We start from the raw sequence: 60,948 nt of genomic DNA, 5'->3' as shown, positions 1-60,948 counted from the left end.
GCTGCTTCAGGACCTGGACGACTTGCTGTGAGTGATGGAACCATGAGTTCTCTACCAGAAAATCCTGAAGGAAAACGTTTGGCCATCAGTCCATGACTTCAAGCTGAAGCACACTTGGATTCTGCAGCAGAACAACGTTCCAAAACACACCAGTAAGTCGACTTTTGAACGACTTAAAAAACTAAATGAAGGTTTAGGAGTTTCCTAGTCAAAGTCTGGACTTGAGTACAATTGAAATGCTGTGGCATGACCTTAAAAAGGCCATTCCTGCTGGAAAACCCTCCAGCGTTGCTGAATTAAGACAATTCTGCAAAGAAGAATGGACCAGAATATCGCCACAGAGATGTGAAAGACTCATTACCAGTTGTGGAAAATGCTTGATTTCAGTTCTTGCTGCTGAGGGTGGCCCAACATGTTATTAGATCAGCCAGTTATTAGATTTAGGGGGCAATTACTTTTTCACACAGGGCCAGGTAGCTTTGAATATTTTTTTGTCCTTAATAAATAAAATCATCATTTAAAAACTGCATTTTGTGTTTATTTATTTTTGTCTGATATTTACATTTGCTTGATGATCTTAAACATTTTAGTGTGCAAAAAAAAAAGAATTGAGAAGGGGGCAAATACTTTTTCACAGCACTGTAAATGCAGTCAAGAAAAAAGTCCATTTCTCTCTCAGCTGTTGTAGAGAAGCAGCATTACAATAATGAAGTATCTAGGATTTATAATGAAGCACAAAACAGTCCACCATTACACCACCATACAGGAAGCATTTCATACCAGAAACAGCTCTATTTTCCTCTGAAACCTTTGATTTCAAGAAAGAGAAGTGAATGTCTGCAAAGTTTGTATCACATTACAAAACATCAATTCAGCTGCATGTATTCTCTAAAAATAAACTCTTCTGAAAGTGTTGTGCATGACCTGAAATATAAATGTACAGTACCTGGTACACAGAGAAGGAGGACAACAAATCCACTCGCTGCAGCCGGTAAACTCATAGCTGCTCTTCTTGACTCTGTTAAATCGCATCAACAGGATCTCAAACACGTTAAAATAACGGCTTGTCAGTTTGTCACAGTAACATTTCTTGACCAAAAAGTAGAGGACGTGTTCCTTGAAGCGAATTTCAACTGTGAATGGAAACATTTTCTTTACCACAAGTAGTTAAAAGCAGACTTCCTTCCTCTTCAGATTATTAATATGCATGAACACACAGACAGGCAGTAAATCCCCAAGCTGAAATGAAGAAATGATTCTTACTGATGCCTTGCATGCATGGACCTCCTCAAAACAGTACCGTTAAAAAGTTTGGGCTCATCCAGACAATTTCATGTTTTCCATGAAAGCTCACACTTTTATTCATGTGCTAACATAATTGCACAAGGGTTTTCTCATCATCAGTTAGCCTTTCAACACCATTAGCTAACACAATGTAGCATTAGAACACAGGAGTGATGGTTGCTGGAAATGTTCCTCTGTACCTCTATGTAGATATTCCATTAAAAATCAGCCGTTTCCAGCTAGAATAGTCATTTACCACATTAACAATGTCTAGACTGTATTAATGATTAATTTAATCTTATCTTCATTTTAAAAAATGTGGTTTTCTTTTCAAAAAATAAGTGCATTTCTAAGGTTTGGGGTCACTTGGAAATGTCCTTGTTTTTTTAAAAGAAAAGCAGTTTTTTCAATGAAGATAATATTAAACTCATCATAAAACTGTCAGGATTCGGCCCTCTTGCGGCCTGTTTTGTTCCTTCTGTCTGTTGCTTGTCTGTGTGCATTTTTTTGTTGCCCTTTAGTGTGTTTTTGGCTTGTCTCTGTCTCCCTCTGGCTGTGTTTTCATCCTGTCCCTCTTCCACTCACTCGTCCCCTGGCTCTAACTCATTAGCTCATCACCCTCACCTGTCGCAATCAGCTCCACTCAATTCACCTGGTCCCCTTCCCTGTTACTTAAGCTCTGCCATTTCCCCTCAGCCTTGGCTGGTGCATAGTTGGACAATTCATGCAGTTATTTTTCACTACCCTCTTCCGCTGGACTTTCAGTTATTGGACTTTGTCATCTTTCATCTCCTCTCCGGATTACCCTCACTGGACTCATTGTTGTAAGATCCCAGTTTTGTTCTTTAGTTAGCTGTTAGTTTCCCCTGCTGTAGTTTTCTAGTGTTCCTGTAGCCTTTGTCTTGTTTAGTTTTGTCTCCCTTTTAGTCTAGCCGTTGTCTGTGTCTAGTTTAGTTTTGTCTCCTCTGTTAGTCTTCCTGTGGTCTTCGTCTTGGTTAGTCTTCCTGTGGTTTCCCTCCTGTGCTCCCTCCTGAGGTCCCTCCTGTGCTCCCTCCTGTGCTCCCTCCTGTGCTCCCTCCTGTGCTCCCTCCTGAGTTCCCTCCTGAGTTCCCTCCTGAGTTCCCTCCTGAGTTCCCTCCTGAGTTCCCTCCTGAGTTCCCTCCTGAGTTCCCTCCTGAGTTCCCTCCTGAGTTCCCTCCTGAGTTCCCTCCTGAGTTCCCTCCTGAGTTCCCTCCTGAGCTCCCCTTTTAGTTTGTCCACCTAGACTAGCTTTCAGTTGTTAATGGTTTTTTTGTTCTATGAATAAATCCTTTTAACTATGCATAAAGTTTTTGTCTTGTCTGCACTGGGTTCTCCACTCCTCCAATCCTGACATTATGCACGCGCCCAATTGAACCCAGCAGACACCATTAGTTTCTAGTGTTGTAGTTAGGGGCACGATGGCCCCATGTTTGACTACGACAGGTATGATCCTTTTTGGGAACCGATTTGGCCATTAAGTTGCCACGCCAGAGGACGACGTGGTTCATCGAAGGAGGAATTCCCAGCCATCCCCTAAACTTAGAACTATAACAGCTTTGGGAGGACGGAACTTCCGACTCAGACGAATTAGACTCTACCTGGATTAATTTTTCGGCCGGAATCTGAACTCTGTTTCCGTAGTAAAGCTTTCTTTCTCGGAGATTCTGGACAGAGCGGGGTTCAGGGAAACCCGGACTCTGCTGCAATATCTAAGGCGACTCTGTAACTGCTGCCCCAGTCCGCGGTCCTTGAGTGGGTTGTCACTCCGGTCACAGTTCCCGAGTGGGGTTGATGGTTCCACCCCAGCCCAGGACAATCCTCTGCCGGATTCTGAACTCCAGATCTCCGATGAGCCCCTCTTCCGAAGGAGATCCAGACGGAAGCGGGCTCCAAGAGACTTTCCCACTCAGCAGCAGTTTCCGAGCAGGACACCGCCGCCACCTCAGCCTTGGCCCGAGCGGGTCGACGCCGCCACCTCAGCCTTGGCTCCCGAGCGGGTCGACGCCGCCACCTCAGCCTTGGCTCCCGAGCGGGTCGACGCCGCCACCTCAGCCTTGGCTCCCGAGCGGGTCGACGCCGCCACCACAGCCTTGGTTCCCGAGCGGGTCGACGCCGCCACCACAGCCTTGGTTCCCGAGCGGGTCGACGCCGCCACCACAGCCTTGGTTCCCGAGCGGGTCGACGACGCCGCCGCCGCCGGTGCAGCTCCAGCGCGGGTCGACGACGACGCCGCCGCCGGTGCAGCTCCAGCGCGGGTCGAGGACGACGCCGCCGCCGGTGCAGCCGGCCCTCCGAGTGTCTCCGCCGGTGCAGCCGGCCCTCCGAGTGTCTCCGCCGGTGCAGCCGGCCCTCCGAGTGTCTCCGCCGGTGCAGCCGGCCCTCCGAGTGTCTCCGCCGGTGCAGCCAGCCCTCCGAGTGTCTCCGCCGGTGCAGCCGGCCCTCCTCCAGTGGAATCCTCTGTTCCTGTGATAACTGAGGGGTTCCTACGCCTGCGGCCGCCAGAGGGTCCTCGTCTCGTCCACCGCCGCCGGCCTCCAGCCCGGCCGCCAGAGGGTCCTCGTCTCGTCCACCGCCGCCGTCCCCGGCCCGGACGGCCTCCAGAGTGGCCTCGCCTTCGCCGCCGTCCCCGGCCCGGACGGCCTCCAGAGTGGCCTCGCCTTCGCCGCCGTCCCCGGCCCGGACGGCCTCCAGAGTGGCCTCGCCTTCCTCTTGGAGTGTATTTTGTTTTTGGACTTGCCAGTGACTTTGTTTTTGGTTTCTGGTCTTGCTTGGGACGCTGTTTTGTTTGGACTTGCCCTTTGTTGCGCGCCTTCGGGCCGCCCGGGACTACTGTGGACTGGTTGTTTTCTACAAAAGGAGATACCAGAGAACCCATGGCATATCCATGTTTCTGTCTGAAGAAACCTCCCTGATATTGAAAGTATGTGACCAAATCTGCAAATTATTGGACCACCACATAGTGCTCCCCAAGCTTCATCAGCACGTTAAGTGTGCCACCAAAGGAGCTAATACACTGGACAAGGTGTACTCCAACATCAAGCTGGGCTAAAAGGCTAAACAGCTAGCACACCTGGGCCAGTCTGACCACATGTCCCTGCATACACCCCCCTCCGGAAAACTGCCCCCAGCACCAGAAGGACAGTCACAACTTGGCCTGATGATGCCTCTGAGCAGCTGCAGGATGCTTTGAAAGGACTAACTGGGACATTTTCGATCACCCGACCTGGAGGTGTTCACAGACAGTGTTCTGTGCTACATCAAACTGCACAGACAATGTCACAGTGGACAAGACCATCCGGGTGTACCCAACAGGAAGCCCTGGATGACCCAGAAGGTTCCAGCAGCTGCTTAAAAAACGAACACGCCTTCAGGTCTGGTGACAGCGATCTGTACAGTGCAGCCAAGCCACCTGAAGAAAGGGATCAGAGAGGCCAAGAGGGACTGCAGGAGGAGGATTGAGGACCACCTGGAGAGCAACAACAGCAGACAGGTGTGGGAGGTCCAGCACCTCATGAACTACATGGCCAACACCGGAGCTGCTGAGGAGGAGCCTCACTGGCAGAGGAGCTGAACAGCTTTTTGCCCGCTTTGAGACAGGATCCCCGGAGGCAGCTACACCACACCCTGCATTCCAGAGCAGCCAGCCTCACACTGGGAGCACGACGTGAGGCGCACACTGCGGGCGGTCAACCCATGGAAGGTGGCTGGACCCGATGGTGTCCCTGGACAGGTGCTGAAGGACTGTGCTGACCAGCTGGCTGGAGTGTTCACCAGAATCTTCAATCGGTCCTATCCCAGTCCGTCGTCCCATCCTGCCTCAAGTCCTCCACCATCGTCCCCCTGCCCAAGAAGCAACACATCTCCAGCCTCAATGACTACCGGCCGGTAGCTCTCACTCCAGTGATGATGAAGTGCTTGGAGAAACTGGCACGGGGTCACATCACCTCACTCCTCCCCAGAAGTCTCGATCCCCACCAGTTTGCATACAGGGCCAACAGATCAATGGAGGATGCTGTAGCTACAGCGCTCCACGTGTCGCTGTCTCACCTGGAGCAGCAGGGGACATGCATGCGAAAGCTCTTTGTGGACTACAGCTCCGCGTTTAACACCATCCTTCCTCACAAACTGGTGGGTAAATTGGGAGACCTTGGACTTCCACATTGCATCTGCATGTGGATCTACAGCTTCCTGTCGGACCGCAGGCAGAGGGTGAGGGTGGGAGACCACACATCTGGGACCATCAGCCTCAGTATCGGCTCCCCCCAGGGCTTCGTGCTGAGCCCTCTGCTCTACACCCTCTACACATCGGACTGTACGTCTACGCACCCCAGTAACACCATCATCAAGTTCGCCGATGACACCACAGTTGTGGGGCTCATCTCTGCGGGGGATGAGTCCACATACAGGGCTGAGGTGGAGCAGCTGACTGGGTGGTGCAGAGACAACAACCTGCTCCTCAACACAGCCAAGACCAAGGAGCTCATCATCGACTTTCGGAGGACTAAAACAGACGTTCCACCTCTGATCATCAACGGGGACTGTGTGAAGAGGGTAGAGGACTTCCGCTTTCTAGGAGTCAACTTAGAGAAGGACATGACCTGGACTGTGAACACCTCCGAGCTACTGAAGAAAGTCCAGCAGAGACTGCACTTCCTGAGGGTTCTCAGGAAGAACAACATCTCCCAGAGACTGCTGGTGTCTTTCTACAGGTGCACCATCGAGAGCATCCTGGTGTACTGTCTGTGCGTGTGGTACACCAGCTGCACGGTGGTTCAGAGGGCCTCACTGCACAGGATCATCGACAAGGCCCAAAAAAATCAGACTGCCCTCCCCTCACACTTGAAGAGCTGCACCGCTCCCGTTGCTTCAGAAAGGCAGGAAAAATAACCCAGGACCCTCTCACCCAGGACACCACATGTTTAATCTGTTACCGTCAGGCAGGCGGTACAGGTCAATCACTGCAAGGACAAACCGGTTCAGAGACAGTTTCTACCCAACAGCAGTAAGGGTCCTGAACAAAGGCTAATAGCCCTACCTCTGTTATATTATAACTACCTCATGTCATTCAGTGCACCTAATATGGCAGCTATTGGCAGCTATTTTGCACATTTTATCGCATTTCTTCACACTGTTTTACACTGACTGAAGGGCTTTTGCAATTTCGTTGTACTTGTTGCAATGGCAAATAAAGTTCTATTCTATTCTATTCTTATCACCTTGCTGATAGTAGATACCGTCAGCCTTAGCCCCACCTTCACCTCTAGTAGTTAAATACCTGGGACTCTCCAAAGTAGTTTTAGAACTGAAGAAGCCTTTTGGATGAGAGACAAAACATCTTCAAGATCAGAAGAATAAGTCCAGTTGCCTGAACTAAAGCCTTCACCTGATGGGAAGATACAATTTCTTCTTTTGGTATCTGCCCTGTTTTAGAGAAGATTCTCTCTAATGGATCAGAAGTTGTCACATTGCAGTCTCTCTTCCATCACCTTCACCAGGTGGGGAAGACTGAGGCCTTGGCCTGCTACCAGCTCAGTGGGTCGTCTGCTCATTGGATGAGGGGTTCCTCAAGATACAATCTCACCTCCAAGACAGTATCAGCTGTATGATTTCTCCTTGTAGCATCTACTGTAGTTCTTTCATAGAAGAGCCCCCACACAGCAGAACTTTGTGGCTCCTCCTCCATTTGGTCATCTGGGACATTTAGTTGCTGCTGCTCTTATTCTCTGAAGTACCTCGTGAACATCATCTGTTGTCACTGAAGGCAAGCTTCTTAAAGCTAGGATCCAGTAACATGGTTTCTGCGAGGACATTGTTAAACTCCATACGGAGATCAAAAACAAAGTTCTGCTGTGAGCAGAGCTGAGCAATGAAAGGAAAAGGAGTCGGCTCTTGTGATTAACTACAAAGCATCAGTGCATCTCCCGTCTGCCTGCAGTCTGCTGATTGCAGCATTGGAGTCGGCTGCAGTCATCAGCTCACCTGTCATTAATCACCTCCTGCTATATAAACCAGGTTCATTCATTCTCTCCCTGCCAGACCATAGACTGCCACAGCTTGCACATGGATTTATTCACCTCCTGTATTTCTAGTCTCTACTCCTGTCTCCAGCCTGTTGCTCCAGGTCGCTGCCCTTCTACCTGCCGGTTTCTGAAATTCACTCGCTGGTCTGCTCTTGCCTTGAGTGTCGCTGGTTCTGCTCCAGAGTCTCTCTCTCAGACCCTGTATTCCCAGAGTCTGCCCTTTCCCCTTTGTATTTAGTTCCCCATTTTGCGAGTACCCTGTTTGAGTTAATTTATTTTAATTTTTTTGATAGTTGCATTTTGGGTTTAGCTGGGAATTTGGTTGTAGGTTTTTGTGGTGTTTATTTTCGAGTCGAGTTTGGTTTTTGTTTAGCCTCTTAGTTCAGTTTCCACATTTTCTATGTTGGTTTAGTTCTTGTTTTGGTTCAAATAAAGCCTTTCTATAATCTGACCCGCCCTTATATAACACTAATTGATGACTAGAAAACCCCTGTACAATTATGTTAGCACATGAATGAATGTGAGTTTTCATGGAAAATTTGAAGTTTTCTGGGTGACCCCAAACTTTTGAACAGTAGTGTATATTTTACAGAATGTAAACGCTACCTTACTGTGGGGAGGAAAAAAAAGATTTCATACACAGCAGAAGACGGTTGGTAGTTTCTCATTTGTAACACATGACCAAACTAAAAAATGTTGTTATCCAGTCAAGGAATAATTTTGAAGGTGTATTAAAAAACAGTTGACATGTTTGTATGTGTTACATGCGGTCAAATGTCCGCCTCTTCAGGAAGACATGTCACTAATGTACACAACCAGTCAAAAAGGAACACACAGGAGGATGTGGTCTAGACACAACCCTTCTGCTTTCATTGTGGTTGGCACAAACCACATAGTTCAGAAGCCTTCTTCATTTCACATCACTGGGAAACAAACTTGAGCATTCATTTTGTAGTCACATCACAACTAAAGACAGAACAGTAGAAACATTTTAATAATTCCCTATGCATCTATTACAGATTAGATTCCTTTTATGAAATTATGTAGCCAGCAGTTTAGAACAGGACAGTCTATGTAGAACAGATACTAGTGGCTGGAAAACAAAAAGACAACAAGAAGAGTACTCTCCAGGTCATTTTAAACTCCTCAGGGATGCTTCTGGCAGGGGCGATTCTAGGATCGGTGGTTTAGGGGTGCTGAGCACCCAGAGGTGCACAGACAGGCAAGATAAATTTCACTGTTTTGTACATTTTAATGCAATTTCATTCCCACATTTGTGAAAGAAAAGCACAACACTTTTGAAAAAGTCTGTGACTAAACCATTCAATCTTTTGAAGGTTATTTAAATGCTGAGTCACAGCAAAGGAGGAATGCACTGGAATCTTAAAGAAACATATCGTAATCCTAATTTCTGGGAATAGACGCCTCATTTAGATACAGCAGCTCCTCAACATACACATAAACAGCAAGTATGTTTCTGGAGTAAACCAGCTGCTCATACTGAGTACCAAAAACACCGAAAAAATGGACCTTGGACTTATTTTTGGACTTTCATTTGAAATGCGATGCACAGCATCTCTTTCCGTGATCTGCACTCTCATCTCCCAGAGTCTCTCCCTGTTCTTCTCCTCCTTGTATAGTGAAATTAAGCAAATAGTAAAGCATACAGATAATTAGGAAAATATAATGAAGACGTCCTGTTTAGAATGAAGTCCACTGATATCTGTTAAGTGTGCTTCTGGAAAGCATTTAATGCAGGGAGAACACATGACTTCCATGACATATATGTAAAATTATATTGTGAATAGAATGTTCTTCTTTGTCATCTTAACAGGTGCTGTTTGTGTGCCTCTACTCTCTGTTTGTGTTCTTAACTGGTTCTTCCTGACCTTCCTGCTCCTCTCCTTTTTCGTCTCTCCCTCTTTGGACTGACAATCATACACAAATAGATTGTAATCAATTAGATGAAAAATTACATAAATATGAAAAAATACCAATAAGAATACAAATAAATAATGTCCTCTCTCTCTTTGTGGTGTCAACCTTAAGGAAAATAACCGAACAATGTGCTCTATATCTATAAGAGATATAAACATAGATTGTTCCAACTTGCAAGATTACTCTTGATAAACCATTTGATCCTACACTCTTACCTGATCCTGGCTCTCTTTTTTTTTTTTTGAAAAAACAATCTTATGTCTATGATGAGGCTGTCTGTCTGTCTGTACACACACACACACACACACACACACACACACACACACACACACAGAGAGAGAGAGAGAGAGAGAGAGACACACACACACACACACACACACACACACACACACACACACACACACACACACAAAATAGGAGTTATAATGTTAATGTGCATCCAGTCAGTCAGTAGCACCTTGGCTTTAATATTAACACATGCACTGACACAACAGCTAGCTTCTCTCAGTCCAGTTCAAACAGACACTGACCACCTGTAACGTTTGCTAGCTAGAAAAACTGTCAGCTAACTCCTACCTAACAACATAAACAGTAACCTGTGATTAAATGCAACAAAAAGAGGACTTGTAATGATAATGATGTGTTGGTATTGAGTGGTACAAGTTAAGAATTGTACCACATATCCTGGTTTAAACGAGATACTTACACCACTATAGCATTACCTTCACTGGGAGGCAGCGATAAGCTCTGCAGGTAAAGGCTCAGAGCCGGAGTTGGGAAAGTTGGGCGGGATCATACCATTTTTGAGGCAACATAGGGGGGTGCTGTATTTTTGTTGTTAAAACATTACGTATAAACCAAGTACTGTATGATTTATACACTTATTTGGTTTGTTTAAAAAAAGGAAATGCAATACAATTTTTTTAAAATCTCTCAAATTTTAGGGGTGCTGAGATTCAATTTAGGGGGGCTTGAGCACCCCAAAAAATGGGCTAGAAACGCCTAAGGCTTCCAGTAAATTAAATTCCACTGAAGACCCAGTCACTGCAGAAGTTCTTCTTTCACATGAATTGTTCTCCTGTTCAGACTGGGCTCTGGGTGATGTTTTTAATCATTAGTAACAACCTCTGACTCTCACATAGTAGCCTAACCACAAACACACTCATCCTCTTGTTCTCCACACTGAGAGCTGTTTTTCCTCTTCCTTGTGTCCTTTTCCCTCTGTGAATCCCTCTTTAATGTGCCTCATGCAGGCGTTGTGCATAGACATATATACGCAGACGCCTCATAGGCTGTCGAGAGACGTGCTTACAGCGCCGCCATCTTGGAACGGGACCACCGGAGGCAGCGGTGCATAGACATCTACGGAGGCAAGAGGTACTGCTGAATCAAAGTGGAATTATGCGCTGAATTTTGAACCGATTGTCAGACTGTTTGATTCTTAGAAACGTCACACTTGTAGCTACTATACAAGGTGCTCAGATTTTTTTTACAATGCTGTTTTTGCCACTCAACACTTAAGCTACACACTATCTCCCTCTGACTCCAGCATAGTTATTTAAAGATGCCGGACTTCTGTTCAGCCTATGGATGCTCTAATGAGCGCTGTAAGGAGACAAGAGCTCGTGGGATTACTTTTCACATGTAAGATGTATGTAAGGAATAATATATTGTTAGCAGGTTGTCATAGCTAGAGTGAAATAAACGCCGACAAGACGGACAGAACCCCATCAGCTCTGTGTCTGGCTTCTACCCATAATCTAACCAGCTCTCTACATCATCCTATGTATTACACAGCTGCTTACCGGTGAAATAACTTATCTGAGACAATTTTTTTGTTTAAAATTCGATGTTATGAATCTAGCGTTCCTAGCAACAGCCTGTTACAAAGAAATAAAACAGACTTACTGCAGTAATTGGTTGGTTAGAATACAGCATCTGATAGATCTAATAATAGCCCTGATTGATGATGGAATTATTTTTGTTGTAGACAATTCTTTATCTCTGGCTACTTTTCTCACATGTTTAAGCTTTCCCAAAGAACGTGATTTATACACGTGAAATAATAATAATAATAACAGTAATAATAATAACGATAAAAATAATAGTAATAATAGCAGTTATAATAGTAATAATAATAATAATTGATATAATATTAATAGTAGTGATAATAATAATAATAATAATAATAATAATAATGATAATTATTCACAGTAGAAATAATAGCAGTATCTATCTATCTATCTATCTATCTAGCATATCTAGCATATCTGGCGTTTGTTACAAGCAAACCCCGTCAAAATTGCTTGAGAACTGAGCGATTTATGACAACTTTAATTGTATAAGCACATCATTCCTCTATGGAAGTAATGCATCGTAGGAGCAAGTGGTCCCGTTCCAAGATGGCGGCGCTGCAGGCACATCGCTTGAGTGGGCAGCCGCAGTCAATGAGGCGTCTACTTATATATGTCTATGGCGTTGTGAAGGTCAGGGAGGGACATAGTTATGGTTGCCATGGTTTCTTGTCTCCACTGTGTTGGTCTGCTGTGTGTTTGAAGTGGTATTTATCACCATGGAAACAGCCTGTGGTCCGCCAGTAGAAGCACTCATCACCATTTATAGGTGCCCCCTGCCTGGACCTGTGTGGAAGCAGAAGAGAAGATCCTGCATCATTCTCACGTGAATACGGTAAACACAGATAAATAATGGATTGTAGATCGTGGATGGTGGGTGTGGAAGTCAACAGTGACCATAATAAATCCCCAAAGCCAAGTCAACACATCTAATATACACTGATCAGGCAGAACATTATGACCACCTGTCTAATATTGTGTAGGTCCCCCTTGTGGTCAAAAATGCTCTGAACCACTGGACCATAGACTGTATCATAAAGATGGACGTAGCTACCGTGACGTTACCTGTTGGTTTCTGCACTACGAAAATAAAGCCAGGATTTTGCTACTTCGTGGTTGCCATCTTGGATTTTTGGAGCCAGAGACAAGAAAAAAGATTCTCAGAGGGTGGAACCAGAGATCAGTGATTGGTCAGACTGACTGAGAGCTGAGGACTCTCTGCCCCGCCCACATTTACCAGATTCTGCTGTTTACCAATGCTGCTGCTAACAACATTAGCTTCCAAAAGTGGAGATAAACTCTGCAGGTAAGTACTGAAGTCTGTAAGTTAACATCAGACTGTAACACAATTCACTTCAGCTGTTTACACGAAACACAACACAGCAGCTAGCTCGGTTAGCACTGTTAACCTTTACTGGATACGAGCTGTCTTCTCTGGTCAATATACACAGAAAGAAACTCCACCAACATCTGGAGTGCATGGAACACATTATGTCTGATGCTAAAGCTGCATATAAAGTGCATTAAAACCGGCACTGATAAGAAAATAAACACTTACTTACTGAACCATCAGAGTCTTTTCAGTGTCTGCTGGTAGAATCAGCCGAAGGCAGAAAACTGGTTCAAACAAGCCAACAGGCAGAAAAACTGTCTGTGGAAAAGGTTCTGCTGCTTCACTGTTAAATAAACCAACAGCTCAGTTATCCAAACAAAAACAGAGTTTACGGTGAATGAGCGTCTAGGCTACCTGACCTGTCAATCATTCCAGACCAGACTGTCAATCAAGTAGCCCCGCCCCCTGGCTTCACAAAACTGTAACGCTCTATATAAAATTCAATATTGATTTATTTTAAAATCGGCCACCTGCTCTCTCGTTTTGACCGTGAAAACTAATGAAAAAAATTAGCCGTAGAAAAGCAGTCTATTGAATTTTAGTTTTTCCCGTGTAGAATTGGGGTCTATGGAGCCAGAGCTTTTTAGAGCCAGACCCTGGCAGACAGTGTGATATTGCAAGTTTCTGACACTTCTGGGTAGGTCTCATTTTTGGATCCAGGTGCTATGTCCATCTTTATTATACAGTCTATGGGGTCTGGTACCAGGATGTTGGCACTGGATTCTTTGGGTACTCTGGGTTGTGCAGAGGGACCTCTGGGATTAAAACTTGTTCCACTGCACCTGTTGATGTTTGATCAGAATCAGGTCTAGGAAGTTTGGAGGTCAAATCAACATCTTGTGGGATTGTCAAGTTCCTCAATATGTTCCTTATTGTTTGATGTTTTTGCAAAATGGTGGTGTGCGTTTTCCTGCAGGGGTAGGCCAGTGACATTTAAGATTTATGTGAAGGAGTGTGTTTGTTCTGGGACAATGTTTATTTCAAACGTTCTCAGCAGACCACTACATAGAACCAACATGATCAATGTTCTTCACTTCACTGTCAGTGGTCAGAATGTTGTGGCTGATTGGTGTAAATGCCTTACCCTAACTGACATGTATGATAAGTGGTAAAAACAAACCAATCTGAAAAATCACAACACCACACAGATACACTTTAGTAAGTCATCCTGATGCAGCGCTGAAGCCAAGGCTGGTGTTGGTCCTTTGCATGGAGGGCAGGGTCCGCTGGATCCAACGATCTGGGTACCTCATCAGCAGCTTGCTGCCCCTCAGCTCCACCCCCTGGACATGAGGACACACTGCAGCTAATCAAACTTTACATGATGACAGCTCATTGTTGAAACTCATAGGGGCACATTAATAACCTGCTCTTACATTCAAGAAGGTAACCTCAGCTAAGTTCTGCTCACCTGAATATGAGCTCACTACTTACCTGCAGCTTCTCCAGGGCTTTGGCAGCCATGTTGGCATTCTTGAAGTTGATAAAGGCACAGAAGCGTTCATGAAGAACTCTGATGCTTTCAATCTCACCAAACCTGTCAACACAAACACTCAAAGTCTCAAATGTACAGCACAACAGTGTGGCATTGATCCGCAGCTCAAGTGATGCTGCTTGTGATTCGTAATCACTGCTGGTACTTAAAACGCGATGTCATTATAATAATTACAGTAGTACAACAACTTAGTATAATAACACTTCCTCTGCTGCTGAAAGTGATTCCACTACAACTAAAAGTATTAGTGCTATTCATGATAATATTACTACTACTACTACTACTGTTCAAAAGTTTGGGATCACTTAGAAATGTACTTATTTTTGAAAGAAAAGCTTTTTTTTCAGTGAAGACAAGATTAAATGAATCATAAATACAGTCTATACATTGTTAATGTGATAAATGATTGTTCTAGCTGCAAACGGCAGATATTTTTAATGGAATATCTACATAGGAGTACAAAACATGAAATGAAAACATAAAAATGTCTGGGTGACCCCTTTCCTTTGAACGGTAGTGTATATTACTACTACATATGTATGACTTATACCAACATTTTCCTCCTACAAATAGTTACATTTTTTTGCTAATATGCAAAAAAATAAATAAAGGGAACCGCACTCAAATAAATGTTAAATCCAAACAGTGAAGAAGTGAAATGTATTTTGAAACCAAACAACCTGACCAACAGTGGGAAACCAGATTCTTATTTTTACTACCGCTGCTTTTATTGTTGCTATAACTAACACTACAACAGTTATGAACTACAGCTGTTGTCGTCATCTGGATAAACGCCACATAGCTCTAATTCATCTTCACCCACGCACACACAGTGGTTTTACATTTTAAAGAGATCCCAGAGGTCTTTCTCTGCAACTTCCACTGTAATGTTTCCAACCCACAGAGAGCGACAGCTTCTGGTAGATGGAGAAGAGAAGGAGAAGAGGAATAAATGAAAGAGGGAGAGACAAGTGAGTGTAAAAACAAAGAGACAGCATAAGGCAAAAATCACGAGAGAAAAATGTGACTATTTGTTGAACAGATACTTCTCAGTCAAAGAAACCAAATGTTTTTTTCTTGTGGTTTTCTTACATTTGCATATATTTTACATTATCATATGTTTTACCCACAATGGACATTACATATTTTTACTGACAGGTAGACGTAAACATTACTATGAAATTTGTTTTGTTTCATGCCTGAAGCAAGTAGCAAGTTAGACATAAAAGTCCCCAAATATATTCCCCAAAGCACATTGTGTATTTCTGTAAAAAGTGTCAAGACAGTGGTGTGATAATGTGAGTTTCCTATTTCGAGTAACTTACCCACTCTGGTCCTGCTGAGACGTGTGCTTCAGTGCTAGAAGTTAGACGAGACAAGAAGAAATATGTTGTGACAAAACAATCAAAATGAAATGTAGTGAAAAATGGGTCAGTTCTGTGTTCTATAGTAAATGTCCTCTTTGTCTAGCTCTTCCATGGAAACTGTTCATCCAGTTAATAAACTTATTTTACAAATTGTTTATTTCTTGACTGCAATCATGAAGGCTTTAATACATTTACAGCTGATGATGGACGGTATGTGTTACTGCCCTCCATGTTCTAAAGTCTACAAGCTGCTATTTCTAACTTTTTGTCTTCGCAGTATGTCAATTATAATGAATTCATCATTGAAACTATGCATTTCTCTGCCCATTATTAATAAAGTAGCTCAAAATGTATATACTGTTGTCATTATGTATGGTAAATATTTCCAGCAAATTTCTGCTATTATTTCTGCTATTTAACAGTTGTGCACTGCCACACTGTGGACAGAATCGGTACTACATCTGGTTCTTACTTCTGGCCTCAGGTGAGGCAATGACTGCCTGAACAGTGATGTACTTCTCAAGCAACAGTCTACTCTGTTCTTCCTCAAAACCCGCTTCCTACAGCGAAAAAAACAAACAAAAAACTCAGATGGCAAGTTGTTTAAAACATATATGTGTGTTTTTTTCTGTTCAGTTGGACAACACAGATTAAAGGCATTGACTTCCTGCAGCTTTGGGTTCCATGTGCACGTACAAACTTGAACTGATGGCAGCTACAGAATAAACTGAGGCCTCTAGTCACCTGTGAAGCTCCTCACCTTGAGCTGGAGGACCCGGCAAGTAAAGAGTTTACTGGACGCTTCCTTACAGCGTTGATCCAACTTCAACACCTGCTCCATGGTCTTCTCTGCCTCACTGTAATGCTGTAAATGATACCAACTAGAAATGTTTGAGGGTATAAATTCTAGCTCATGATGTTACTCCACCTGGTGCAGGACAGGACATAGTTTGTACACTAATTTTTTTTTTTTTTTTTTTTAATGAAATGTATCACTATACTAACCTTTAACGCCATCAGAGCACAACCCTTGCGGAAATGTCCCTTCGGCCAATCAGGAGCCAGCTGAATGGACCTCTGAGCATCAGTTAAAGCAGAAAAATACTGCTCAAGACACCAGTAACAGTAAGATCGGTTTCCATAGAACCTTAGAGACAAAAAAAGAGACACAGACAGACTTTATTCAAGCTAAAGTGAACAAGGTGGTAGGATCCCGAGATGACAAAGTTAGTGTTACTAAGCTGGAGGTCAGAGGTCAACTCACCTGTGATCATTGGGGTCATAGTAAATAGCTGCTGTAAACATGTCCACTGCCTGGCTGTACCGGCCTCGCTCAAACATCTGAATGCCCTGCACTGGAAAATTGCACACACATTTTCCCTTTGAATGTCCCTATCAAAAAAATAGCTTTCTGACGAGCTGAAAAGCAGTTGTCGCATACTAAAGTTAACACGTTATTCACAAGCTACTTAATCAAATACTGAGGGTTCTGGTTCACTATTAATACATTTAAAATCTAAAAGGTTGGTATAATGTGGATGAAATATTAGCTGAGATAGTGCTTCTCCTGAAATTGACGTGACATTTTTCTGTGATGTGGGAACTACATAAAATCCATTCTCTATACACCGCTTAGTCCTCATTAGAGTCACGAGGGGCTGGAGCCTATCCCAGCTGACTTAGGGCGAAGGCAGAGCACACCCTGGACAGGTCGCCAGTCTGTCACAGGGCTACATATACAGACAAACAATCACACTCACATTCACACCTACGAACAATTTAGAGTTACCAATTAACCTTGGCATGTTTTTGGACTGTGGGAGGAAGCCGGAGAACCCGGAGAAAACCCACATATGCACAGGGAGAACATGCAGACTCCATAAAATTTTCCACATAAATCTGAAGCACTTGGATTTAATAAAACAATGTAATGCTGGAATCTTATGGTACATCTAAAGGACAGTTTATAAGTAAACTACCTGTCAGGGATTCGCCTCTCCTCTTCATTTCTTCTCTATTCTCCATCTGGAATTGTAAGTGACAGTTTTGGTCCTATAATGGTTTCACTGGTAGATCAATCAATCAATCAATTAATCAATCAACTTTATTATTTGTCCCTTGAAGGGCGATTTGTTTTGCAGCAGTTTAAACAAGCATTCCAGCAGGCAAACAATAAAAGACAAATTAAAAAGGAAAAACTACATAGAACAGTAAAAACGCAGTAGAAACTCAATAAAAATCATAAATAATAAATAAATGAAGACAATAAATATCACACAAAACATAAGACTAGCAGCAACTAGTGATTATGTTCATTTTGCTATTTTCTTATTTTATAAAAAAATAAATCACTGGGTCTGCCTTTAAGGCCATGCTGTTTCAATGAACCCTTAAAAAGACTCAAACATCTCGTGATAACTGCAGCGAGGATCACACTTAAACCATAACGTGTTTATGCTGCTGTAAACTGCACAGCGTTGTATAGACCAGTGGTTCATTTGAGTCAGGTGTGTTAGAGCAGGGAAGAATCTAAAACATGCAGAACATGGGGTCCTGAGGAACAGGGTTGAGAACCACTGGTATAGACTGATTATTGAACCCAAACCAGATTTTGATCAAACTGATCAGGCAGGTCTGTGAGAAATAAGGCGAGAGAACATTTTGTTAAGGTCTCAAATGCAGAACAAAAGCTCAAACTGTAATTCTTTCCTTACGGTGGTTTTAGCTGCAGAGAAAACAGGCAGCAGGAGCAACAAGTGTGAAACCTTAAGATGAAGTTTGTTTGTTTTATTACAGTCTGCTAAAGACATTTATAAGATTTTCCCATCAGGTAATAATGCTTAAACCCTGACACCATATGTATTTATTATTTATATCCATGTATGGTATGATTTGAACCATTTTTATGTGTTGAAAAGCAAAGATTGTGCTGTAAAGTGTGTATTTTTAACCTGGGTGGGATGATGCAACGATTCGCCTCTGAGCTCTGAGAAAGACTGCAGGCGCAGTCGAAACGTGTCAGCAAGGTAAACAAACTTGCCCTTACTAACTTTCTTGGCAAACAAGAACTGCTAATCTAATGATTTCACTAGTTTCCATTTGATCCATGAGAGAGAGTCCTTGAAAGAGGTCGGGGCACTGAGTGCAAACTGAACCGTAACAGTTTCATAATTGTAGTCTTTTGTGTTCGTCTACCTGGCTGCTCCTCGCCTCATTCTCCTTGTTCTCCCTTGAGATCTGTGTTGCTCTGTTCTTCAGGCCTTTCAGTTTGATACTGTTGGCAGCATTGGCCACAAATGCACTGCTGATATCCCACTCTGGCTCCTGAAACGGCAGAAAGAAACACAAAGTGCTCAACACGACAAACTCACAAAATGTAATTACAGTTCACTGAAACAGGCAACTGCTCCGACCAAATGCTGATTTGACCTAAACAGTTGTCAACGTCACAGCTCCATATCAATACATCTGTCTTATGACTAAGTATTTAAACAAATACAACCTCTGAGAAGTTCTGATGCAAACTAAGTCTTTTTACAGCAGAAAGGGGCTCAGCGTCTTACAAATGAACACTTCAGATGTTCACATTATGCTTACAAAAACCTAGATAAAACTAAATTTAAGGTTTAAGACTGACATTTTACAGCAAGCACCGACATGATGTGGAACTGTAATTTCTAAACGAGACTGAAATTTGTCCCCAGGATGTCTTTTTGCTGCTGTACAGAGCTCTTTTCATGCTGTGTTCACACTAAGCATTTTTGGAGCAGTTTATTGCCAATTTCTGCAGTTTGATTAGGTTCAGAGGAGCCAATCAGATGCAGCGGCTACAACATAACTGCATCAAGATATCTTTATATAGAGGTCTTGGTCCTCTTCCAAGGAAAGTGTGGCATGCCTCATTCAGCTTAATCCGCGTTTTTAACTAGTAAGAGATGGTCAAATATGGTAGAAGGTAGACAAGCTGGGTAACATTTTTTATTATTATTTTACAAAGTACAGAACACTCAAACTTTAGGACCAAAATTCCAAAACTTAAGAATGATATTTTACTTTCTTTTTTCTATTTGATTTTCATTTGCAAGCATCAGTCTGCTTGTAATTTAGCAATGTGAACAAAGCACAGTGCAAAATTCAAAGTGGAATTTTTCACCTTGGAGCAGACTAAGGAAAACTACACTGTTCAAGCATGCTAGGGTCCCCTACACAACTCACATCCCTGCAACACACAGGCTTTCAAAAGCTGTTTTTATGTGTTTGTGGAGCCAGACACCCTCCTGCCATGCACCTCGCCTCATTCGCCGTGTTCTCCCTTGATCTGTGTTGTTCTTTTCTTTTTGGCAGAATTATTAAACTGATATGATTTACTCCAGCCTAGGATCTTGGGGGCTGTGGTAAAAGTACTGCTCTTTTCACTGACTTCTTATTCCAGAGGTAGAAATAAGAGTGTATACCTTTTTTTTTTTTTAGCTGGGAAGGATAGACAACATCTTGCCCTTAAAGAGTATTCTGCAGGACTGCCAAACCATCAAGTTGCTCTGTTGCTTCGTAGGCATAAATACATGCTCACTAAATACTCTGTTTATTTATTATTCAGTGATGAATGATCTAGATGAAATACTAAGTATGCCAAAGTGGTTGAAACCCACCTCTTCTGACATCCTGTAGGGCAGCTGCCGGTTGTACTCTGCAGTCATGAGGGTGGAGACAGACTCTGGGTTGCATTTGTGTCTGGAATGAACCGCTGTCCATTGTTCCTCTCCTCTCAGCTCCTCCTCACTGTCACTCTCTGACCCCACTCCAGCCACTTCCTCCTCCTGTTAAATTATATTATTACGAAATGACTATAAAAGACAAGGTGACATACAGTGGCATCCAAAAGTGGGTGGCAACAAAAAAAACTTCTGTTGTAACATTTTTACAAATACTGTAACTTAGCTGCTTATATCAAGTGTTAATGCTAATTTTGTCATGATAGGTGAACGTTGAAAGCGTTAAAGGAGAGAAAATAGAATTCAGGCTGAAAAAACAGAAGTTTAAACTTCAACTGCATGTCAGCTATCTCCAAATTATCAAAACATCCATCTAAACTACCGTTCAAAAGTTTGGTGTCACTTAGAAATGTCCTTATTTTTGAAAGAAAAACATGTATTTTCCATGAAGTGACATTAAAATAATCAGAAATCCAGTCTAGACATTGTTAATGTGGTAAATGAATATTCTAGCTGGAAACGGCTGATTTTTAATACAATATTTACATAGGGGTACAGAGGAACATTTCCAGCAACCATCACTCCTGTGTTCTAATGCTTATAAAACGAAAAAAAGTATTTAAAATTCGCACAACATTTCAATTTAGCATCAAATGCATGATCAGATATTCACACACAGGTATATGTGTATATACACCGATCAGGCATAACATTATGACCACCTGCCTAATATTGTGTTGGTTCCCTTTATGTCATAATAAATGCTCTGAACCTGGACCTGGACCAGAGGACCTCTCAAGGTGTCCTATGGGGTCTGAACCAGGACGTTGACAGTGGATCCTTTGGGTACTCTGGGTTGTGTAGTGGAGCCTCTGGGAATCAAACTTGTTGATGTTTGATCATGATGAGGTCTAGGAAGTTTGGAGGTCAAATCAACGTCTTGGGCGACTGTCATATTCCCTAAGATGTTCCTGATTGTTTGATGTTTCTGTGATGTGGTGGGGTGCATTTTCCTGCCGAGATAGACCAGTGATTTTCGGGATTTCCATTTACACGAAGGAGTGTGTTTGTTCTGGGACATTTATTTTGGTGTCCAAGTCTCTTCAGCACGGAGGCCAAAATCCAAGGTTTTCCAGCAGAACACTACATAGAACCAACAATGTTATTCATTTCACCTGTCAGTGGTTTTAATGTTGTGGCTGATTGGTGTATAGACATTCATTTTACAGTAAAGGAGCTAAGATGTTGCAGCATTGAAACTGTAGGGCTTTGTATGTTAAAATAAAGAAATAATAGCTAAGGAGTTAATACAAATGTTCTTATGTTTGCACCTGCTCTGAAGCATCCCATGTCCTCTCCTTTCTCTCTAATTTCTTCCGCTGTTTCTGCCTCTGAAAGGAGAGCATGGATATGACGGCTGTGGGATGGTAAAGGAAAATGAATGGACACAAGAGTGGCAGCACATGTGCAATCAAGCATGTCAAAAGGGAGGAAACAGATGGATGTGGTAGGAAACATGGAAACACATGGAGACAGGTGGGCAGCAAATAAGAGTGTGGTTATGTATATGAGAATGTATGGAATGTAGCAGATACAGTCATTCTGATGAGAAGACATGAGCTGCAACACAGAAAACATACACTACCATTCAAAAGTTTGGGGTCACCCAGACAATTCCATGTTTTCCATGAAAACTCACACTTTCATTCATGTTCTAACATAACTGCACAAGGGTTTTCTAATCATCAATTAGCCTTTCAACACCATTAGCTAACACAATGTAGCATTAGAACACAGTGATGGTTGCTGGAAATGTTCCTCTGTACCTCTATGGAGATATTCCATTAAAAATCAGCCGTTTCCAGCTAGAATATTCATTTACCACATTAGCAATGTCTAGACTGTATTTATGATTCATTTAATGTTATCTTCATTGAAAAAAAACTGCCTTTCTTTTAAAAATAAGGTCATTTCTAAGTGACCCCAAACTTTTAAATGGTAGTGTATGTACTGTATATCCTTATACACTTCCATTCTGTCATACTACGAGTCATTAAATGTGCTGTTATGTCTGTTAGACTGTTTTATTTACTTTCCTTTTCGCTCTTCTCCTTTCAGCTCTCCTCCTTGTTCGCTCATCTTCATCCAAGTCCTCCTCATCGTTCAGAATGGCCTATCCGAGACACAGCAACACACACATCATGTAGTTACCTGACAGCTTTGTTTTTCAGGAGGCACAGTCACTTACTAACCAGAAATCCACGCATTTGCCTGCTATTTCTGGTCCTTTACTCAAGAAACGTGTAAATCAAGTGTGACTAAATTGCAACTCGTCTGATGATTTTCCCTTACTTGGTCACCTAAAACTTCTTTAAATTGCCCCTAAAAGTTCTTCTATGCAGGAAAACTCTGGCCTTAACATAAATAATACTTGTCAGGGTTATAGCTAAAAGACCTTAATCCAAGGAATGATTCAGAATGAGAGAAACCAATTTAACCAACTGCGTTTATCTCAATAAAGCACAGGATTCAGAGCTAGAGTCTAGTGGCCATACTATAGTATTTGATGGTGATGCCACATCTAAATACATTTATGTAAGCTTCAGAAATTTAAAAGTGTACATAAGAAAGCTGACCTACTGTTTGTCTTATAGTACACTAATAGTACTTTTAGTGTTTGTTTTTCGGGTAATCCACATGTTTTTACACATAAATCCAATGCATTTCTAAACTTTTCTATGACAAACACACCTAGTTGACATATCTTACTTGTGATGAGCTTTGTTTCTTTGTTCTCTCCATCCGGTCAGGAGTTCCATCCTGAACCTCCATCTCCTCCTGATCAGCCTCATCTGGAGATACACACAGATCGGGTTATTTTCATTACATTTGCATGTTGCTGTGAGCGAACGTGGCACAAGGCATGATATGGAACATCTGCTCTAGAGCTGTCTGTTTCGATGAAAACCTAAATGCACCTTTTTTATTACTGACATTAAACACTGTTTCTGTGTGTTTACGATGTGTGCCGACTCTAAACGCCTGATCTAAATTTCCCATGCAAAACGATGCACAGGTGATCTTGTGGCAGCTTCTGACTGGACAAGGCAAAGAGAGATAGAGAGTAAAAGACATTCAGCTCTATCAGCAACCATTAAGAGCAGTGATCGTAGGAGGTCGTGGTGATCGTACTGAAGCTCCTATGATCACCATGACCTGGACGACTGACAATCTACAGACATTAAGAGCAGTGGAACACCATTCCACCACAGATTTATTTATCACCTGGTATAAAATTTGGTGCAAAAAAACAGCCTTACAGCTACATTTGGTCAGTCTGATCAATCAGGCTGCACTAGAGCCATTAACTGGGAAACCAGCGAGGTATTTATGGATCTTTCACATCATTTAGCAACATATCCATTAAGGCAGGGGTGTCAAACATGCGGCCCACGGGCCAAAACCGGCCCCCAAAGGGTCCAATCAGGCCCGCGGGACGGCTTTGTAAAGTGTAAAAATTACAGAGAAGACATTAACTGCAAACTGTACATTTGTAAAACTGCAAATGTAAAATAATTTGCAGATCTTAAAGTTGTTAAGTTGTTAAGTTGTTTTGATCATAAAGTAAAATATTAGATTGTTTATTGTTCTTTACTCGTTTTGTGTGTCGTTTTTGTTGTTTTTTGTCTGACTTTTGTCATTTGTCTCATGTTTTTGTCGTTTTGTGTTTCCTTTTTGTCTCGCTTGTGTTTTTTGGCTTGTTTTATTATTTTGTGTTTTGTTTTATTTGTTGTTTTTTAATCTTTTTGTTGTTTTGTGTCCTTTGTCCATTTTTTATCACTTTGTGTCTCATTTTTGTAATATTTTGTTTCCTTTGTTGTTTTTTGTCTTTTTTGTCTGACTTTTTTCCATTTTAATTATAAAGTAAAATATTATGTGGTTGAGGTCCAGATAGCTGTGACTAAATGTTGTGTTCCTTTGTAGACACTCTGTGATCTGGAAGTTGTAATGTGAAAATGATAAACTGAGGCATAATGTTGTTGAAACTGATCTTGTTTTTCTTAATAAATTTCAGGTTGTTCATTATGTTTTGTAAAAAGATAATTCCTTAAATGTGAACATTTTCAGAACATACCTTTTTGCACTAAAACAAAGAAAAAAGTTGGAATTGTGGTTATTTATAGGCTATTATGCTCTGATTTTAGTGGTCCAGCCCACTTGAAATCAAATTGGCCCCTGAACTAAAATGAGTTTGACACCCTTACATTAAGGTGAGACTTCTGTAAATAGAGTAAAGTTTTCATGGGTGTTCACATGACCCCAGACGTGTGTGTGTCTGATTTGGAAAGAGGGGAATCCACAATCCTCCCATACCACACTGAAGACACTATGCCGGAAATATCTGAGGGACTCTAGACAGAAATAGTGCTTAAGTACCTAGAAGTATTCTGAAATATTCAACAGAGAAACGTTTCACTCTCGCTCATGTTTGACTGAATGTTATCCCACTGACAAAGACAACTTTTCAAATGACCATTTGACATGTTTATGGTAAAAACACAGTAAGGTTGTCTGAACTGGGACTAAACACTAAACTTTACTGTCCCCTGATGAATACTCACTTTACTGAAACAGATCACTTACCACGCACTCAAACCAGCAGCAGCGACAGACAAAACGGCCTGCAGTTTGTCATTTCAAATGGCAGCTGTGTTTGACATGCCACTGTCTATTTACAAGGCCATCCATGAATATGAACGAAGCATGGATGATTTCAGGGGTTCTAAGAGATCCATTTACAAACAAACCTTTAGCTGTTCTGAGAGAATCAATCAATCATTCAGACTTTTCTAACACTGTTTATATATACTACCGTTCAAAAGTTTGGGATAACCCAGACAATTTCAACAGCATTAGCTAACACAATGTAGCATTAGAACACAGGAGTGATGGTTGCTGGAAAAGTTGCTCTGTACTTCTATGTAAATATTCCATTAAAAATCAGCCCTTTCCAGCTAGAATAGTCATTTACCACATTAACAATGTCTAGACTGAGATTTCTGATTCATTTAATGTTATTTTCATTGAAAAAACTGCCTTTCTTTGAAAAACAAGGACATTTCTAAGTGACCCAAAACTTTTGAACGGTGGTGTATACAGAATGCAACGTAAACTGCTTTACAGAATAAAAATAACAACAAAAACTATAAAAACCAACAGTCCAACTCTTATTTGGCTCTTTCCATGAAAATCTGAATTTTTGCAGAACTTTGTTGTGTTTGTGAGAAGAAACTGCAATACAGAAATCTCTACAGTGTTTTTATCTGCAGCTTCAATTTGTACATAAAAACCTGATTAAAAATGCCATATACCTGTAAAACAATAAAATTCTTAATGTTTTTTGTTTGTTTGTTTGTTTGTTTGTTTGTTTGTTTGTTTGTTTGTTTGTTTGTTTGGCCGAGGGGAAAAACTGTATATGGATGAAAGCAAACTACCAAAAAATGCAATTGAAATAGAGGGGATATAAATCATAGACACTGCGTTTGTATGCCGACTGTAACATCGCTCAAACTGAATACAATATATGTAATATAGTAAACATAGAAATAAAATATATAGTTGGAGCTTCAAGAACCTAAATGAAGTCTAGCTGCTTCTACTGAAGTTGCAGCCCGATCTCACGAGGATTCGTGAAACTGTTACGTAAATTTTTGTTTCGGTTTCGTGCGCACCAACACGATTTCGTCATGTTTTTCGTGCCGCTCACCACGAAATGCGCACCAATGTATTTTAAACGGCGGACTTTTCGTGCCACCCAGAACGTATTTCAAACGAATGTGTGTATTATATTTTTAATGTAAAACCATGGCGAATCCAACGCTATATTTTGCATGACATCGTCCCTAAACATAACCCTAACCATAATCCTAACCATAACCTAACCATAACCTAACCATAAGCCGGTGGTACACTTACCAATTTGCATAGGAATTTCAAGAATGTCCAGCGGCCGGCGGCCGCAAACGCGATCACACAAGCAGTATACGCCGATGGACAGCTTAGATCGTCATGAATCCGCTGGTATAAACCACTTTCAGCTGTGATTACCACAGCGGGTTTCGTTGTGAGCAACACGAAAAACATTTCGTGGTGAGCGGCACGAAAAACATGACGAAATCGTGTTGGTGCGCACGAAAAAGAAACAAAAAATTTACGTAACAGTTTCACGAATCCCCGTGAGACCGTGTTGGAAGTTCCTAGGATATAAGATGGGCACAGTGTGGGATATTTTACACAGCCCGAGGAACAGTACAAGTTGCAACAGTATTGATTTTCTGATTATATGACTACTGTTCATGAAGACTTGGCAACAGCGGTAACATTACATGCTTTGAAAATATGTAGAAGCGTGGCAAGTAGCTCGAGTCACAAATGGTTTTAGAGGTTTTTCACAAGCAGGTTGACACAGGCTGAGTAAACAAAATACAATATGCAAACGACCTGGAGAGATTTCAGACGTGAAACTTTTACAGGACGCCTGCTAGTTGTCTTTGTCTCCATTCAGAAAAACGAGTATTGCTGACACTGTAGCTTAATGAAGAAAGATGAATTACCTAAAATAGGGATTGCCTCAATATACAGACTGATGTGTTGTGTTATGCCAAATGTCAACAAACTAATCATGGAATTGTTCCCCAGAGAAAGATAGAATCACGTTTTAGGTCAATAAAGTGAGTTGTATTCTGCCACAGAAGATTCTTGCAAGCTGTACTTGAGCTGGAAACATGTTTTCTCCTGCCCTTGGAGCGATAAAAGAGAAAACAAGCTGACAGATCAGGAGTTTAGTTGGAGAGCACACTGGAGAGAAAGTCTATTTCATGAAATTTCTTCTTATCTTATCACCCACCAGCAGAAACTGGTCTCATGAAGTGGAACATTTTTGAGTTTCAAGGTCAGGGATCTTTTTCCCGGCACGTAGCCACATCTTTACCTTAACCATTTTATTCTGGTGTTGTGTAAGACATTTAAGTCTGTGTGGAAAAGCAGAGCACCACAGTGTCTATCAAGTTCCTCTACTGTTTATACTATAGTTGTTGATATGTATGTGTTTTCGATCTTGCAAAAAAAATAGCTCAAAACAGCAAAGATAATCAAATACAAACCCTGTGTATAGTTTGACATCTTGCAACCGTGTGCCAAAGTAATGAAATGGCACTGATCTTAAGGCTGTTTCAGTTTTGCAAATAACAACACATGACAGCAATATGAAAAAATAAATGCTGTAAAAGGGAAAAAATCTGCACTCTGGAAGAATAGGTGGATGCTTCTAAATCATAATACAATCTTTGTTTCCTGACACTAAAAGAGTCACAAAGACGTCATGACTCTATGATGTAGCCTAAAGAGCTGAGGCTTCCACAGGAGACGACAAGTTGCACTGCTTTTATGTAATACAACTGCTGATACAGAAGACTAGGTTGCATGATCCTGATAAATGAAAGCCAGATAGTGGTTGAACAAAGTATGCTACATGGGCTCAGGCCAACATTTTTTACCCTCAAACACAAGATGATGACAGATGAAAGGCGAAGGCAGACAACTCTGTTCAGGAATAGAATAATTTTCATTGAGGCTGATATGAGACCATTTTCTGTGGTAGAAAACCCGGGATTTCGGCAACTCCTCCATACACTGGAACCGAAGTACACCATTCCGTCAGGTACCATTTTACATGCACAGTGGTCCCGAACCTTTATAAAGAGTCGAAGACTAAAGTTTGCACTTTTTTTGCACTCTGTATTGACAGAGTAGTACTTTGGTTACAGTTTTGCACATATTGTTTACACATTGAAAAAAGAAATATTTATTTTTATTTGTAAAAAGAAGGTCAACAGTTAAAAGCTCATGCTTCAGTCATGCATGGATGTAAGTTACAAAACATTTCAAAACGCTCGGGCATCTGTTTGTGACTGTCAAATAAAAAAAACTCTTTGTCCAGTTATATATTTTGTCATTTTAGTTTTCTTAAAGTCATGTGAAAATATCGTCTCGTTCTCGTGAGCTGAGTGTGTCGTCACACCCCTAATTCGGACACATTGTTTCGGGAAGCTTTTTAGAAGAGGCTTAATTTTAGTAATTTGATTATAAATGCAATCGATACTTGAAATGGTGTGTTCTCCCTGAAGCATTCTGCTTCATTCAGACTTATTCAAAACAAGCTAACTGAGGAGCGCTTCCACAATGAACAAGCATGTTGAGATAATCCATGGAGGTCTTATTGGTTTGAAATATTTACTCAGCAGATTAAACACCATGGAAACTTCCACTTCATCTGTGAAAGACAACAAAAAAAAGCACTTGCCAGATTTCTACATACAGATTGCTATTTGCATGTGAGCTCTTGCATAATCTGCAAAATGTCAACATTTGCTCAGCTTTCCTCGGTACTTTAGGATTCAATAAACACAGTGGGTTGTATCTAAAGTACAGTTCTACAATTCTACAATTTCACTTAGCTTTTATCCAAAGCGACGTATATCTGAAAGTAGATACAACACAAGCAAGGATCTAGTCAGGAGAAAACAACCTGGGTAAGAGCCATAAAACAAAAACAGTAAGACTAAAAGGTCTTAATTTCTGTCTTTGAGTTCAACCACACAAGTGGAAAAAGGGTGGAAATACTAAAGAACAGGCCGTGTATCACAAACCATGTGCCAGTGTTTGATATTAAAACCACATGCTGGGAAATCAGGGTCTCAAGGCTGCTGGACAGTGTAGCCTAAACAGTTCCTTTCCCTGTTTTAACCCTTAGATGCACGGCTGACCACACTCTTGCATAAATGGGTCAAAAATGACCCGTATAAGAATCAATGTATTTTTATGTCATTTTGGTACAGAATAATCATTAGTATTACTGTTTGTATTATATTTCTGTCCACACCAGAATGATTTCATATTTGAAATACGTTTATTTTTCACTTTATAACAGATTTTGAACATTTTAATGATTGAAAAATGAGAATAGTACACAGAACAGCAGCAGAAGAAGTCAACATCCATTTTGTTGACATTTTTCCACTCTTTTCCTCCAGCTGTTGCTGCCAGGCGTAAACTAACCGTGACGTCACCCGTTGGTTTCAACGCCGAGAAAATGAAGCCCGGATTTTGCTACTTCCTGGTCGCTGTTTTGGATTTTTTGGAGCCAGTGACGTAAAAAGCGTCATCAAACAGACTGGACCGGTAGAGCACCGAGGGGCAGGATTGGCTGAAGACTCTCTTATCCCGCCCACGTTTTACCGCAGACGCTTCTGTTGCTGTCTATCAAGCATAGCCACGCCCCCTGGCTCCGCCAACTTTAACGATTTATTTAAAATTCAGTATTGATTTATTTTAAGATCGGCCACCTGATCTCTCATTTTGACCATGAAAACTAACGGGAAAAAAATCCTGAGCTGTAGAAAATCAGTCCATCAAATTTTATTTTTTCCAAAAATGAATTGGGGTCTATGGAGCAAAAGCTTTTTGGAGCCAACCCGAGCGGACGGCGTGATATTGCAAGTTTTTGACACTTCCGGATGGGCTTCAATTCTGGAGCCAGATGCTACGTCCACTAAATATACAGTCTATGGTTGCTGCTCTCCGTCCCTCCAAGTTTGTGCATCACCTCTTGTATGACATTATCAGTAATAAAGAGCTTGGGGTAGTAATACAAATATTACAATTTCTTTAAAAGTATAAAAGGCAGGTTAAAAAATTTAATGGAATTGTATCAAAAACATGCTTTTTGAGGAATATGTTGGAATATGAAATGCTAAAAACTTTTCATGCAAAGATATTAAAGGAAATCGACCTCACCTGGTCATTTTTGATCAACTTATGCATCTAAGGTTTAAACACACACGAACACATGCACACATTAACTCAGACAGCGCAGTACATCTTACAGTAAAGCGATGGAATTCCATCCACTGGAATGCTAGAGGAGTTTTAATAAAAGAAACAAAGCAATGGTAAGCAGGACAAGTTTGGAACACAGCGAGGGTGCTTGTGAAAGATCATTCTCAAATAGAAGAAGATTCTTGTCTTTGCTTTCTCAAAGCCTGCAGTGTTTTTCCACCTCCATCCTCACATCCTGGCTAATGATTGCTGTGACCGTGATGTCAGTGGATGACAGCCTAAAAATAGCCAAACCAAATATAATGGAATTTCTGTGTGAAATTTCCCTTTATGTAAAATCTGCCTTTTTTCTGTCGAGGTTAATGCAATGTTTCATCATCGGTTAACAGAAAATTTTTCAGCTACTGATTAATAATTTATGGTGTGTGAAAATGCCCAACTTTTAAAAGGATTAGACGAGATTAAATAGCATTTTAGGACCCTAGCTCTTAGAAATCTGGCAGGTCTATACGTTGTTTCTGAGGATGTCCACAGCCCCCATGCATGTTCAGAATCACCAGTCACATACGATAAAAATTGCTTAAAGGTTTGCTGACTTTGTACCAAAATATGGTTTAACCCAGTGAACCCCAAGTACAGTGGGTACCACAACTCTTCCTAGACCTGGCCGTCCAGCCAAACTGAGCAATTGTGGGAGAAGAGCCTTTGTGAGAGAGGTAAAGAAGAACCCAAAGATCACTGTGGCTGAGCTCCAGAGATGCAGATAGGAGAAAGTTCCACAAAGTCAACTATCACTGCAGCCCTCCACCAGTCGGGGCTTTATGGCAGAGTGGCCCGACGGAAACCTCTCCTCAGTGCAGACACATGAAAGCCCGCATAGAGTTTGCCAAAAAACACATGAAGGACTCCCAGACTATGAGGAATAAGATTGTCTGGTCTGATGAGACCAAGATGGAACTTTTTGGTGTTAATTCTAAGCAGTATGTGTGGAGAAAACCAGGCACTGCTCATCACCTGCCCAATACAATCCCTACAGTGAAACATGGTGGTGGGAGCATCATGTTGTGGGGGTGTTTTTCAGCTGCAGGGACAGGACGACTGGTTGCAATTGAAGGAAAGATGAATGCAGCCAAGGACAGAGATATCCTGGAGCACAGTGTCCTTGAATGAAATCCAGGGTTAAAAAAAATGCCCACAAATTCTGTCAACGCAGTCTTCTAGTATGTTATTGGCTTCTTCTTAAATGTGATATGAGTTGAAATGCATTACTGCACGAAAAAGGTTGTGCATGTAGTTCAGATGATTAATATCTTTGATTTTGTAATGACTGAATAATTTTTCATATTTAGAATGACATTGCTCCACAACTTGTTCACAGAAATGTCCTAGAGGCTTCTGGTGTCGATCAATGAATTCAGGCACATGTCTTGTTAACACATGTACCTTTGTTGTGATGGACAAATTGAAACTTTGGTAGCAAGTTGCAAAGTTTGCCACCTTGTCCTTGAAAGACGCATCCAAGGTGTAACCAAAACATAAATTCATTGCTTCCTGCAATGCAACAAAGCATTTGTGAAAGGGCTGAAGCTCTTCTGGTAACATATTCTGCAACATGTCTGAGTTTTGCAGGAGTCTAGAGCATTCGTTGCCCTCAAAGCACTGACCGTGGGTACTCCTCTTTGATAATAAACAGAGCTTTTGAACTACATGCATAACCTTTTTTTGTGCAGTAATGCATTTCAACTCATACCACATTTAAGAATTGTTGATTTAGTTTAAGGATTTTCAGGCAAGTATGTTCTGAAGTTTTGTATAGTATAAGCCTATATAGGGATATATTACCTGGCAGGTAAGAAAGTGTGTAACACATTGTTTTATTAAGGTAGTTTAGGCTTTAGTTGCTTAAATATAATACCAATGCATGCACCTTTGCAAAGAAAAGTATAAGAATGAGTAACAAACCGTTCTTGTTTGAGGCAAATGGGTTTATGGTGTGATAAGTAAATTTACTAGTATTTGAATTTGCCACAGATTTAGTTATCACAAATTTGCAATGGGGTCCTCAACAATGACCATTTACTGATGTATCCTTTTTCAGTTTTGAAAGTACTATATCACTTTTGGAAAGATATATGTGAAGTATTACCTGACTTTTTCTTAGAGAAATGTGACAAATCTGCAGTGTGATATACCGAAATCGAAAAATTCAATTTTTGCAACATTTTGCAAACCGATGATTTAGATCTTGTGCTCAAATTGAAGTCAAGAACATATACTAAAAGACTGCGTTGACAGAATTTGTGGGCATTTTTTTTAACCCTGGACTTCATTCAAGGATACTGTGGGAGGAAAACCTCAGAGTGCTCAGGACCTCAGATTTGGCCGAAGGTTCACCTTTCAACAGGACAATGACCCTAAGCACACAGCTAAAATACAAAGCTGCTGAAACTAGCTGAAAAGGGTGCTTCTACTCAATACTGAGCTCAGGGTCTGAATACTTATGACCATGGGATATTTCAGTTTTTCTTTTTTAATAAATTTGCAAAAATTTCTGCATTTCTGTTTTTTCTGTCAAGATGGGGTGCTGAGTGTACATTAATGAGAAATGAAATGAACTTTTTTGATTTTGGCAAATGGCTGCAATGACACAGAGAGTGAAAAATTTCAAGGGGTCTGAATACTTTCCGTACCCACTGTAGTTTTGGGCTGTTATGGTAAATGGTTGTATTTATATAGCGCTTTTATCCAAAGCGCTTTACATGATACGTCACATTCACCCATTCACACACTGATGGTGGAAGCTGCCATGCAAGGCACTAACCACACTGTCTTGCCACTTTTTACCCTAATTTTTCACTGCAATATGAAGTCCCATAACTCTACTGAAACAGACAGAATTAATGCATGAAAATGTTATGTCACAAAGCCTTTTTTTAAAAAAAGAGTAGAATTTCTTTGATCATTTATTTTATTAAAAATGACAAAACTTGAAATCAACATGTACAACATTCTTCCCACAGATGCTACCGGTACTGGAAAACAAAGGTTGCTTCACATGAAATTAAATATTTCACCTGGTACATTTTAAAACCTCTACAAAACAGACATTTTATGCAATGAAGATGTTTCACCATGCTGAATGTATCTTCCAACATCTCACTCCTCTATGGACCATTTCTGAGCCATGCTGCATTTATTTTGTTGATCAAATATATTTAATTTTCCTCTCAGTCTCTCTAATTTGTTTCATTACCCGTTTCCTCTCTGGTCTGTGTGAACACAGCCTGTTGTTCAGCCAAACAGTCAGAATCTTTGTTGCATGACTGCTGGTTGCAGTAAGTCAATAATGGCACCACAGACAGAAGTTTTTGATTTTTACATGATCCACTTCATGCAAACAGATTATTTGTGGCAACTTTTTAAATAAGAATTAAAATGATTTTTGATAAAATATCATGATTTTTAGCTGTAATTTGGTTGATTTTTGATTAAAAATCTGCAAATCCTTTCGGTTTATACAATTTCTGGCTTTGATAAATAGTTGTGCAATACACGGGGTCCTCAACTTTCAGCGTTTCGTTTTGTCAGAACTGGTTACATTGAACTAGTTGGCAAGCAAAGCGGATAAATATGTCATCAAGTTGCGCTATAAGCGAGACGGGAGCGAGACTGTCCAAGGACAGGGTATGATCAAACGGTAGGAAACTCACACTAATGTGAAACAAACCTAATTTATATCCAGGAGAAATTGATGGCAGGAACGGCAGATTGTGTTTAGGATGTAGGCGTTTGTTTAACCAGGAAATGAAATAACTTCAGCTCTCAAATCCATGGTGCAGGCAGCAAAGGCCAATGTTTGAAAGATGCTGTTTTATTGTTAATAAAGCTGTGATAATGGATGTCACTCTGTGGGAGGAACACAACAGCTTCTAAGGAGGTCACCAGTTTTAAGGCTGGACCAACTGTAATGGAAACCTACTTTCCAGAAGAAACCAATTATCATTTCCACAGACATTCTTTACTTCATCAGAGCATCCTGTACATCATTTTGCCAATTGCACAACTACTCACTGACAGGATTGGCGTTATAAGAATGAAGAGCAGAGACCGTTTTCTCAGAGTAAACACAATATTGATATTTTTAGAATTTTAAAAGAAATCAAAAAATTGATAAACTGTCCAAATTTAAATTTCTTTACACAGCCAAAATCACATTTCAGTTTCTTTTCAGTTACTGACTGGCATAGAGTATGCACACATACAAAGACATGTTGTTTGGGGGTGGAGAAAACATCAGGAACATGGGCCGTGCTCTCTGAATAAAAGATTTTTGCTTTATGGAGGGAAGTGTGGTCAAACAATGAAGTCAGCTGTAATAATATTGTTCCTTACTTAAATAAAGCAGGTTTTCACAGCTTTTAGTTGGGGGATCATGTTCTGATATTACTTAGTGTAGTATTCTGCTTTACACTATTGATGTAGCACTGAAAGGGTGACAGAAATGCACTTTTTTTAGCTATAATTCAACCTGTGTTACATCCACTACTGCTCAAAAGTTTGGGGTCACTGAGAAATGTCCTTTTTTCTCAAAGAAAAGTATTTTGTTTCAGTGAAGATAACAATCAGAAATACAGTCTAGACATTGTTAACGTGGTAATGACTGATTTTTAATAGAATATCTCCATAGGGGTACAGAGGAACATTTCCAGCAACCATCACTCCTGTGTTCTAATGCTACATTGTGTTAGCTGATGGTGTTGAAAGGCTCATTGATTAGATTGATTAGAACACCCTTGTGCAGTTATGTTAACACATGAATAAAAGTGTGAGTTTTCATGGAAAACATGAAATGGTCTGGGTGACCCCAAACTTTTGAATAATAGTGTAGATACAGGTTATTTCCACTCAGGGTTGACCATAAACTTAAAGTTGCCATTGTGTGAACCAGTTTCTTTACATTCTTGTGGAGTTGATGCACAACTCGTTTGTCAGTCAAATATTTTTGGTTGGGTTTCCGAGCTGTTGCCAGTTGAGTCTAAATACATTAAGCATCAACACAAGTTAGATCTGATCAAATGAATTTGTTGTATCACAAAGTAATGCAAATCATAACAGTAGCCAAAAATGTAAAACGCTGTAAAAATAAAAGGCTATACTATGAACTGTGCAGCATCCACCTTTGCAAATTAGGGGGAAATTTTCTTTCCTGGACATGGATCTTGCTTGGAAAGCTCAACTTGCAGAAAGAGATGAGCAAAATCAGCAGATGACCCACAATGTCTCTGTTAGGGTCTTCAACACACCTGAGATTAAACTCACATTTGTTTTTCTTTTCACCCACATCATAACAGATATGTATATTTGAGTGGGACAGATGAGCACCTTCAGAATAATCAGCCGGAACTCGTGAATTGGATGTTAATCGGAATGCTCTTCACACAACAGAAACTGCTCAAAGCCCCAAGCCCTTTTTGTCTCCATTTCCAATACTTCATCTCAGGATATCTGCCAATATGGAGTAACAATCCATTAGGAGTGCTTTTTTTTTTGCCTTTAATTAAAATCTGTAAGGGCAGCTGGTGGTCAAATGGTCAAAACACAAAGCTGTGACATCATTGTTGCATATTTTACTTGTTTCTCTTGTCTCTAAATAGTCAAAAAAAAATAAGTTTTACAAAAATTAGTAAAAAGAATATTGATATACTAAATTAATCTGGCAAATTTTTATGTAACTCACAGATTACTGATGTTGACCCAGTGAAAAAATCTTGGTGAAACCTGGAAATATAAGAATAAAATCTAATAAAAAAGCTTTTAATATCAATCTGTCATGTCAAAGCAGAAACCATATAATCAAGACTGTGATCTTTACTCCACATTCAGCAATCCCTAACCTCTCCTATCCTTTACGTAGAGCACAATCCAACAAAAAGGTGAAACAAACATTGAATAAGAACAGTTTTAACAATGATTAATTATAAAGCATTAACTACAACATCCCACAAAATATCATGCTAGTAGTTTTAGCAACACTAGAAGCAGTGTCAACCCCAGCTCACTGCAGAACACATACTATAAATACACTCTAAGAAACTTCCCTGTCAATTTACAGTGAAGAGCTGGCAGCTAAAGTTCTACAACAACAGTTTGTTTTACAGTACATTACTGTCAGTAATGTGGTGTCATTATACTGTTATTTTACTGTTTGTACTGTAATCTTTATAAACAGCTTATTACTGTAAAATGGATATCAGAGAATGTGATATGACTCACTTCAGAATTGGAGGACATTTTACATCACACCCATCAAATCTCAAATAATCCTCGTACAAAATACTAAAACATGCAGTTGTTGTGTAAATGTACTTGTCCTGAGACCAAAAAAAGGAGAAAAGAATGGTTGAAAATATTTTTAAAATGCCAAATGAGGCTGGAGTTCCCCTTAAAATGACATTTTTCTCTTGTTCCACCCCCCTGATGACCAAATTCAATCTCAAATAAAACAGTTCAGATTAAATTTAAATCTATTTTTTGTATTATTTTTATTTCATTGATGTCTCTGGTAATTGTGTGAAAAAAATGTAATCAACTTTATATTTTAAATAGTTAATGTGTGTCCCACAACAACCCTGTTAGCATAACCTTTCTAGCAGGTAGAAGAAGAAAACAGTGAATCATATGAAACACTGGAATTAACATCATCAAACAGTTTCCAAAAGAATGAGGAGAGCAAATCTATGTCCTCTCTTCTATTTTTCATTTTATCGTAACATTGTCAGCCTTCATTGAATGTCTCACTCTACCTCATATTATCAGGATCAGACTCATTCTTTTCTTGACTTTTGGGCATTAATTGTCTGACCTCTTGGTCAGCAGTAACAGCTAGCTAAATATCTAGCTTCTACTGCTGAGAAAAAGCTAACATTAGCATGGATTAGCAACCCTGTTACTGTGATTAGAGTAGGGTTAGCAAACAACAAATAAAACATGGAAGAAAAATGATACCATTGATGTGTAAGCTGAGCCAATCAAGACTTTGATAGTTTATTACCTATTATTGATGAATATGGAGCAGAAAATTGTAAAGGAAAATGTTTATTTTTCAAAAAATGTTGACACATTGCCAACAATCTGTATAAAAATTGCATATCACACTTTAGGTACCCTGCCTTCAGAATCGGTCTTTCATAACTCATGATCATGTTCAATAAACACCAAATCAAGGGACAAACCTGGAATTCCAAAATTGAGACACCCAGACTGAAGTATATTTAACTGAACCCAACACAGTACTGAGACTCGTTGTATTAAAATGACTGGGCTTTTCTTTAGTGAAAGTGAGGTCCTGTGCAGAGAAATGTTGTGGGTTTACATGAGGTCTCACTCAGAGTCCATGAGTCTTTCTTATAAGGGAGAGCACATGGGGATTCACAGTTGGTGCCTTTTTCTGGAGCTGCTTCTCCGACTTCTTGGACATCAGCCTCTCCTGGCTGACCTTTGCTCCCCTCTCAGGGTTGATACCAACAAAGCACCTACAATGAAATGACAAGGAAAGGATATATTAGGTGTGACAGGCAAATATCCCTTGAGCTTAATATAGTACCCCGTCATATTCATCAAAGAAAAAAACAGAAAACTAAAATTGTTAAGCAAAACAGAGGCTTCCACTTAACTAAGAGCTATCTAGTTCAGTACACATTTAAATAAAAAGTATGTCAGCAGTTTGCATAACAAGCAAATTACCTTTCCTAAGTTGAGAGAGAAGCAAGAAGTCACATCCTACAAACCTTTATCTAAAACTTGAAATAACCCAACTACAACAGGTCAATTGCAGCCGAGTACCTTACATTTAAATTACACTAAAGAGAGAGATACCTAACTTAATCTAGTTGGGTTAGGTTGCTACGAAGTTCATTTCTCTGGTCCGGTTTGAAAGAAAGACTTGGGGTGTTTCTTTCTTTGTAAACTCTGCATTCAAAGCAGAGTATGCTAGTCAGGTAACAGTGCAGGGAAACATTAGCTTTCATCTAGCAACCAAAGCGGAGTATGCTAGCTAATTAACAATGTGGAGAAACATTAGCATTCATGCTAGCAACTCATGGCTAATACAAAGCAGTGGTTATATTTATGTTAAATTCTCAGAAAATAAAATAGACCTGACAGAATTAAAAGTAAGGCTGACTTTGATTAAAAAATAAATCACAGTTACCTTGTTTAGTGAACCACTGGAGCGGAATGGATTAGCTTCAGGTGTTCAGAGCTGGAAGGTCATGCAGAGTCGGCCGAAACCTTCCTTTTCTCCCAATAGACCTTATTGCAATGACGTCAGAGTCTGGGACACGTGACCATACCTTCCTTAGCAACGCACGCCGCCATTTTAAGAGGGGGCAACAAAGTCATTAGCAACCACGATTTGACTGTCGAAACCGCGGAGTTTTGACCAGGAGAACAATGTCTGCTGATTATTTCGGAAATCTTGAGCCAAAAGCCAAGGTACGGTATCAAGAAAAATTAGAACTCGTTGGTTTGCAGTCATGTCCGTACCAAATTCCTCTGGTTTCATGGGAAAACGACCCTACTACGTGGCCAGATCTTCAATGGCACTCCATTTACGAGTACCTTATCAACAGCCCAGGCATCCACACAATGGAGAAGATGAAGACTTATAAAAGCCTGGACTCATACGTTTTCTTTGAGGTATGCTTATATTTATACGTTTTTGTGCATACAGGTCAATGTCAGAATGATAAATGACTTGTAAGATAGGGCTACACCAGCTCCGCTATGCTAAGCTAATGTTAAGCAAACGGGGTGAGCCATTACACCTTTTAATTTCAAGTGGAAGTAGTGTCTGTATATTAGTTAGATGTGCATTATCAAAACTAAGAGTCAGATACCTGTAAATGAGCTCTACCCACCCTAGGCCCAAGGGTATGAGGTGCTAACAATAATGAGGACAATGCTGCTGATTACAGCATAGTAGTTAGCAGAACGAAAGGGAGGAGAGAAGGGAGACTTGTTTGTTCAGTATTGAGTTTAGGAGTGTTTAACAATAGCAGTGTGAGTAGAAAGACCCTTGACTTTTTGTGGGAAGCACAGCTAGCACTAGCCTAAGCATCGCGAGGTGCATTTCCTTGAAAACGACCTATTCGTGGAGTATATATCGACTTCAAGACATGTTTTGGACAAAATATGTTACTGGCTTGTTTCGTCTGGATGTCCAAGGTTGGATTATGGCCGTTTTTTGTGGAATATTTTCATCTGTGTGTAATAATGAACCCGGAAATGTGAGTCGCGCTGTGTACGTTGAAGCCGTGTATAGAGAATGGATGATGGATATTCGTTGTTTGTCGGACAAATGTGTTTATATTACCTGCTGTGGTAATCACATCTGAAAGTGGTTTATACCGGCGGATTCATGAGAATCTAAGCTTTCCATCGGCGTATAGTGTTTGTATAATCGCGTTTGTAGTTTCAGACATTTACCAAATTGCTTATGCAGATTATACAAACACTATACGCCGATGGAAAGCTTAGATTCATGAGAATCTAAGCTTTCCATCGGCGTATAGTGTTTGTATAATCGCGTTTGCAGTTTCAGACATTTACCAAATTGCTTATGCAGATCTCAAAGTGTACCGCGGGCGGGACACTAAAGCGCAATGGGTTAAGCTTATTAATTAATAATTTCAGAAAATCAGTTAAGGGGTAATAATTTCATGAAACACAACATACCATTGACGAAATGCTGACTGCAAACATAGGACCATTTTGACTGTGGGCTCCATGTGGTTCCATTATTGTTAATCCGCATCAATGCTTTGAGCCATAAAGTCCTTTTCTGGCCCTTTTCAGTCGGAATCCTGTAAAAAGAAATGTTCTTGTTGCTCCGTGAGTGAGAACTACAGCCAAAAACAGCGCAGGTTTTGGGCATATCTGCTTTTGGTCGTTCAAATCGGGAGGCAAACATGGGAAAGTAATGGTCGTCAAGGCAAAAGCATACCCCTCTTAAAATGGCGGAATCGAGTTGCTAGGGGCGGTGACCGGCGGTGACATTCGATGATGACGTTTCGGAAAAAGGTCTATTCTTCCCCCAGTAATAAGTAAAATTGCTGATACATAATATTTTATTCTTATTTCTTCATTTCTTTGTGTTGATTCTGTGCTAGTAAGTAATGCGTGGGAAGATTTCCTGAGAGGAGTAACAGTTTAACCCGAGCCTGAAAAATACTGTGACCTGTGTAAGACTGTAAAGTAGCTTGCTATTAATATTTTGTTATTTAAAAATACAGGAATTATCAGTATTCAGCTTTATTTACAAAGAACTGTATATTACTGTACAAAATGTGCTGTATTTTTTAGTCCAACACTATGTTATCATGTAAATGCATTTCTTCAGCAGAGCTACTTGTGCTTTCAAAACTGGAAGCTAAACTCCAATACCAGCATTATTATTATCATTATTATTATTATTATTATTATTATTATTATTATTATCATTATTATTATTATTATTATTATCATTAATAGCAACAATTGAAAAACCAAAACGTGCTCTCTGGCAGACCTACTCACCGCCTCCTAAGCCCAGCAGCCGGCAGATGTCTCTGGTGAACTTCATCAGGTTTTACCGTCCAAACTTTTTCGTCCACGCTCGGAATACAATAAAATAAAACTAAATAAAGGCTCGCAACGGACGAAACGACACGATCGAGCCGTCATTTAGCGCTGACAGACTGTCGGTTCGCCAGTTGAGCCTCCTCCTATCCGCCGGTCATCTGTCGAACTCACTGCCGTTAGCACCAATCGCACTTCCGGCTGTTTGGCTTTCCACAATAAAACAATGACGGGCACAAATTGAATATGTCGGGTCATCAAAATAAAAGACTAAAATTAGCTTTCTTCAGTCAAGATTTAATATAAATTGTCTTCTGTTTCATGTTATTCTTTTCTCATTTCTTTAATTTTGGTAACAGTGCTCATTTCTTACTATAGCATCCTAATAAGGCAGTCTAAAAAAAAACAAGGTGGGTAAAAGTAGGCTTACTGTTGTTCCACATTTTAGATCTAATTTATCCAAACCATGATTCCAAACCAGTATTCCATATCCCTTATTTGCATTCTGGAAATATGCATAAGCTATTTCTTCCTATTTTGGCTAAGAGTTTTGTGTTGTTGTTGTTGTTGTTGTTTTTTACAGATATTGTGAGCAATGGCAAATAAATAAAATTAAGAGAAAAGAAAGTCAATACTAAAGCAGAATTGGAAGTGTGAAAATGCAGAAAATGTCAGAAAAAAATTACACTGTTCTTTTCCCAGCTGTGTACATCGTTGCAAGTAAACAAAATTACTTTAAAAAATAAACAACGCCAAAAATTATCCAAATATTATCAAAAACATAACCAAAACTAGTCTAAAATGGCTAAATTCATCTAAAACTCATAAAATTTGTCCAAAATGAGTTCAAAACAAAATAAAGTCTGTCCCAAATTACTGCATGTCCAAAATTAGAATTACTATTAGTCCAAAACATTAGTCCAAAACATGCAAATAGAAGAAAGAAGGTGAAAAAAATCATGTCCTTTTGTGCACTGTTCTGCTTCTAGCTGCACAAATCCTTGCAAATACACAAAATTTGACTCAAAATGTGACCACAGTAACATAAGTCTTGTAAAAAATTACCCAAAAATAGTTCAAAATCACTAGAACTTTTCTAAAATTCCTAGTTTGTATAAATTGTGTCCTAAATTTGGTGAAATCCATCCAGAATTGCATACGTTTATCCAAAATTGATACAAACTGACAGAAAATTCTCTAAAATGACTGAAATGTGGCCAAAATAAAGTTAATTTGTGTCCTTAATAACTGCAACATTCTCAAAATGAGCCTAAAATGACATAAATCTTGTTTGTCTAAATGTCTCAAATGAATAAAACATAGCGAAAACTCTTAAATGTGTCAGAAATTAAGTGAAATCTGTCCAAAATGACCTAAGCTTGTCCAAAATGAATGATCAGTATAGATATACAAATAATGGTGTAAACATGATGCGTATTATGAGAAAAATGTGTCCAAATGATTCACATATACATTTTTTTAAGAAGGTAAGATATATGCAAAAATGAAAAAAAAAACAACAATGCAATGATTGTTGGTGTTTCTAAATATCACCATGAATTGCAGGAAGAAGTGCAGACTGATGTGTTTGTCCACTGGGTGGTACTTTTGCTCCATGTTTCACAGATAAGCAGCAGTCTTAGCCATTGAACATCAGCACTGGTATTTAAATCTGTTGCATTGTTTTCATAAAGATAATATCAGAGGGTGGTGACAGTGGAGGTGCTACAATAATGCTGGACATTTACTGTCATCTTTTATGGCTGATTAATGTCATGTTGCAGTGATGGACTCTGCACATAATTTACATGTCTTAAATTATAGTTTTCAATCATTTATGGTATGCTCTAGTTTGTATAAAGACTTAAATAGAATAGAAGACTTTTATTGTCAATGTCACACCTTTATTAGTCCCATATATTTAATGAAAAGAATCAAAATCAGTCAATGAGCTGAACATGTTCTTCTGTACCCTTATGTAGATATTCCATTAAAAATCAGCCGTTTCCACCCAGAATAGTTATTTCCCACATTAACAATGTCGACACTGTATTTTTTTGATTCATTTAATGTTATCTTCATTGAGAAAAAACGGTTTTCTTTCCAAAAATAAGGGCATTTCTAAGTGATCCCAAATTTTTGAACAGCAGTGTATAAAATGTAAAATAAAACAACATATATAAGGCTTACTGCATTGTTGCTGTCCCTCAATACCTGGTTTTGTTCTCTTCTTGGTATTGATGATTGATTAGGACAGACAATACATTCATAATATTTACTAGCAACTGAAAAAAAAAAAATTTTAAACTTGGATTCAATTATTTTTGTTTTTTTTTTCCTGCTTTAAGAAATAGCATTAAAGGTATTCAAATGATGGATCAAAGCATGTGGGAGGAAGCTAATAAATAGATATTAAACAGACTTCTTGCCCTCTGTGGGATGGCACAAACACAAATCCAATCCCTTCCGCTGTGATACTGAACGGCAGCTGGATCCACCAATCAGATGCCGCAGTGTGACAGGCCTGGGCCAATCACACGCTGCGTCGGCTTAGTTGGGCGGGCATACAGCGGAAGCGACGGACTGGTTCAGCAGCCATTGATGCGCTTTATTTCCAAGAGGACAAACCGAGCTGAATTGTTCCTTCGCTGACTGAAGCCATGGTGTCTCACTCTGTCGCTCTGCCGATGATCTGCTTCACCACGTTATGGGGGCTGGTGGGAGTCGTGGCCCCGTTTTTAGTGCCCAAAGGACCCAACCGCGGGTAGGTGGTGGAGCTGCTGTTATTTGGCTGCAGTTAACGGCCGTTTTCCTTTTATTTTGTACCGTAGCGGTTTAGATATTCGTTAAAAATACATATTGTATGCACTTAGTGCTTTGGCTGTTTTGAGTCGTATCATGTCAGTAGAATTACCTGAATGAGGAATAGCTGCTGCTAATGTGATGGAGGCCCTGCGTCACCCAAGGGAACCTCCCTCCATCCATCCATCCCTTCATCCATCCAAACATACATCTCTCCACTATCCATCCATCTATTCCTCCTTTCATTCATACATACATCCTTTCATACATACATACATACATACATACATACATACATACATTGACTTGTCATCCCTTCATCCATCTATGCATCCCTCCATCTATCATCCATAATTAAATCCATCCAACCCTTCATCCATCCATCATCCATCCGTCCTTCCATCCATCCATACATTCGTCCATTCATACATTGATCTGTACATCACTCCATTCACCCATCCTTCCATCTATCCATCCGTCCCTTCATCCATCCATCCATCCATCCACCCACTCATACAGTCAGATTGAAGGGTCAAATCCCTCTATTTATTTAACCCCAAGCATGAAAACTTGTGTGTGGGAAAAGCTGATGTGCTGCTTTTCTTTCAAAACAAAAGACATTTCAAAGTGACCCCAAACTTTTGAATGGTAGTGAATAGTAAACAATTGCAGCATAATGACGGTAATCACCATGGTAACGTTGTTCATCCACATACGTGACAATGTGTTAAAGAGCTTAAAATCACAAGGTGAAAGCACTGAATGTCCACAAATTGAATAAAAATGATTTGTACAGACTTGAGGGAGCTTTAGACCTCAATATGAGATTTAAACAGTAATACTGGACATGTGTGACTGACTGATTTGTCTTGTTCTCCCACAGAGTGATTGTCACCAGTCTCATCCTCACAGCAGTCTGCTGCTACTTGTTGTAAGTACTTTCTTCTCCCTCTTCTTCTTTGCTGTTGGTGACATGACTCTGCTATACTGACAGACTAAGAACAACCAAATAACCATGCAAGAGGAATAATCAACAGGTTTATGGCATGCCAGGTAATAGAGGTTGCACAGAAACTGATCTTTTCATTAAATAAGTCTTTAAATACAACCTGAAAAACAAAATTCAGATCACTTTTTACTCCTACAACTGTACAGAGGAGGAAATTAGAAACATAGATTGATGCACGCAGGATTCTCTCTTCACCACTAGAGGCAGCGTGACTTCACTCTGACAGCCAGGTCACCCAGGAGCACAGATGACCCACTAATTACAGCTTTAACACTTGGTTATAGGTTGATCTGTTTGTAGGGTCGAATATTTAAATCAGGCTAGTCTCCACAGCTGTTATTACTGTAGAGTCCAAACTGTGCAATTTAATTGAGTCATGCACAGACGTGTTTTATAGAATTTGTAGGATTTTATCCATAATATTTATCATACTCAGATTGATTCATATCATCAATCCCACTGTAGGATCTTAATATTTAGACATGTTTGGTAAATTAGCAACACCAGTCCCTTTTCTCTACACTGGAAAGCACTTTGACTTGCTCTGATGGGAAAGTTAGTCGTGTCTCTTATTTCGTTGGCCTTTTCCAACGTTAAAAAAAAAAAGTTTCTGTGACGCTTTTAGTCACACATACGGCCAGGTATCTGTCAGGTGCGACAATCTTCACGTTCACTCTGCTGCTCCTAGCATGTAGCAGGTGTGTCTGTCTGTAAGCCTGCACTTTGCTGAGTGGTGTAATCAAATAATCAGCTGAGGTAACATAAGACAGCCACTCAGATAAGAGGGGGGAAAAAAATGTAAAATTTAATTAAATGTTGAACAGAAATATATTTCATGCATGCCCTCTGCCTGTGTGTGTGTGTGTGTGTGTGTGTGTGTGTGTGTGTGTGTGTGTGTGTGTGTGTGTGTGTGTGTGTGTGTGGTTGCTGTAAAATAGGTGTTAAATGTTCTGTAATGAGCATGTTGTATGTTGTGACTCCAGGAAGAGTAGCTGTACTTGTTGCAGCTAATGGAGATCAAATAAATATAAATACAAATAGATCAAATTACTCAGCTTCATCGTGGGTAAATGTGACATTGGAACGCCTCATTTCACTGTTTTCAAAATAATTCAGAGTAACACACATGTGACTGGGGTAACTGAGTGGACCTTCCAAGTTTCTCTGGATGCCGAGTTCTTTCTACTGATTGAAGTATTTATGGAGCACTGATAAATTCTCAGCCTGCATGTGAGACGCCCTCCCCTTCTAAACTCCATGAGTCTCTACATGTGCCTTGATCACACCCACAAGATAACAGACAAACACTGAAATGTGAGAAAAGAGCCTCCATAATGCATTTATTGCAAAGAGCGCAGTCAGACATCGTTGACATTTTGATTTCAAAAGTTTAAAAACATGAGATATCCAGGAAACTTGTCAGCGGCCCCCTCCCTCAGTGTTTCAGTACTGAAGCAGTGAGGAGTCAAAAATAATAACAGGATTTCGCACTGTTTATAATATATCCCAATAGCAGCAAGTGTAAGTGCCAGATCGTCCTTATGAATAACAGCCAATGTTGATCTGTGCTGTTAATTCTGTTTATCATCAGGAGTTCTGTTAAGAATAATCAGTGCATGTTGGAAATGACAACTAAGGTAAATAGCTTAAAATGATGTGCAGTCAGTGTTAAAGGTGGGGATTGGAAGCAGAGTGGTCTAACCCACAAACAATTACAACTAAATTTATATCCTTTGTACACCATTTTATGGTCTAGCAGGGGTGTCAAACATGCAGCCCACGGCCCTCCAGTGAGTCCAATCCGGCCCACAGGACAACTTTGTAAAGTGTAAAAATTAAGAGAAGACGTTAACTGTAAATTGTAAATTTGCAAAACTATAGATTTAAAATAATTTCTAGACCATGACAAGTTGTTTTGATCATAAAGTAAAATACTAGATTGTTCATTGTTCTTTTTTTGTTTTGTGCACCGTTTTTGTCTCGCTTGTGTTTTTTGTCTTATTTTTTGGTCATTTTGTGTTTTGCTTTATTCATTGTTTTCAGCATTCTTTTTGTCATTTTGTCTCGTAGTGTAGTTTGTCCAAGTTTTTTGTCATTTTGTTTCTTGCTTTTGTTATTTTGTGTCTCATTTTTGTAATATTTTGTCTTGTTTTTTCTCTGTTTTTGTCTGAATTTTGTCATTTTGAACATAAAGTAAAATTGAAATTGATTTAAATTTTCTGAAAAAATTTCAGGTTGTTCATGATGTTTTGTTAAAAATATAATTCCTTTCGTGTAAACATATTCAGAATTGTACCTTTTTTTTTTACTAAAACAAAGGAAAGATTTGGAGTTGTGGTTATTTGTAGGTTATTATGCTCTGATTTTACTGGTCACTTCAGATCAATTTGGGTTGAATGTGGCTCCTGAACTAAAATGAGTTTGACACCCCAGGCTTAGATTTTAGTGGCAAAGCAATCTAACTGACAATACCCCAAATATAGTGTTACAGTGAATGTAAGACCATTCTTGAAGACACAAAACTTTGAACCCATTTTTCTCAAAAACTGTACAAAGTGTGTTAGACCCATCTGCTTCGAAACCCTTCACAAGTTAGTGTGGAGTCCTGTTTGCAACTAAAAAACTGACAAATTCACACAATAGAGGTATAGAGAATACTGTCCATGAGTGGAAAACACTCGTCTTATGAAGGAACATACCTGCTTCATGTGCACAAATGCAGTTCCACAAGTGCGACACTGTGATGAGCTTGGACTTTAAACTGCCCAACACTTGCTTGGTCATCTACTTGTCTTTTCATCTTTTGAATGCGGGACAGTGGCAGGTAACTCTGAAATGTCTTCATTGGTTGTTGACCAAATATCTGTCCAACACTAACAGCTTTTTTTGGTTAAATATATCAGAAGGCAATGTTGTAAAGTAACCAAGTATATTTAAAGAACTGTACTTAATTACAGTTTTAGGGTACTAAAACTGTAACTTATTTTCCTACTTCTGCTCCAGAACAGTTGAGGGGGTTAGTGGCAAAGTGGTCTAACCCACAACCCAAATATAGCGTTACGTGGCACGTTAGACCATTCTTTAAGACGCAGAACTTTAAACCCATTTTTCTCAAAAGCTAAGGAAGTTTGTTCAAACACTCTGCTTCCAAACCCTTCCAGACACAAATACAGGGGGTCCTCGACGTACGTCAGAATTTCCGTTCCTATGGCCCAACGCAGCACTCGATTTAGACGGTCCCCAGGTCGCCGCGAGCGCAGGGAATCATGGCAGGTTGATGACATCATACAAAGTGGCTGCCTCCATGAAGAAAACATGATAGGTGGTTCAGCTTGATCGAGCGCTCGATTTTGACGGTCGCCAGGTCGCCATTTGCGACTAAAAACATCGCAAATGGCGACCTGGTGACAGTCTAAATCGAGCGCTGCCAACGTAACTCGATGTTTGCCTTACGTCGGAACTGAGGTGGAAATGTAAACAAAGCCATTACGTGCATCACGATATCAATCAGTTCTTTGGAAAAGTCATAAATACCAATGACTTTCATGCATGTATGAGTCATTTTACAAGGAGTAAAAAGAATATGTTCCACTGTTGTTACAAGAATCTGACTTGCGCTTGGGAGCCACAGTGAAGGGCAAAAAGTTAGCGCATGTAGCACAGTCCAAGGTGGCGTACAACCGGAGAATGTAAGCAAAGCCATCTTATAGTGCCACATGACGACGTATTCTTCCGCTCCGCTCGCCAGCTAGTTCCACAGAACCACTACCGATGTCATGACGAAATACTGCAGGTCTAGGACTTCATAAACCGAGGATGTCCTGTATTCAACTTTTTTCTACGTTACATTTATCAGATAACTTTAACCGCTACTGAGTTTGCATATTCAGATTAACAATACAAAACATGATCAATAAATTAATGTACCGTGGTACACTGATTTAGTGTACATGTGCACATATGTTTCCTGTTGGTTGTGTCACAGCAGTATGATCTATCAGTATGTTGCCTAAATCTGCAGTCGTTAGACCCAGACTGTAAAACTAAATGAAGGAATGTGCCTGTATGAGATGTTGACAATCCTTCTTCCTCTCTCTCTTCCTCTTTTTGCTCAGTTGGTTGGTCGCCTTTCTGGCCCAAACCAACCCTCTGTTCGGCCCTCAGCTGAAGAATGAAACTATATGGTACCTGCGCTACTTCTGGGAGTAAATAGGGTGAGTTTGTTGGAGCAGCTCACTTAGCATCTCATATGAAGCACAAGCCTCACTGACTTGACTGTCAGTTTAACCTGAAGATCAGCTACCGTATTCTAATCTTTGCCTGAATCCACTGAAAGCTGCTACGAAGATTAAACATAGGATTTTAAATATGCTGAAACCTCAACAGTCACTGCAGAGTCTCAGATCTTTACCCACACCCACACAGAACACCAAACTCCAAAACAAAAGATCACAATCTATTTTTCTATATATTTTTTTGTTTGCCAGCAACTCTAACTGAAACATGTATTGTTTTCAGTTCAGTTCATTGCAGTTAATTTCATCAAGTCAAAACTAAACCTATACTTTGAATTATGGTGACATGTTCCAAATCAAATTATTCCATAGAGGCTTTTTGGCTCATTTAACATGTGCATACACTATTTTGCACTTTATTTTCCAACCAAAAGCTGCTCTACTATTGTCTCTCAGTGGCCAGTGGGGAAAGAAGACTGCCACAGAACTGCCCATGGTGACAGAAATGCCATTCAGCCATGAATATTTATCAACTCCACAAAAATATGAGAAGGCTAAAATGCAAAAAGGGACACTTGTGTGAGTTTTTAGAGTTGTTTGCCTTGAGGCACCCTGATGCTTTTGGACCCAGCAGTGCTCCAAACCATAGTGTTTGGTTGTTACAAATATGCTGTTCTGCATCATGCCTTAACCCTCATAGTCAATATTTGGGTCATTCCAGAACTGGAGGACATTTGTGCTTCAATTTAAAAAAAAAATAAAGATTCTCCTTTATAGTTTTCTGCTCCATATTCATCAATAATAGGTAATACACTATCAAAGGCTTGATTGGCTCAGCTTATGCATCAATGGTACCATTTTATTCCATATTTTATGTGTTATTTGCTAACCCTACTCTAATCACAGTAACAGGGTTGCTAATCCATGCTAATGTTAGCTTTTTCTCAGCAGTAGAAGCTAGATGTTTAGCTAGCTGTTACTGCTGACCAAGAGGACAAACTGACTGATGGAAAACAGTCAAAAGAATTAGTCTGATCCTGATATTTTGAGGTAGAGTGAGACATTCAGTGAAGGCTGACAATGTTACAAAAAAATGAAAAATAGAAGAAAGGACATAGCTTTGCGCTCTACATTCTTTAGGAAAACTGATTGATGATGTTGACGACCACAAAACGAGACATAAAGTTACAAAAACAGACATAAAATGATATAAACATGACATAAAACGAGAAAAATGAGGCACAAAAGACAAAAACATCATCAACCGGGTTGTTGTGGGACAAACATTCCTTGCATAATAATTATTTAAAATATGTTGATTGAAAAAATGTTCCCAGAATTACAAGAGATATCAATGAAAAAACAATATCAAAAAAGGAGATTTAAATTTCATTTTAACTGTTTTATTTGAGATTCAGTTTGGTCATCAGAGGAGTGGGATTTTGTCTCAGGACAAGTAAATTTACAAAACAACTGCATGTCTGAGTATTTTGTACATGGATTATTGGAAAATTTGATGGGTGGGACGTAAAATGTCTTCTAGTTCTGCAATCACCCATTAGAGAAGATAGTTCTAGTTGTGCTGAAATCTCATCTGTCTTTGTTTTTATCTGTTTTGCAGGACTGTGTGGTGTGAAGCCTCTCATCATTCCTGTCCCCTGGTTTGCTGGACTTAATTTCAACATTACCCCAAACACACACACACACACACTTCCAATCTGCAGAATTGATGGATTATTTCATAAATGACCACATTTCACAACCCTAAAAGTCAGGATGAGTGTGGAGAATACTTCAGAATAATGTACAGTAACTGGAATATAAGATTTACAGTTTATTAGACAGATGTGTGTTTGTTTAAAGTTGCAACTGACAGCGGGGGCATGATGATGAAAGTGAAACCGCTGTTAGGAGTAGACGTTAATCTCTCTTCTCTAAAATGTGCAATCCTTTAGTTCACTCTGTGTTTGTTTACATTTTTTTTTTTTGGTTTTGTGTCGCTGCCATCAGGGAACATAAATTTGTAAGTGTATTTATTTTGGCTTGCGGACACTGATGCAAGCTTGTTGTAATCACCTCAGTGTCCACACGGTCTTGTTATATAACTGTTATTATCTGTGATGTAATGGTGTGTGTGTGTGTGTGTGTGTGTGCGTGTGTGAATATGTGTGAGTGTGTGAAGAGTTCATTAGTGTGAGTGTTTGGACCGCGGCCATGAGAATCTCCTAAAACTGTAAAAGTGAAGAGCGATTCCCTCCACTTTAGACCACTTCAGCTTGAAGCTCCCTCCCACATTCCCCTCATGCTCCACGCCGCGGAGGTCCTCGTTGCCATGGTGATCTCATCACCCAATTCAGTCCCTCTCCACTCGACCCCGTTTGATGAAATCCTGCCCGTTCTCGCCTTCATGTGTACAGACGTACTGTAGCTTGTACTGTACATGATTTTGGAGCGAAGCTGCCGATGAATTCTCTTCACTTCTAACGCTCCCTCACATTCTGGCAAAAGTCTCACAGTTTTCCTCAATTTAGACTCTGGCAAAGGAATTCTTTTAGGGTTAGCAGCTCTTTAAGCTTGAGCGACCCCTCACAGCTCTCAAGTAGCCGGCCTTAGAACGCATTCATTCACCAGAAAACAGAGCAAAAGAAGTACATTTGAAAAAAGAAAAGGCGCATGTTTTTCAGCCTTCTTCAGTCACTGTGGTTTAGAATAAACCTCATTGAATTTGATCTTTAGTTAAAGGCAACAAGGTTGCTGTATGAGATCAGCGTGTAGGGCTGCACTATTCATTACATTTTGCAGTTAAAAAATAAGGAATACATTCAAAACCAGCTGCAGAAAATACAATGGATTCAAAAGATCCTAAATATTCTGTAGAATAATTTTATGAAATGAAAGCTTGACACATACGATCATGTAGTCACGATATCAGCGGAAAATACCATCTGTATGCATGCATTCTGGAGTGGAAGAAGTTGGCATTTCATTCTCAATAGATCAAGGCCTTCTCTTTTGGCAGCGATTCTTCTGTCAGTCTGATTACATTGATAACACAAAAAGCACTCAGAGAGTGCAGTACTCCTCCTAGGCTACTCATTCCCCATATGGCATTGTCAGAAGTGCAGCATTTTTTTACTAGTTATTGATGATCAGAAATCACGGCAACATAGAACGTGGCCATGTAATATACAGGGCGTCCTCAGTTTATGATGTCCTCAGCCTACAGCGTTTTGTCTTTACGTTGGAACTGGTTGCTCTGTGTGGAACTAGTTGGCAAGCGGAGTGGAAGAATACGTTGTCACACGACGCTATGAGAGGAAGACGGCTTTGTTTTCATTCGCTGGTTGTACGCCATGTTGATTATGCTACATTCGCTAACTTTTTGCCCTTCATTATGATCGATTTCATGAAGCACATCATGTGAGTTCTGACTGACGGTGAAAATTCACTTATGTCGCACCATAGGAACAGAACTCCGACATAAGTTGAGGACCCACAAACAAAATGACCTTGCGCTGAGCACAGGTGTGTGTTATGCATGTGTACGATATGTACGGATACTGAATCGCGTGACCTAAACGTGTAGCGGGCGGTGGGAATTCATGAGTCTCAGAAATATCCCCAAAATTGTATGAATTTTTCCTTGTATCATTTCCGACGATAAGTCCTGATAAGTCTGCAATGGTTGATTTGTAGTAGGATCACAATCTTGTGATCGTCAACAGGCAGCTGATGTAGCGTTCACTTGTCATAGTTACAGCGTATCATTGCGCTAGGAAATGGAAATCTTTAATGAATCCATGGATCCAGACTAAAAGCCGCATCACTGGTGAAATCTAATCAGTTGGTCCTTGTGTCATTTCTGACCTTCCCTGAAAATTTCATCCAAATTCGTTAGTCAGTTTTTGAGTAATGTTGCTAACAGACAGATAGACGGACAGACAAACATACACTGATTGTACATAGGCATAGGCACCATATTATGACAGTAATGTGGTGATTTGGGCCCACAAATACTACTGTTTCCTTTACCTTCCAAACAAGCAGTGAAAAGCTATCCTGTTTTTTTTTTATGCATTTGCCTTGTGGAAGATGCAGATCTGCTGTCACACCTGCCGCCTCCAGATGCTTTAAAAGTCTCTTCTGCCAGCCACTACCACAGTTACACCTCCAGTCTCCTCTCCCCATCTCCAGCCCTCACTCCCTCACTCCCTTCCTATCCTCCTCACCACTCACCCTCGCTCTCCTCCTCTCTAAAACCACTTTGCTTCAGCCAAAAAGAATCAAAATCAAAATACAGCTACTTTTTAGAAAGACCAAATTGCGTTGTATCTTTTCCCCTTCAGCCCTTTTCCCGTAGTTGTGGTGGTGGCTTGTGTCTGAAAGTGGACGTTAACTGTGTGCCGTGCAGTAAGTAATAGGGACCAGTGTCAAATGGAGCTAAAGTTGACTTTGTTGCAGATGGAATTCAGTTTCATTCCAAGTAAATGCGAACACATTAACAAAACCTGCTCACAAGTAGCTCAAATTTTGGACACAGTTTTGCTAGCTCATTAATGTGGAAGGTCAGAAATGTTGGTGTTGGCAGAGAGTCAAAGCAAACCTGAAACCAGGTCATGTAACTCAAGCTCAGTGCTGTGCTCATACCGTCTGAGTGCTGTGGTTTTGCTTTCGCTTGGTTTCATTCTCTTTCTGACTATTCACTGCTAGTTATCACATGTACCCATAAACCCTTGTGTGTTGGGTGTGCTTCCTGTGGTTGTTCAGGACTCCGTTCCCAAACCCACTCATCAGCAAACCTCCTAGATTTTGCTTGAAGACGGACATCGTCAATGAGTCATTGGACACCAAATGGCATTGTTCCTACCGAGCCAAACAGACTGGACTAACGAACAGAACAGTCGAGACTTTGGATAACCCCTTCAAAACATGCTGATTGTGAATGCATCCTAAATTTTGTGAGTTTCTTTGCCTTTTCCGATGAATCCGCTCAGTTCTTTTCGTAGCTGGCTGCTGTTCATCTGTTAAATGTTCCTGGCAGCGGAGATGGAGATTTTTTTTAGTGTGTTAAGAATCACCATGGTAACAAAAATCTAATAAATCACAGATCTAGTTGTTGATGGAGATGAGATGTGACCTTGTATTAGTGTGAAGTAAATGCTTCTATGTCGGTGGCATTGTATTTAAAATACCCAATAAAACACCCTGTCTCATCTGGTCCAGTTCTTCACATTATTAACGTTCCTCCTAAGCAGACTGAAAATTCAGTTCTGAAAGAAATGCAGACAGACCCACAAAGAACTCACCTGGGCACTCCTGTTTCACAGTGAACAAAAGAGTTTGGAGGATCAAGACTGTGAGACTCAATTTGCTTTACAGAAAGTTCAACTTAACCCTTTATCCTGTTATACACTTTAAGGCGTCAAACTCACTTTAGTTCAGGTTCCACATTCAGCCCAATTTGATCTCCAGTGACCAGTTAAATCATAACGCAATAACCTATAAATAACAAATACAATTTTTTTCCTTTGTTTTTAGCATAAAAAGTACATTCTGAAAATGTTTACATTTATTGAAATATCTTTTTTCAAAACATAAACAACCTGAAATTTGTTAAGAAAAATAAGTGAAATTTCAACATTATGCCTCAGTTCATCATTTACATGTTACAACTTACAGATCACAGTTTATCTACAAAGGCACAAAACATTCAGTTTCAGGTATCTGGAATATAACAAAGTATTTTGCAACTTTTCAAGATCTAGAAATTATTTTAGATTTACTTTTATGTCCAAATCTGTGTAGTAGTCCTGACCACCTTAACTAACACACTACAAAGGAAGAAGGTTAAGTTATGCCCCTGCCTTGTAAATGTATAAAATCTATACATAAAAAATGCGTAAAAGTTGTGGCAGTGCAAAAAAAATAGGGTTCAACCAAACCAAACTCTGTCATACTGAAGCTGCTGACTGGCATATTGCACAATGTTCAGTGTTTTCAACTATTTTCACAGGAAGTATTCATTTTCACTTCTGTAAATTTTACACTTTCCAAAGTCATCCTGCGACCAGTTTTGGCCCGTAGACCACATGTTTGACACCCTTGATCTAAGGCATCAAAGGTATAAAATTATTTAGGCTTATACACTATTGTTCAAAAGTTTGGGGTCACGTAGAAATGTTCTCTTGTTCTACCTGGAAACAGCTGATTTTTAATGGAATATCTCCATCAGTGGCGGTTTTTCATGGCATCGGAGCACAGGCAACAAGAATAAAGCAAGACAGTGGGGACACTTCGTCTGTATATTTCCGAACCCCTGGATATTTTTAAACAGTTTTTTTTGTAAGGATATGTGTTTCACGGAGGCCAAGGGAAGCCTGGCTTCCCCAAAAGAATATGCAACAAAGACAAAATATAATCTTCACCACTATGTATTTTATGTTTTATATTTTTGTCATTCCTTGTCAAAACACTACATCAGGCATTTCTGCTTTGTGAGGAGCAAAACAGCGCCCCTCTTGTCAAGCTCTTTTTGTGCATTAAACTACGTCTCTCATGTAGCCTAGCCGCGCTAGACAACCCACGGCAACGAATTTAATTCTCTGCCAGGGTGGGTCTAGTTACCCTCCATAAGGCTCGAGGTTGGATGCTCCTAAAACTGGCCGGACGAATCACCATGAAGTGTAGAGTCAGAAGGCGGGCGTAACGAAGTGACGACAGAGGCGCGACGATTCTGAGAGAAACAACCGGAAACAACTAGCCTAGCCGCGCTAGACAAATCACGGCAACGAATTTAATTCTCTGCCAGGGTCGACAACAAAAACGACAACAGTCGTTGAGCTCCATTAGCACCGACTCTGAATAATCTTTCTGTTAACATGTCCGTCATATACTTGAGCTTCACCCATTGACTGTATAAATAAGGCTTCACCGAACTACCGCATCCTCTGATTTCCAGCGCTGTAGGAGTCTATTCGTTGCGCTGATTGGTTGTATACCTACCCAATTGCTGCAGAGTGATTTGATAGACAACCTTTTAGCCCGCCTCCCTCCCTGTCGAGCGTGCCTAGACCCTTGTGTCTTCAGAGCATGGGTCTAGCGCGGCTAGGCTATCTCTCATGCCCTCTGCGCTGTCTGTCTGTTCAGAGGCCAGCTTCGCAATGCCTCCCTTAGAGAAAAAAACAGCCCGTATTAGCCAATCAGATTGAAGCAAGGCTCATCACTTAATGGTCGATGCATCATTAAAAAAACATAAGGGAGGCCAGATCAAGTCTGGCTTCCAACCAATCACAAACTGTGATGAACAATACCCACACTAATGCAGCTGTCCCGCCAGGCGCCAGCAAGACCACACAGCAAGTATAGCCATCAAGCTAGCCAGAGAATGGATGGTGACAGGGACCTTGAGTTTCTTGTAAAAAATGACTTCACAAAACTTCCTTTTGAAGTTCAACTACAAGTCAAAAGGGACAGTAGGCCAACTCCAAAGCTGAATCTAACTGCACACGTGGACAAAATTGTTGGTACCCCACAGTTAAAGAAGGAAAAACCCACAATTCTCACTGAAATCACTTGAAACTCACAAAAGTAACAATAAATAAAAATTTATTGAAAATTAAATAATCAAAATCAGCCATCACTTTTGAATTGTTGATTAACATAATTATTTAAAAAAACAAACTAATGAAACAGGCCTGGACAAAAATGATGGTACCTCTATAAAAGATTGAAAACTATTTGACCAGAGTGACATGATTAACTCAGGTGTGTCATTTAATTGACATCACAGGTGTTTCCAAACTCATAATCAGTCAGTCTGCCTATTTAAAGGGAGACAAGTAGTCACCCTGCTGTTTGGTGAAAAGGTGTGTACCACACTGAACGTGGACAACAGAAAGCGAAGGAGAGAATTGTCCCAGGACATCCGAAAAAAAATGATAGACAAACATCTTAAAGGTAAAGGCTATAAGACCATCTCTAAACAGCTTGAAGTTCCTGTGACAACAGTGGCTCATATTATTCAGAAGTTCAAGACCCACGGGACAGTAGCCAACCTCCCTGGACGTGGCCGCAAGAGGAAAATTGATGACAAATTGAAGAGACGGATCGTTGGAATTGTATCCAAAGAGCCCAGAGCAACCTCCAAAGAAATTAAAGGTGAACTCCAAGGCCAAGGTACATCAGTGTCAGATCGCACCATTCGTCGTTGTTTGAGCCAAAGTGGACTTCATGGGAGACGACCAAGGAGGACACCACTGCTGAAAAAAACTCATAAAAAAGCCAGACTGGAATTTGCAAAAATGCATGTTGACAAGCCACAAAGCTTCTGGGAGACTGTCCTTTGGACAGATGAGACCAAACTGGAGCTTTTTGGTAAGGCACATCAACTCTATGCTCATAGACTCAAAACCAAGCATACGAAGAAAAGAACACTGTCCCTACGGTGAAACATGGAGGAGGCTCAGTAATGTTTTGGGGCTGCTTTGCTGCATCTGGCACAGGGTGTCTTGAAAGTGTGCAAGGTACGATGAAATCTGAAGACTATCAAGGCATTCTGGAGAGAAATGTGCTGCCTAGTGTCAGAAAGCTTGGTCTCAGTCGCAGGTCATGGGTCTTCCAACAGGACAACGATCCAAAACACACAGCCAAAAACACCCAAGAATGGCTGAGAGAAAAGCGTTGGACTATTCTAAAGTGGCCTTCTATGAGCCCAGATCTGAATCCCATTGAACATATGTGGAAGGAGCTGAAACATGCCATTTGGAGAAGACACCCATCAAACCTGAGACAACTGGAGCTGTTTGCTCATGAGGAGTGGGCCAAAATACCTGTTGACAGCTGCAGAACGCTCATTGACAAATACAGAAATCGTTTAATTGCAGTGATTGCCTCAAAAGGTTGTGCAACAAAATATTAAGTTATGGGTACCATCATTTTTGTCCAGCCCTATTTCATTAGTTTGTTTTTTTTAAATAATTATGTTAATCAACAATTCAAAAGTGATGGCTGATTTTGATTATTTAATTTTCAATAAATTTTTATTTATTGTTACTTTTGTGAGTTTCAAGTGATTTCAGTGAGAATTGTGGGTTTTTCCTTCTTTAACTGAGGGGTACCAACAATTTTGTCCACGTGTGTAAGTGTAGAGCTAATGGAAAAGCTCGCTCTTTTTGTGAAGCTAACTATGCTAGAAACGAGTGGCTAATGGGAAGTGCCAAGCTTAACCGGCTTTTCTGCTGGCCATGTCTCCTATTTGACCGGTGTACTGGCTCCCTGAACAACCCCTGGAGCACTTAACCTCTTTTTTTTTTCACTGAAATGAATGAGAAATTGGTGGAATAAAGGTACTGTAACAGTAGGCTGATTTGTTTACATGAAAATAACAGTTAAAACACCGAATCTAATTTGTTCACACTGGCTTCCTCGGTAATTTTGGTCACGGCCGCCACTGATCTCCATAGGGGTGCAGAGGAACATTTCCAGCACCCATCACTCCTGTGTTCTAATGCTACATTGTGTTAGCTGATGGTGTTGAAAGACTAATTGATGATTAGAAAATCCTTGTGCAATTATGTTAGCACATGAATAAAAGTGTGAATTTTCAAAACATGAAGTTGTCTGGGTAACCCCAAACTTTTGAATGGTAGTGTAAACGTGTGTTTATACAAAAGGGAAAAAAGTGAAGTGTTGACATTCCTGCTGTGTGTCTGCTGGTGCTGTTGCTGCCCTGAGGAGGAACTCCTGCTGTCAGGCTGACGGAGATGAATCAAGCTACCTTGACAATCAAGGACAGGGTTGACTTCCTCATGCAAGATTCTCACAGTGACACAGTGAGGTGGGCATGATTCAGACACACTCATTTAACTCACTTCATGTCAGGTGCATACATTTTGCTGGAAGAATCTGCAATGCTTCACAACATGGACCCAATTCTAGATGTCTGTTCCTTCGTTATGCTGAACGAGTAAAAAGCTCAGTTAGTTAACTGAAGAGCTGAAGGAGGTATGCCACATTTGCTTGCTCATAAATGAGCTGATTTGCTCTCAAAAGGTGAAACTGACACTTCCAGAGTTTTATTAAGTTGGAAGACCAGATAAGACTCACTGACACAATTTCACCAACTATTCAATAAAGACTACACTACCGTTCAAAAGTTTGAGGTCACCCACACAATTTCATGTTTTCCATGAAAATTCACACAGTGTAGCATTAGAACACAGGAGTGATGGTTGCTGGAAATGTTCCTCTGTACCTCTATGGAGATATTCCATTAAAAATCATCTGTTTCCAGCTAGAATAGTCATTTACTACATTAACAATGTCTAGACTGTATTTTTGATTCATTTAGTATTATTCCATCCATCCATTCTCTATACACCGCTTTATCCTCACTAGGGTCACGGGGGGTGCTGGAGTCTATCCCAGCTGACTCAGGTGAAGGCAGGGGACACCCTGGACAGGTTGCCAGTCTGTCACAGTGCTACCTAGAATAGAATAGAATAGAATAGAATAGAATAGAATAGAATAGAATAGAATAGAATAGAATCACTTTATTCAACCCCGAAGGGAAATTCAGTTGTCAGGGTTCTTATCTGTTTAATTTTGAATTGAATAGCCTGACTGCTGATGGCAAGAAAGATTTCCTAAATCTTTCAGTCCTGCAGCGCAGGGATAGGAGCCGTCCACTGATGTTTCATTGTTCATTGAGGCAGATGTGAAGTGGATGATCCATGTTTGTAAGAATGGCCTCCATCTTGCTCAGTGCCCGTCTCTCCACCTCATCCTCCAATGTGTTCAATGTGATTCCAACCACAGAGCAGCTTTTTTAATCAGTTTGGTCAGACGCCTTGTTCTTTATACTGCCTCCCCAGCAGACTGCAGCATAAAACAGGACACTTGCTACCACAGACTGATAAAACATCTGCAGCATCTTACTGCAGATGTCTAGTGATCGAAGTCTTCTGAGGCAATAAAGTCGGCTCTGGCCCTTTTTGTAGATGAAGTCTACGTTTGTAGACCAGTCCAACTTACTATCAAGGTGGACACCTAGATATTTATATGATGTCACCATCTCGATGTCCACGCCACAAGTGTTCACTGGCTGAAGAGGGGGTTTGGATCTGCGGAAATCTATGATCATTTCCTTTGTCTTTGAGGCGTTGAGTAGCAGGCAGTTTTTGTGACTCCAGTCACTGAAGGCTCTCTATGTATTCAGCTTCATGTCCATTTCTGATACATGCCACGATAGCAGTGTCATCAGAGTATTTCTGAATGTGGCAGGACTCAGTGCTGTATTTGAAGTCAGATGTATTCAGAGTGAACAGGAATGGAGCCAGGACTGTTCCTTGTGGAGCCCCAATACTACTCATTAATGTCCCAGAAACACAGTTCCCCAGCCTGACAAACTGCGGCCTTCCTGTCAGGTAATCTGTGATCCATGAAACACAGGAAGGATCCACTCCCATCTCTGTGAGCTTGTCTTTGAGGATGGTGGGTTGGATGGAGTTGAATGCATTTGAAAAATCAAAAAACATGATTCTCTCATAAACGCCAGGTTCCTCCAGATGAGACAGGGCACGGTGAAGCATGAAGAGGATGGCTTCATCCACTCCAATGTGTTCTTTGTTTGCAAACTACAAGGAATCAAGTTTGTCTTTGACCTCAAGCCTCAGTAGACGTAAAACCAGCCGCTCCAGAGTTTTCATGATGTGTGAGGTCAGAGCAATCAGTCTGTAGTCATTTAGTTCAGCCGGACATTTGATTTTTGGTACTGGTACAATACAGGATGTTTTCCATAGAGCAGGCACCCGCCCCAGCTGTAGACTCAGGTTGAAGATCCTGTGGAGAGGTTGACACAGTTGTGCAGCACAGTCTTTAAGGAGTCTTGGACATACACCATCTGGGCCAGCTGCCTTTCCAGAGCAAAGTCTCTGAAGCTCCAACATCACCCCTGTCTCTGTGACAGAGACGGATACAGGTGCTGGAACGGAAGTGGCTGCAGCTGTGGAGACATGTGTAGGAGATGGAGGAGAAGAAGGAGGAGCTATAGTGGGGATTTCCATATGTTGAGGAGAAGGAGGAGGAGCAGCAGTGGAAGTAGGTGTGTCCACAGTGTCAAATCTGTTGAAGAACAAGTTGAGTTCGTCAGCTCTTTCCACATCACCCACTATTGGCTCCCTCCTCTTTTTATCGTTGTGTCCAGAGATGGCATTGATTCCTCTCCACACATCACGGATGTTACTGTGTTGAAAATTCTTCTCTATCTTCTTTTTGTATTCTAGCTTTGCCACTTTCAGTCTCCTCTT

The 60,948-nt window shown here is 40.4% G+C and overlaps 2 protein-coding genes across 3 annotated transcripts; one reads left to right on the top strand and one right to left on the bottom strand.

Annotated features, from left to right (window-relative positions):
* Positions 1-8,300: 8,300 nt before the first annotated feature.
* On the bottom strand, positions 8,301-40,786 carry LOC110960438 (uncharacterized). 2 transcript variants are annotated; one of them, XM_051946218.1, is made up of 15 exons: positions 40,556-40,786; positions 22,853-22,935; positions 22,176-22,256; positions 21,415-21,474; positions 20,021-20,188; positions 18,567-18,695; positions 17,351-17,396; positions 16,636-16,726; positions 16,377-16,518; positions 16,132-16,236; positions 15,844-15,931; positions 15,330-15,363; positions 14,847-14,921; positions 13,944-14,046; positions 8,301-13,792 (listed from the first exon to the last, which is right to left on the bottom strand). In XM_051946218.1, the coding sequence occupies exons 1-15, from the start codon at positions 40,599-40,601 to the stop codon at positions 13,673-13,675; spliced, it is 1,371 nt and encodes a 456-aa protein (XP_051802178.1). In that variant the 5' UTR covers positions 40,602-40,786; the 3' UTR covers positions 8,301-13,672. The 2 variants fall into 2 exon arrangements, with proteins under 2 accessions (XP_051802178.1, XP_051802179.1); XM_051946219.1 differs by lacking the exon at positions 40,556-40,786 and adding an exon at positions 39,716-39,981 and having other exon boundaries at positions 21,415-21,500.
* A 2,356-nt stretch (positions 40,787-43,142) lies between these two features.
* Positions 43,143-53,861, top strand: atpv0e2 (ATPase H+ transporting V0 subunit e2). Its single transcript, XM_022207681.2, has 4 exons — positions 43,143-43,361; positions 44,283-44,330; positions 48,524-48,622; positions 50,265-53,861. The coding sequence occupies exons 1-3, from the start codon at positions 43,258-43,260 to the stop codon at positions 48,615-48,617; spliced, it is 246 nt and encodes an 81-aa protein (XP_022063373.1). The 5' UTR covers positions 43,143-43,257; the 3' UTR covers positions 48,618-48,622; positions 50,265-53,861.
* Positions 53,862-60,948: the final 7,087 nt, after the last annotated feature.

This window comes from Acanthochromis polyacanthus, chromosome 3 (genome assembly GCF_021347895.1).
Source record: "Acanthochromis polyacanthus isolate Apoly-LR-REF ecotype Palm Island chromosome 3, KAUST_Apoly_ChrSc, whole genome shotgun sequence".
NCBI classification, from domain to species: Eukaryota; Metazoa; Chordata; class Actinopteri; family Pomacentridae; genus Acanthochromis; species Acanthochromis polyacanthus.
Note: the sequence above shows the minus strand (reverse complement) of the source record. Positions and strands in the feature narration are given on the sequence as shown.

Excerpts from the sequence above, each read along its gene's own strand:
- LOC110960438 (XM_051946218.1), bottom strand. The coding sequence starts at position 40,601 with ATGAAGTTCACCAGAGACATCTGCCGGCTGCTGGGCTTAGGAGGCG. Across the intron at positions 20,189-21,414 it reads CATGGGATGCTTCAGAGCAG|GAGGAGGAAGTGGCTGGAGT; the intron begins GTGCAAACATAA and ends ATAATTTAACAG. Across the intron at positions 13,793-13,943 it reads AAGCCCTGGAGAAGCTGCAG|GGGGTGGAGCTGAGGGGCAG; the intron begins GTAAGTAGTGAG and ends CCTCATGTCCAG.
- atpv0e2 (XM_022207681.2), top strand. The coding sequence starts at position 43,258 with ATGGTGTCTCACTCTGTCGCTCTGCCGATGATCTGCTTCACCACGTTA. Across the intron at positions 43,362-44,282 it reads CCCAAAGGACCCAACCGCGG|AGTGATTGTCACCAGTCTCA; the intron begins GTAGGTGGTGGA and ends GTTCTCCCACAG. Across the intron at positions 44,331-48,523 it reads GCAGTCTGCTGCTACTTGTT|TTGGTTGGTCGCCTTTCTGG; the intron begins GTAAGTACTTTC and ends CTTTTTGCTCAG.